This window comes from Bubalus bubalis, chromosome 3, assembly GCF_019923935.1.
Source record: "Bubalus bubalis isolate 160015118507 breed Murrah chromosome 3, NDDB_SH_1, whole genome shotgun sequence".
In the NCBI taxonomy this organism is placed as follows: Eukaryota; Metazoa; Chordata; class Mammalia; order Artiodactyla; family Bovidae; genus Bubalus; species Bubalus bubalis.
Genome location: NC_059159.1, coordinates 104,343,161 through 104,415,249, shown reverse-complemented (window position 1 = coordinate 104,415,249; position 72,089 = coordinate 104,343,161). Strand labels below are relative to the sequence as shown.

At 42.7% G+C, this 72,089-nt stretch overlaps 1 protein-coding gene across 3 annotated transcripts; it reads left to right on the top strand.

Moving 5' to 3' along the window:
• The first annotated feature begins 33,929 nt into the window (after positions 1-33,929).
• VLDLR (very low density lipoprotein receptor) lies at positions 33,930-66,105 on the top strand. Of its 3 annotated transcripts, XM_025281563.3 has the most exons (19): positions 33,930-34,178; positions 47,110-47,229; positions 51,403-51,525; positions 52,921-53,043; positions 54,684-55,055; positions 55,158-55,280; positions 55,371-55,493; positions 55,936-56,055; positions 56,160-56,285; positions 56,777-56,948; positions 57,811-58,029; positions 59,467-59,585; positions 60,154-60,293; positions 60,628-60,769; positions 61,604-61,750; positions 62,946-63,029; positions 63,420-63,500; positions 64,354-64,523; positions 65,434-66,105. In XM_025281563.3, exons 1-19 carry the CDS (start codon positions 34,097-34,099, stop codon positions 65,467-65,469), a joined length of 2,622 nt encoding a protein of 873 aa, XP_025137348.2. In that variant the 5' UTR covers positions 33,930-34,096; the 3' UTR covers positions 65,470-66,105. The 3 variants fall into 3 exon arrangements, with proteins under 3 accessions (XP_025137348.2, XP_025137349.2, XP_025137351.2); XM_025281564.3 differs by lacking the exon at positions 62,946-63,029; XM_025281566.3 differs by lacking the exons at positions 52,921-53,043; positions 62,946-63,029.
• Positions 66,106-72,089: the final 5,984 nt, after the last annotated feature.

The window sequence follows — 72,089 nt, the reverse complement described above, 5'->3', positions numbered from 1 at the left end:
CTCCCAAGTACAGGCTCTTAAACATGAGTTGATTGGGACTCCAGTTGTCCAGAAGAGTAGAATGTCTACATTGTCTTTCCAGTACCTGCCCACTCCAGTGGATCTAAGAACTTGCCAGGCATTTCCTCATAAACAAGGGGTCTGTTCTTCTGGCTTGCTCCTAGGTAACCCCTAGAACCAGAACTCCAATGTCTCCTTTGACCCTAGAAGACCATAAGAGCTTTCAACAGAAGATGGTTGTTTCAGAAGACAAAGGCCGGAAACCTGGTGCTATGGACTTATTGTTTGCATCACCCCAAACTTCAGACATTGAAGCCCAGGAGGTAAGATCTTTGGCAGATAATCAAGTTTAAATGAGGTCATGAGGGTGGAGCCGCCACGATGGCATTAGGGTCCTTGTAAGAAGAGGAAGAGAAGGACTTTCCTGGTGGTCCAGTAGTTAAGAACCCACCTGGCAAGGGATGTGAGTTCAATCCCGGTAAGGGAGCTAAGATTCCACATGCCATGGAGCAACTAAGCCTGTGTGCACAACTAGAGAGCCTATGTGCTCCAACTAAGACTGAATAATAGCCAAATAAATAAATATTTTTAAAAAGAAGAGGAAGAGAGACCAGAGCTCTCCCTCTGCCATGTGAGGACACAGAGAGAAGGTAAGCCAGGAAGAGTGGCACTAAATCAGCAGGCACCTTGATCTTGGCCTTCCCAGCTTCTAGAATTTTGAGAAACAAATTTCTGGTATTTAGGCCACCCGGTTTGGGGTATTTTGTTATGGCAGCTTAAGCTAATACACCTGGGGTCCCATGAAGTTCAGTAAAGTCTTCCATTCGCTGTCAATGCCTTCACTGGAAGGCCTGGTCACTTCCAACTGTCTCTAGAGCAGTGGAGGTAAGCTTGACCTCTACCCTTGTGCTTCTCAATAAGAACGGCAAAAAACTCCAGAGGGTATCTTAAAATTAGAAGGGCACATTTTGGTTGTCACAATGACTGAAGGTATGTTACCAGCTTTTAGTGGGCAGGGCCAGGGATTCTAGACATGCTGCAAAGCAGGTAATACCTCTTACTCATCAAGAACTATGACCTACATGACTCAAACACCCAAAAATACTCCACCAAGCATAAAAGTTTTCTCCCTTGTTTATAATTATCTGAGCTTAGATTCTGTTTAATGTATAAGCACACAAGGTCTTGACAAGGTTTTAACTTACACTGAAATCTCCAGGAATGCAACTATCATGTCCAGTAAACAGAAAATTATTGGGTGTGTTTGGAATATTACCAGTTGTGGATCACTATTTCAGAAAATCATATCACTGACAGCAAAGCCACTTGTAATATGGCAGTCTTTAACCCACTGTACCTGTACCGGTTGGTATATATGGCCACTGCACTTACAGAGATTATACACATATAATATCTGACTTTGTATTGCATCTTCTGGTATAGTTGGGCCATACTGCTTTATTACAAATTGGTGTCCATTTTTTCTTTATATTATACTTAGGATATTATGATGATTTTTTTTTGCAGATTATAAATGTATATATGCTATCATCTATGACTTTCATTCCAAGATAGAGAAGAAATGTTTTAAGATATTTCTTATTAGAGAGGAAAGCTGATAACATTCAGTTTTAACGAACACTCCTCTTCCACCAAACAGAGCAATATGGACCTTCAGATAAAAAGGAGGGTTCCCTACTCAGAGTTATCTTGGCTAAGGGCGCCGCATGCCAAATGTGACTTGGGCTCGCAACTGCCATCTTTCTAGATTCACCCAGCTGGGCCATTTGCTCCAGGCCAAACCCTTTGCTTTTGGAACAAGGCAACATCCAGCACCTTGGCTCACATCCAACACCTCTTTCTACTCTGAGTGCTTTTAAAGAGGACTTTTTATACTCCTACAGATCACTCAGCCCACCCTAAAGGTTTCTATAGCCTGAAATGACTAAGAAAGGGTTGAGATTTTGGTTCCTTCCTTCCCAGGAAAATCCCAAAAGTCCTTAGGCAAATTTATTAGTACTTCTCCCTTCCCGTCCTTCATAAGCACTTTCTGTCTTTGGAGCCAGATGAAATGCTCTAAGAGATAGGGAAGGCAGGAATTGTCTCCTTCCCCCAGCTGAATAAGTGAGGCCCAGAAGGAGTTCAGACCTTTATTCAAGGACACAGAGCTTCTGAGCAGCAGAGCCTACAATCCAACTCCAGGTTTTGAATCCAAATACCAGCACAGGTGAGGTCACATCAAAGCGATGAAAATGGCAACAGTTACAAAGCTTCCTGAGTCAAACAAGCCCCAAGCCAAATAAAATATATTTTACAACAGGCTGTAAAATATATATTCATTCTTTCTTAAACAAAGTAACCAGAGTCACTCCCCGCTCCCCATAAGCAAAGAGGTTAGTACTTGCAATTTGGACAATATCACCAGTAGTGGGCAGAAATCCTTCTAACACAGACACACACACACACACACACACACACACACACACACACACACACACACAAACGCACACACTCCCACCTGTTACTGACTCAGCTACTTATTAATGGAACATACCCAAGCAATTTAGAATTTTATAGAGGGGCTTCAGACTTCATACTGGAATTATCGAACATGCAGCATTCCTGAACTCAAAGGTCCTGCAGAGCTTGGGAAAGAGCAGGAATTTTCGAGAATGCCACTTTTTTGTGTGTGTTCCTCATTACAGCAGGACAGAAAGGTCTCTTTCTGCTCTGAAATTCCATGTCACTTTGACACAGGCTATTCTTCGTTCCCTTCCTGAACGTGGGCACCTCATATTTCTCGTTGCTGGGCACCCCTGAACTCCAGGAGAGCATGCGAGATGCTGGTGGAACAGCCCCCCTACTTACTTCTCAGAACAGAGACCTGTGAGCAGCGTGCAGTTCTGTGAGTGAGGAGGGCTGTGGGCTCCTGGCACCCGGAAACCAGTGTCTGCTCCCCGCAACAGGAGCACCTCCAGGCTGCATGCATGGGAGGGCTGTGGACCCCTAGTGCCCACCCATCAGGGTTCATCCCTCAAGAATGGCGCTTGTTCTGCATAATCTCCATCAATGAACAAGTACCACAGATCACTTTCAGTGGTAAATTACACACATTGGAACCCCACTGTTAACTTCTTCCACGAAGCAACTTCAGCACAAGATAAGTATTTGTGTCCGGTCCCAGACTTTACACTGCCAAGTTATACAAGGATTCTGGTACAAAGCTTCACATCTATGAGAGGTCCATGCTTCAAAGGACAGAACTTATTGAAGGCTTCAAGGGTTTGGCATCTCAGTTCTAATTCCAGTAGGAATTTCAGTAGGTTACAGAAGGTACAGTCAGTACAGGCTGGGGACAGATTATTATCACGTGTGTATGCACAGAAGCTTCGCAGTGTGGGCTCCATGGCTGTGATCCCAAACATTGCAGGAATGTTAACATGGTTGAACAGACTGGACAGAACCTTAGAAGGTTAAAATCACTACAGAAGGGAAAAATTATACAGCAAATAAAGAGTAATGCTTTGTGATCCTCAACCTTATTGAATATGACAACATGTATATAATGGCTAATATTTCATAGACTCTGTCTCACATGACACTAGCAACCAAAGACAAAAATAAGCCATGAGAAAACACATGACCATAGCAGGGGGTTCTGGGGAAGAGGGGGTGATGATCTCACAGGTACAGGTCGGGGAAGAAGCCCAAGTGTGCATACTAAGGAGGTTAGCCTTTGGAAGGAAAGATACCAGAAATTTCTCATCAAGAGTAATGTGTACAACAGAGAAACCTGAGAAGGTGAATTTGGCAGTCCAACTACACATGATCCTTGAACATATTGGTATGAAATGCACAAATCTACTTACATACACATTTTTCAATATATATATTGGAAAAATTTTTGGACACTTGTGACAACTTGAAAAACATGCAAGCAAACTGCAAAGCTTAGATATAAAAAAAATATTAAGAAAAATGTATGTCGTGAATGCATGAAACATTTGTAGATACTAGTCTATCCTTATACTAGCATAAAAGTGAGTGATATTTAATATAAAATTAATCATGTGTTAGTTTCCTTACTGTTTTATAACTTTGCTTTCAAAGAATTACATTACCATACAGTATGCCCCTCTCTCTAGTAACTAGAGAAACTGCATATCAGCCTATCATCACAGGTTAAGTGTTGTTTTTAAATGTAACAATGTTTCCAATACAATACAATATCCAATATGAATATGGCTAATACTATACGCCATACAATTTTTATAACAATTCATTCACTAGTGTATACACTGGGCTACTGTGAAGCAATTGCATTGATTATACTAGGCTACCACAGAGCAATCACACTGCCATTTCTTCATTATCAATGCATGAATTATTACGCTTATAAATACTTATATATTTGTTTGTACATTATCTTCTTACTTTTGATGCTAGTGTTAGTAATACATATATCATCTACAATGTTTTTGATCATATGAAAGGGGTTTCCCTGATAGCTCAGTTGGTAAAGAATCTGTCTGCAATGCAGGAGACCCTGGTTCGATTCCTGGGTCAGGAAGATCCACTGAAGAAGGGATAGGCTACCCACTTCATTATTCTTGGGCTTCCCTTGTGGCTCAACTGGTAAAGAATCCACCTGCAATGCAGGAGACCTGGGTTCAATCCCTGGGTTGGGAAGATCCCATGGAGAAGGGAAAGGTTACCCATTTCAGTATTCTGGTCTGGAGAATTCCATAGACTTTACAGTCCATGGGGTCATGATAGTGTTGATAATACGTATAACATCTACAGTGTTTTCTATCATATAAGACAGTATTGACACAGGTTATTAACAGAGCATTCATCTTATAAATAGACAATGTAAATATACAGTATGGATAAAAACAGTACAGTACTGTAAATGTATTTTCTCTTCCTTACAGTTTTCTTAATAACATTTTCTTTTGCCTGATTTACTTTATTTTGTGAATACAGTATATAATATATTTAGCATGCAAAATATGTGCTACTTGACTATTTAAGTTATCAGTAAGTCTTCTGGTCAACAGCAGGCTATTAAGTAGCCAAGTTTTCATGGAATCAAAAGTTGTATGCAGATTTCTGACTACACAGGGTTGGAGCACTGGCACCCTGAACCCCTGAGTTGTTCAAGGGTCAACTGTATAAATAAATGCCACAAACCTTCACAGTCTCTTATTCAGTCCAATACACTTCCACTATACCCCCAGGAAGTTGTTTTCTTTTCTTTTCTTTTTTTTTTAAATTAACAAGGAGGTATTTGGAAAGAAACACAGCCCACCAGAAATCTTGGTAACCACACAAAAAGGCACAGAGTTTGCTGCTGTGACTGTAAACCTAAATACACTGCCAGGTCTAGATATAGGACAGGTTAAATGGCCAGCACCTTTTCCTTCCAGAGATATTTCAGTGATTAAGAAAATAAAGATTCTAATGTAATAGCTACTTTATCTGACAGGGTATCACACCTGTCAGTGGAAAAAGACAAACTGAAGCCAATTCATATCAGAGTCAAAGGAAATGGGAAGAGAATTTGACCTACTGATAAACAGTTCCTGTTTTCACCTTCAGTTTCTAAATAATCCTTGCTGCAATATTTCTAGTAATTCCTCCACTGAATCTTCCCCTGAAGTGGACCTTGATTTGAGGAAATGATATTAGATCTACAAGGCACCTTTCCATTCCTCTTCATATCCTGTGAATTTTCTGCCATAGGCAGGACCTCCCAAGTTTCTTAAGAGAGCCAGGCAGAAGGCAGGGCAGGGATTAAGAAGTGGAATGATGAAAACAAAAATAAGTATATTTATTGGATATGATTAAATTTCCCTTGTAAAAACAGAAAGAAAAATAATAACTGTGGTTTTTTTTTTTCAAGTTAATAGAATTTCTAATGACCACCCTTTGCCATAGATCCTAATCAGAACAACAGAGGGAGGTATGTTTCCATTTCTCTCTTCAAGGAATCTTAAGGCTCCAGGTTTTGCTGAGGTGGGACAATTTGGTGTTGCCATGATAACACAAATTCTTCTTGGTGTCTCTTGCTTTGTTCTATAATTTTACTTTTGCCTTGCTCCCCCAAAATGGATGGAAGCCAGCTTTAAGCATGGCCACTTGGAAAAAGCCCCAGCAAGATGGTAGGTGCTGGAGCAGCAGCTGTGCAGCGCTGGAGCGACTGTGAGGAGATACCCCACATCCAAGGGCAGAGAAGCCCCAGCAAGATGGTAGGTGCTGAAGTGGTGGCTGGTGTTAGAGTGACTTTGAGGAGATACCCCACATCCAAGGGCAAAGGAGAAGACCCAGCAAGATGGTAGGAGGGGTGAAATCGCGTTTAGAATCAAACCCCATACCTGCCAGAGACGCTCCGAGGGCTGAGACAAACCTTGTGTGCACCAGGACCCAGAGACCCCACAAAGCCTGAGGCAGAACTGTGTTTGAGTGTCTCCTGTGGAGGTACAGGTCAGCAGTGGACTGCTCTGGGGGCAGGGGCTCTGGGTGCAGCAGACCTGGGTGTGGCATAAGCCCTCTTGGAGGAGGTCACCTCTGACCCCACCATAGAGCCACCAGAAGTTACACAGGACTGGGGAAACAGACCCTCAGAGGGCACAAACAAACTGTGCACACCAGGACCCAGGAGAAAGGAGCAGTGACCCCCCCCCACAAGAGACTGACCCAGACTTGCCCAGGAGTGTCCAGGAGTATCCAGAAGAGGCGTGGGTCGGCGTTGGCCTACTGCAGGGTTGGGGGCACTGACTGTATCAGTGCCTGCATGGGATCTTTTGAAGGAGATCACCATTATCTTCATTACCTCCACCATAGTTTGAAAGTGAAAGTGAAATCGCTCTGTTGTGTCCGACTCTTTGCAACCCCATGGACTGTAGCCTATCAGGCTCCTCCATCCATGGGATTTTCCAGCAAAGAGTTCTGGAGTGGATTGCCATTTCCTTCTCCAGGGATCTTCCCAACCCAGGAATCGAACCCTGGTCTCCCGCATTGCAGGCAGACGCTTTACTGTCTGAACCACCAGGCCCCAGGTAAATAACAGGGAGGGAACACAGCCCCACCCTTCAACAGAAAATTGGACTAAAGATTTATTGATTATGGCTCTGCCCATCAGTACAAGACCCAGTTTCCCCCTCAGTCACTCTCTCCCATCAGGAAGCTTCCATAAGCCTCTTATCCTTCTCCATCAGAGGGCAGACAGACTGAAAACCACAGTCACAGAAAACTAACCTATCTGATCACAGGGACCACAGCCTTATCTAACTCAATGAAACCATGAGCCATGCCACCCATGTAGGGCCACCCAAGACAGACGGGTCATGGTGGAGAGTTCTGACAAAATGTGGTTCACTGGAGATGGGAATGGCAAACCCACTTCAGTATTCTTGCCTAGAGAACCCCATGAACAGTGTAAAAAGGCAAAAAATAGGACACTGAAAAAGGAACTCCCCAGGTCTGTAGGTGCCCAATATGCTTCTGGAGATCAGTGGAGAAATAACTCCAGAAAGAATGAAGAGACAGAGTCAAAGCAAAAACAACACCCAGTTGTGGATGCGACTGGTGATGGAAGTAAAGTTCAATGCTGTAAAGAGCAATACTGCATAGGAACCTGGAATGTTAGGTCCATGAATCAAGGAAAATTGAAAGTGGTCAAACAGGAGATGGCAAGGGTAAACATTGATGTTTTAGGAATCAGTGAACTAAAATGGACTGGAATGGGTGAATTTAACTCAGATGACCATTGTATCTATTACTGTGGGCAAGAATCCCTTAGAAGAAATGGAGTAGCCATTATAGGCAACAAAAGAGTCCGAAATGCAGTACTTGGATGCAATCTCAAAAAAGACAGAAGGATCTCTGTTCATTTCCAAGGCAAACCATTCAATATCACAGTAATCCAAGTCTATGCCCTGACCAGTAATGCTGAAGAAGCCGAAGTTGAATGATTCTATGAAGACCTACAAGATCTTCTAGAAGTAACACCCAAAAAAGATGTCCTTTTCATTATACGGGACTGGAATGCAAAAGTAGGAAGTCAAGAAATACCTGGAGTAACAGGCAAATTTGGCCTTGGAGTACAGAATGAAGCAGGGCAAAGGCTAATAGAGTTTCACCAAGAGAATGCACTGGTCACAGAAAATACCCTGTTCCAACAACACAAGAGAAGAATCTAATGTGGATATCACCGGATGGTGATGTCTGAAATCAGATTGATTATATTCTTTGCAGCCAAAGATGGAGAAGCTCTATACAGTCAGCAAAAACAAGACTGGGAGCTGACTATGGCTCAGATCATGAACTCCTTATTGCCAAATTCAGACTTAAATTGAAGAAAGTAGGGAAAACCACTAGATCATTCACATATGACCTAAACCAAATCCCTTAAAATTATACAGTGGAATTGACAAATAGATTCAAGGGATTAGATTTCAAAGAGTGCCTGAAGAACTATGGATGGAGGTTTGTGACATTGTACAGGGGGCAAAGATGAAGACCATCCCCAAGAAAAAGAAATGCAGAAAGACAAAATGGTTGTCTGAGGAAGACTTACAAATAGTTATGAAAAGAAGAGAAGCTAAAGGCAAAAGAGAAAAGGAAAGATATACCCTTTTGAATGCGGAGTTCCAAAGAATAGCAAGTAGAGATAAGAAAGGCTTCCTCATGGTCAGTGCAAAGAAATAGAGGAAAACAATAGAATGGGAAAGACTAGAGATCTCTTCAAGAAAATTAGAGATACCAAGGGAAAATTTCATGCAAAGATGGGCACAATAAAGGACAGAAATGGTATGGACTTAACAGAACCAGAAGACATTAAGAAGAGGTGGCAAGAATACACAGAAGAACTGTACAAAGAAGATCTTTATGACCCACATAATCAAAATGTTGTGATCACTCACCTAGAGCCAGACATCCTGGAATGTGAAGTCAAGTGGGCCTTGGGGAGCATCATTATGAACAAAGCTAGTGCAGGTGACAGAATTCCAGTTGAGTTATTTCAAATCCTAAAAGATGATGCTGTGAAAGTGCTGCACTTAATATGCCAGCAAATTTGGAAAGCTCAGCAGTGGCTACAGGACTGGAAAAGGTCAGTTTTCATTCCAATCCCAAAGAAAGGCAATGCCAAAGAACGCTCAAACTACTGCACAATTGTACTCATCTCACACGCTAGTAAAGTAATGCTCAAAATTCTCCAAGCCAGGCTTCAACAGTACATGAACTGTGAACTTCCAGATGTTCAAGCAGGATTTAGAAAAGGCAGAGGAACCAGAGATCAAATTGCCAACATTCGCTGGATCATCAAAAAAGCAAGAGAGTTCTAGAAAAACATCTACTTCTGGTTTACTGACTATGCCAAAGCCTTTATGTGGATCACAACAAACTGTGGGAAATTCTTCAAGAGATGAGAATACCAGACCACCTGACCTGCCTCTTGAGAAATCTGTATGTATTTCAGGAAGCAACAGTTAGAACTGGACATGGAACAACAGATTGGTTCCAAATAGGAAAAGGAGTACGTCAGGGCTGTATATTTTCACCCTGCTTATTTAACTTATATGCAGAGTACATCATGAGAAATGCTGGGCTAGAAGAAGCACAAGTTGGAATCAAGATTGCCAGGAGAAATATCAATAACCTCAGATATGCAGATGACACCACCTTTATGGCAGAAAGTGAAGAAAAACTAAAGGGCCTCTTAATGTGAAAGAGGAAAGTGAAAAAGTTGGCTTAAAACTCAGCATTTAGAAAACTAAGATCATGGCATCTGGTCCCACCACTTCATGGCAAATAGATGGGGAAACAATGGAAACAGTGACAGACTTTATATTTTGGGCTCCAAAATCACTGTAGATGTTGACTGCAGCCATGAAATTAAAAGACGCTTGCTCCTTGGAAGAAAAGTTATGACCAACCTAGACAGTATATTGGAGAAGGCAATGGCACCCCACTCCAGTACTCTTGCCTGGAAAATCCCATGGACGGAAGAATCTGTTAGGCTGCAGTCCATGGGGTCACTAAGAGTCAGACACGACTGAGTGACTTCACTTTCACTTTTCACTTTCATGCATTGGAGAAGGAAATGGCAACCCACTCCAGTGTTCTTGCCTGAAGAATCCCAGAGACAGAGGAGCCTGGTGGGTTGCCATCTATGGGGTCGCACAGAGTTGGACACGACTGAAGCAACTTAGCAGCAGCAGCAGACAGCGTATTAAAAAGCAGAAACATTACTTTGCCAACAAAGGTCCGTCTAGTCAAGGCTATGGTTTTTCCGGTAGTCATGTATGGATGTAAGAGTTGGACTATAAAGAAAGCTGAGCACCGAAGAATTGATGCTTTTGAACTGTGGTGTTGGAGAAGACTCTTGAGAGTCCCTTGGACAGTAAGGAGATCCAACCAGTCCATCCTAAAGGAAATCAGTCCTGAATATTCATTGGAAGGACTAATGCTGAAGCTGAAACTCCAATACTTTGATCACCTGATGAGAAGAACTCACTCGTTGGAAAAGACCCTGATGCTGGGAAAGAGTGAAGGCAGGAGGAGAAGGGGACAACAGAGTATGAGATGGTTGGATGGCATCACCGACTCAATAGACATGAGTTTGAGTAAACTCCAGGGGTTGGTGATGGACAGGAAGGCCTGGCATGCTGCAGTCCATGCGGTCGCAAAGAGTCAGACACGACTGAGCAACTGTACTGACTGACTTGCAAAAAAAGAATAAGATACGAGAAAAACTTACAGTGTGCCTTCCTAAAGCATGAGACACAGAGCTCACCAAGGGACCACAAGGTAGACTTCAACTGGCCATATTTAGTATTAATACCAATCTTTCTCTGCATGAGATTTAGAACTCAACCAATCTGGGACACTTGCTTAAGCTGAGTCAGGACACTGATCTCTGCTTGAGCTCCTTCCAAACTGATGAAGAGAGATTATTCTCCTGAAAGTCTGTCCACAGTCTCCTCCCAGGGAGTAATGATGTTGTATTTGTCGAGTATTTTGAACCTTCTCAGGAGAAAGGCAGTGCACAATTTCAAGACACTCTTCTCACGCTATGTAAGACATAACCATCATTTTTTATTATTGTCTCATGTTCAGAAAACTGTTCCACTAGCCAGGCAAGTGCTATGGAATCACTATAAAAGGAAGAGAAGATCTTCTGGGACCTGTCGAGATTTTCTATGGAGTGTTTTGCATAGCCTTTATGCTCAGTCAGCCTGCCCTTTCTCCCCTCATCTCTTTGTTCTTTGTGGGAATCTCTGACAAACAGAAGAGGGGAGTGAAGGAAACTCCAAGACAGAAACCTCAACAATGACTCATCAACCTTTCAGCCCCTTTTCACAGAAGAGATCGCTTTCTGGACTTCACCAAAAGAACCTGATTAAAACACCTGTTTCTATATTTCAGTTTCATTTCACAAACATGGCAACTGTTTACACCATAATTTTTGTTTACTATTTATATCAGGAAAGGAGTAAGTTTTGATTGGAAAGAAGGATATGGGTGACATTGGGGTGTTGTGGTGAAGAAGGTGAAAGGCAGGGACTTCCCTGGAGGTCCAGCAGTTAAGACTCAGTGCTTCCCCTGCAGGGGGCATGGGTTTGACCCCTGGTCAGGGAACTAAGATCCCACATGCCACCTGTGTAGCCAAGAAGTGGCGGGGGGGGGGGGTGGGGGGGGGGGACAGGTGAAAGGGAAGTATTAGATTCAACAGAGTTCTCAGCCAGTCTCATTTCCCAAGCTCCCTCATCCACTCCTGGGATCCTCCCCAACTTCATCTCCAGCAGACCGCTGATCTGTGCTTCCAAGCGGCCTTCCATTTTCTTCTTCCCAAAACAAATCCCAGGAACAAGGTCTGATTTGGGTCATTAACCATCACTCGTCCTTCAGTTTGGATCAGTAACCATGAACCTTTCTTCAACTCTAGAAGGAAACCTCTCCCAAAGGGTAAAGATTTTCTGTTTCCCTCACAAGTAAGAACTGTCCATCCAGTAAAACAATCAGCCCCCAGAAAATGATTGTGGTAAACATACTCTAATTCTATTTCTCTTGGGGTGGGGGAAATAATGCTTAAGATCTCACAATGGAATTCCAGTTTCTACCAGAGCTCGTGTGTGTTCCCACCATGGTTTAGCAAAACAACCACAACCCTCACATTTTATCCTATGAGATGGTCAGTTGAAATCACTGTAGCTTAATGTTCAAAAAGATACTTTCTCTGCCACACAACTTATTCAAAGGCTCCTTTAAGATTTCAGTGGAAGACCCAGCTCTTGCTTAAAGTGCCTGTCCAATTACAATGGATTCCCCTTAACTCTTTGATCTGTCTATTCATTTATTCCAGACTTCTGACTCTAGGAATCATTAAGTGGTCTTTCCTCTCTTAGATGGCAAACTCTGTCGTGCCTCATAATTGAGTGGGCACTCGATAAATGAATGCTGTAGTGCTCAGAGGAATAATACACTTCCTATTGGCAGCAAACCCAAGAGAAACTTCCTTAGAAGAAAGGACTGTCAATTACCACTTAACAAGCCTGAATTTTGGCTCCTGTAGAAAAGGCAAACAACACAATAGCAACTCACTCCCCAGTGGCAGCCACATCACTATCTGGTTTCTGCCCTCCAGTCACCTGGCACGCAACTGGGCTCCAGAAGGTGCTCGGCAAGTCCTTGTTGGGAGGCTGATGCGTGAAGGCATGAGGCTGGAGGTAATCCATAATCCATCACTGATAGGTAGATGCCAGCTGGGGTCCTAGCAGTCTGGCTGCACAGTGCTTCTGACCTCCCATGGTCCTTGGCTCTCTTACAGCTGACAAATCTAGCTGAACGTGGGAGGCCAGGCCAGGGGCAGCACACACAGGGTGAGGACAGGGAGGCTGTTCTGGAATGCTGGCAGGGGATTTGCTTGTGTTTCCTCCGCAGCAGCCACCAGGACATCCCGGTCTCCCTCGCAGTGCTTTCCACTCAAATTTCCCCACCCAGCTTTCCCTCTGTCTCCCATGGGCAGGACACCAAGTGAGTTATAATTAGAATGCAAATCACTTGGGAAGCTTTAAAAATGCTCACACCCAGGCCCTGTTTCCAGACACTGTTGTTGAATTGATCTCAAGTAGGACTCCAGGGTTGATATTCTTAAAAGTTCTCCAGGGGATTTTTAGTGTGCAGACAGGGTCCAGAACCACTGCCTTCCACTGTCCCAATCCTGGGCCTGCACCTGTAATCCCTTTGCCTCTCTTTTACACAGGCGCTACTGATAACAACAGCAATAAAAGTTATCACTATTAACAATGGTGGGTAATAATTCCTGAGCATTTATTATATGCCAGGCACATTTCTAACTGTTTTACTTGTATGAGTGCACTGAATTCTTATAAGGAGTGTACTTGTTATCCCCATTTTTCAGGTGAAAAAAACTGGTGCAGAGAGAGAGGTTAAATGACTTACCCAAAATTTCACAGCTAGTAAGTGCCTGAGCCAGGATTTGAACCCAGGAAGACTGGCTCCAGCATATTCTCTCATTACTGTTAACCTACACTGCCTCCCTGCACCCAGTCAATGCACAAAGGCTTACAGGGACCACATAGGGTGATCTCTAGATACTATACAGACATGGTCACCTTCTCAAGTAATCATATTTCTGAAGACAAATATCTGATCCCATCATTTCTTAATCCAAAGCCCTGAATGGTTTGGATTAGTATCCCTAACTGCTTATGGGATACAAATTCAAATGATACACAAATGCCTTCCTCAATTGTACTTGGCTACCCCTCTGGTATCTACTCCTACCTTAAGCCACCCCACCCTTTAAGAGTCCAGAATTACTTGTACCTCCTCCAAACCACCATAGAACCCTAAAAGTGGGCTGGAAAACCAAGGATTCCCTCCATACTCCAGATGCAGCCATCAGCATTCAAACTCCTCACAAACATCTTTCTAAAATGATTTAGAAACACTAGGACAAAACCTTCTTGAAGAGCCAGGTGGCATACCCATTTAGAAACTCAGTCCTTCAAGAAATTCAAGCAGCAATATAATACAAATTTAAACTACACACATAGCCAAGCAAAAAAAAAATTAGATATATTAACTATCCACTTCCAGAAAACCCCTAAAAGTTTGAAAATGGAATTAATCATGGTGGAACAGTACATACTTTACAACTCACTGACTGATTAGTTGTAACTTGCAGGTTAAAATTCTTATGTTCCAATAAGCATCTCTACTTAACTAGCACACTAGGGACCACATAGCCCCTGTTTTCCAAAACACTCCAACTGTAAGAGTATTAAACTACAACCATACATTCTAAAACCTCTTGTAAATCACACTGACGACAAATGAAAACAATCAAATCTGGGACCAAGAGCACAGGAATTAATTATCACAGAAGAAATGGTCAAGTATATCATTCCTGAAATGAAAAAACAAGCAAAATAAAAACTTTGCAAAGTAAAGGGCACCTCAGTTCAGTTGCTCAGTCGTGTTTGACTCTTTGTGACCCCATGGACTGCAGCATGCCAGGCCTCTCTGTTCATCACCAACTCCTGGAGTCCACCCAAACCCATGTCCATTGAGTCGGGGATGCCATCCAACCATCTCATCCTCTGTCGTCCCCTTCTCCTCCTGCCCTCAATCTTTCCCAGCAGCAGGGTCTTTTCAAATGAGTCAGCTCTTCACATCAGGTGGCCAAAGTATTGGAGCTTCAGCTTCAACATCAATCCTTCTAATGAACACCCAGGACTGATCTCCTTTAGGATGGACTAGTTGGGTCTCCTTGCAGTCCAAGGGACCTTCAAGAGTCTTCTCCAACACCACATTTCAAAAGCATCAATTCTTCTGCGCTCAGCTTTCCTTATAGTCCAACTCTCACATCCATACATGACCACTGGAAAAACCACAGCCTTGACTAGACGGACCTTTGTTGACAAAGTAATGTCTCTGCTTTTTACTATGCTGTCCAGGTTGTTCATAACTTTCCTTCCAAGGAGTAAGCTATGAGTTCACAATGCAGCCAGAATGTGGATGGCCTGAACTGATCTATCTCAATTTGAATGCACTCTACTGTTGTTTGTTTTTCCTAGGTCTGTAAATCTACACAGTGCCCTCTGATACTGCATTCACTGTTGTTATTGACTGGACAAAATCAAGTTTTGTTTTTGTTGTTCAAAGAGAGAACATCTTTTTTATGGGTCGTCCAAATTCCAAATAATGTTCCCCTACCCTGTTTGAGGCAAAAAAAAAAATCTCATACATTTCAGAATCAGCCGACTGTACCTAAGCCTAGCCCAGGATGTCTCAACTGTGGCACCACTGGCATTTTGGACCAGATAACTCTTTGTTGTGAGGGCTGTCCTGTGCACTGTAGGGTGAGCAGCAGCAGCCCTGGGCTCAGCCCCATAAACCACTACAGTAGTACCTCTCCTTGAGGCAGAACAACTTAAAAATGTTCCCTGGGGGCAAAACTGTTCCCAAGTGAGAACCAATGGCCTATCGTCATACTCAACCCATTTTGGAGTTTCTCTCAAACCATAACTGTTTTTCACCACATTTGGCCACATTTTTACTTTCTAAAATTCTTCAAAAACTATCTGCAAAAGTCTTTGACTTTGGAATGTAAAAAAAAAAAAAAATTGTTCTTATGAGATTGTAACCCTCAATAAAGATTCATTTGTAATTAGCTGACATCGAGTGCTTTATTTCAGGCTGAGGTGGGGTGGAAGGTGACTTGGTCAGCATGTCCAAGAGAGCAGTTGCTTAAGATGAGTCCTTACTGACACCTGCATTCCTCTCCCAAAACCCCATCAAGAGAGGTGAACATGTTATTTCCACTGGAAATATGTCCACAGGCAGAGTTTTGCCCAGTATGTACACCATATGCATGCTACTTCCCTCAAGAGGGCACCTCTATCAACTAGTTACTTGTTAACAACACAAAACTCAATCCAAACTGGCTTAGGCAACAAAGGGAATTTATGGGCCAAGGTAAGTGAAAGCCCTACAGAACAAAAGCTTTCAAGAGAACCACACCTGGGCTCCAGCTCCAGTTTGGGTGCTGTTCCCCTGATGCTCTCAGCTTTCTCTTCTCCATGAATCAGTTGTTCTTCAAATTGGCTTCTTCACAGTGGCACAATGGCTACAGAAGTTCTGGTTTAATTTCCATTGCTTATAAAAGAGTTCCTTTCGATAGAGGAAACATACCTCAACATATACCTTACCATACCTTAACAAAGACAATACACGACAAACCTACAGCTAACATCATAGTCAATGGTGAAAAGTTGAAAGCATTTCCTCTAAGATCAGGAAAAAGACAAGGATGTCCACTCTTGCCACTTTTATTCAACACAGTTTTGGAAGCCCTAGCCTCAGCAATCAGAGAAGAAAAAGAAATAAAAGTTATCCAAATTGGAAAAGACTGTCACTGTTTGCAGATGACATGATACTATATATTGCTGATGTTGTTGTTTAGTTGCCAAATCATGACCAACTTTTGGCAAGGCCATGGACTGAGCATGCCAGGCCTCCCTGGCCTTCGCTGTCTCCCAGAGTAGCTCAAATTCATGTCCACTGTGTCAGTGATGCCATCTAACTATCTCATCCTCTACTGCCCCCTTCTCCTTTTGCCTTCAGTTTTTCCTAGCATCAAGGTCTCTTTCAATGAGTCAGCTGTTTGCATAAGATGGCCAAAGTATTGGAGCTTCAGCTTTAGCATCAATCCTTCCAAAGAGTACTGAGGGTTGATTTCCTTTAGAATTGACTGGTTTGATCTCCTTGCAGTCCAAGGGACTCTCAAACGTCTTCTTAAGCAGCACAATTTTAAAGCATCAATTCTTTTGCGCTCAGCCTTCTTTATGGTCCAACTCTCTCATCAAAATCTTAAAGATGCTTCTAGAAACCTACTGAAGCTCATCAATGAATTTGGTAAAGTTGCAGATTACAAAATTAATACATAGAACTCTGTCTCATTTCTATACACTAAAAATTAGTAGGGGGAGGAGCTAAGATTGCAGAGGAATAGGATGGGGAGACCACTTTCTCTCCCACAAATTCATCAAAAGAACATTTAAACGCCAAGTAAATTCCACAAAACAACTTCTGAAAGCCGGCAGAGGACATCAGGCACCCAGAAAAGCAGCCCATTGTCTTCGAAAGGAGGTAGGAAAAAATATAAAAGACAAAAAAAGAGACAAAAGAGGGAGGGATGGAGCTCCATCCCAGGAAGGGTGTCTTAAAAAGACAGAAGTTTCCAAACACCAGGAAACACTCTCACTGCCGATTCTGTGCCAAGCCTTGGAAGCACAGAGGGCAACATAACAGGGAGGAAAAATAAATAAACAAAACCCACAGATTACGAGCCCAACGGTAACTCCCCCAGCGGAGAAGCAGCGCAGACGTCTGTACCCACCACTAGCAAGTGGGGGCTGGGCAGGGAGGCGTGGGCTGCAGCGCTTAGAGTAAGGATCTGGCCTGAATACCCTGAGAACTATCTAAGCAAACTAACTTGGGCTAGCAAACCAGACTGTGGGATAACTACCACGTGAAAAGCCAGCCCTAACATAAGACACTGCCAGGCCCATGCACAGAACAAAGGACTGAACAAAGATAGCCAGCTACAGACCATCCCTCTCCGGTGACAGGCAGCCAGAGCCGGAAGGGGGCAATCGCAGCCCCAGAGAGACATTATCTACAAAACTGTAAGCAGGCTTCTTTGCTAACTAAGACTTCTTGGGGTTCTGGATGGTCAACATCCACCTGAGAAGGTGCGCCAGTTGTACACCCAGAAAACCAAGCGACAGGGAGGCGATAAGTCACAGCGACCACGCTCGCCAAACACCTCATCACCTGAGCTGCTTGGACCTGGGAAGGGCACAAAACGCAGGCCCAATGGAGTCTGCGCCTCTGAGGACTACCCGAGTGCCTGAACCTGAGCGGCTTAGACCTGGGAGGTGCATGCAGCCCAGGGCCGGCCTCGGATGGTTCCCGGTGGAGCAACCTAGAGCCTGAGCAGTGTGGGCAGGGAGGGTACACGCGCCGTGAGTGGGGGCAGGCCCAGTGTGGCTGAGGCACTGCGAGCACACGCCAGTGTTATTTGTTTGCAGCGTCCCTCCCTCCCCACAGCACGACTGAACAAGTGAGACTAAAAAAAAAAAAAAAAAGTGTCCACCACCGCCCCCTTTGTGTCAGGGTGGAAATCAGACACTGAAGAAACCAGCAAACAGAAGAAGCTAAAACAGAGGGAACTGCCTTGGAAGCGACAGGTGCAATACAGTAAAACCCTGTTGTTAGTACCGACTACATAGGAAGGGGCCTATAGATCTTGAGAAATATAAACTGGACCAAGGAACCAGCCAAAAATGAACTGACCCCACAATACCCAAAACAACACCAGAGAAAGTCCTAGATATATTTTTTACTATTTTTACGATCATTCTTTCTTTCTTTTTTAATTAAAAAAATTTTTTAAGTCCTCTATTACTCCTTTAATTTTCACTTTTATAACCTACTATTACTTTGCAAAAAAAAAGACCCTATTTTTTTAAAGCAAATTTCATATATATATTTTTTATAATTTTTGTGACTTTTTTTCTCTTTCTTTTTTTTCCTCTTCTTTTCTTTAACATTGTATTTCTGAAATTCCAAACGCTACTCTAGATTTTTAATTTTTGCTTTTTGTTATTTGTTATCAATTTCGTACCTATATTTTTTTATATATATAATTTTTGTGACTTTTTTTTCCTCTTTCTTTTTCTTCTTTTCTTTAACATTGTATTTCTGAAATTCCAAACTCTACTCTAGATTTTTAACTTTTGCTTTTTGGTATTATCAATTTTGTACCTATATTTTTTTAATAATTTTTGTGACTTTTTTTTCTCTTTTTCTTCTTCTTTTCTTTAATATTGTATTTTTGAAATTCCAAACTTTACTCTAGATTTTTAATTTTTGCTTTTTGGTATTTGTCATCAATTTTGTACCTTTAATAACCCAATCTTCAGTACCCATTTTTACTTGGGAGCGAGATTACTGGCTTGACTGCTCTCTCCCTCTTTGGACTCTCCATTTGCTCCACCAGGTCGCCTGGGTCTCCTCCCTAATCCCTCTCTGCTCTACCCAACTCTGTGAATTTCTGTGTGTTCCAGATGGTGGAGAACACTTAGGGAACTGGCTGGATCTGTCTCTCTCCTTTTCATTCCCCTCTTTTATCCTCCTGGCCACCTCTGTCTCCTTCCTCCCTCTTCTCTTCTCTGTATAACTCCGTGAACATCTCTGAGCGGTCCAGTTGTGGAGTGCACATAAGGAAGTGATTACTGGCTAGCCTGCTCTCTCCTCTATTGATTCCACCTCATCTCATTTGGGTCACCTCTAATTCCCTCCTCGCTCTTCTCTTCTCCATGTAACTCTGTGAACCTCTCTGGGTGTCCCTCACTGTGGAGAAACTTTTCATCTTTAACCTAGATGTTTTATCAATGGTGCTGTATAGAAAGAGAAGTTTTGAGACTACTGTAAAAATAAGACTGAAAACCAGAAGCAGAAGGCTTAAGTCCAAATCCTGACTCCAGGGAACATTAATTGACAGGAGCTCATCAAACACCTCCATACCTACACTGAAACCAAGCACCACACAAGGGCCAACAAGTTCCAGAGCAAGACATACCACGCAAATTCTCCAGCAACACAGGAACACAGCCCTGAGCTCCAATATACAGGCTGCCCAAAGTTACTACAAAACCATAGACATCTCATAACTCATTACTGGACACTTCATTGCACTCCAGAGAGAAAAAATCCAGCTCTACTCACCAGAACACCGACACAAGCTTCCCTAACCAAGAAACCTTGACAAGCCACCTGTACAAACCCACACACAGCGAGGAAACTCCACAATAAAGAGAACTCCACAAACTGCCAGAATACAGAATGGACACCCCAAACTCAGCAATATAAACAAGATGAAGAGACAGAGGAATACCCAGCAGGTAAAGGAACAGGATAAATGCCCACCAAACCAAACAAAAGAGGAAGAGATAGGGAATCTACCTGATAAATAATTCTGAATAATGATAGTGAAAATGATCCAAAATCTTGAAATCAAAATGGAATCACAGATAAATAGCCTGGAGACAAGGATTGAGAAGATGCAAGAAAGGTTTAACAAGGACCTAGAAGAAATAAAAAAGAGTCAATATATAATGAATAATGCAATAAATGAGATCAAAAACACTCTGGAGGCAACAAATAGTAGAATAACAGAGGCAGAAGATAGGATTAGTGAATTAGAAGATAGAATGGTAGAAATAAATGAATCAGAGAGGAAAAAAGAAAAACGAATTAAAAGAAATGAGGACAATCTCAGAGACCTCCAGGACAATATTAAATGCTACAACATTCAAATCATAGGAGTCCCAGAAGAAGAAGACAAAAAGAAAGACCATGAGAAAATACTTAAGGAGATAATAGTTGAAAACTTCCTTAAAATGGGGAAGGAAATAATCACTCAAGTCCAAGAAACCCAGAGAGTCCCAAACAGGATAAACCCAAGGCGAAACACCCCAAGACACATAGTAATCAAATTAACAAAGATGAAACACAAAGAACAAATATTAAAAGCAGCAAGGGAAAAACAACAAATATCACACAAGGGGATTCCCATAAGGATAACAGCCGATCTTTAAATAGAAACTCTTCAAGCCAGGAGGGAATGACAAGACATACTTAAAGTGATGAAAGAAAATAACCTACAGCCCAGATTACTGTACCCAGCAAGGATCTCATTCAAATGTGAAGGAGAAATCAAAAGCTTTACAGACAAGCAAAAGCTGAGATAATTCAGCACCACCAAACCAGCTCTCCAACAAATGCTAAAGGATATTCTCTAGACAGGAAACACAAAAAAGGTGTATAAATTCAAACCCAAAACAATAAAGTAAATGGCAACAGGATCATACTTATCAATAATTACCTTAAATGTAAATGGGTTGAATGCCCCAACCAAAAGACAAAGACTGGCTGAATGGATACAAAACCAAGACCCCTATATATGTTGTCTACAAGAGACCCACCTCAAAACAGGGGACACATACAGACTGAAAGTGAAGGGCGGGAAAAAGATTTTCAATGCAAATAGAGACCAAAAGAAAGCAGGAGTAGCAATACTCATATCAGATAAAATAGACTTTAAAACAAAGGCTGTGAAAAGAAACAAAGAAGATCACTACATAATGATCAAAGGATCAATCCAAGAAGAAGATATAACAATTATAAATATATATGCACCCAACATAGGAGCACCGCAATATGTGGGACAAATGCTAACAAGTATGAAAGGGGAAATTAACAATAACACAATAATAGTGGGAGACTTTAATACCCCACTCACACCTATGGATAGATCAACTAAACAGAAAATTAACAAGGAAACACAAACTTTAAATGATACAATAGACCAGTTAGACCTAATTGATATCTATAGGACATTTCACCCCAAAACAATGAATTTCACCTTTTTCTCAAGCGCACACGGAACCTTCTCCACGATAGATCACATCCTGGGCCATAAATCTAGCCCTGGTAAATTCAAAAAAACTGAAATCATTCCAAGCATCTTTTCTGACCACAATGCAGTAAGATTAGATCTCAATTACAGGAAAAAAAGTATTAAAAATTCCAACATATGGAGGCTGAACAACATGCTGCTGAATAACCAACAAATCACAGAAGAAATCAAAATCTGCATAGAAACGAATGAAAATGAAAACACAACAACCCCAAACCTGTGGGACACTGTAAAAGCAGTCCTAAGGGGAAAGTTCATATCAATACAGGCATACCTCAAGAAACAAGAAAAAAGTCAAATAAATAACCTAACTCTACACCTAAAGCAACTAGAAAAGGAAGAAATGAAGAACCCCAGGGTTGGTAGAAGGAAAGAAATCTTAAAAATTAGGGCAGAAATAAATGCAAAAGAAACAAAAGAGACCATAGCAAAAATCAACAAAACCAAAAGCTGGTTCTTTGAAAGGATAAATAAAATTGACAAACCATTAGCCAGACTCATCAAGAAACAAAGGGAGAAAAATCAAATCAATAAAATTAGAAATGAAAATGGAGAGATCACAACAGACAACACAGAAATACAAAGGATCATAAGAGACTACTATCAGCAATTATATGCCAATAAAATGGACAACGTGGAAGAAATGGACAAATTCTTAGAAAAGTACAACTTTCCAAAACTGGACCAGGAAGAAATAGAAAATCTTAACAGACCCATCACAAGCACGGAAATTGAACTGTAATCAGAAATCTTCCAGCAAACAAAAGCTCAGGTCCAGACAGCTTCACAGCTGAATTCTACCAAAAATTTAGAGAAGAGCTAACACCTATCCTACTCAAACTCTTCCAGAAAATTGCAGAGGAAGGTAAACTTCCAAACTCATTCTATGAGGCCACCATCACCCTAATACCAAAATCTGACAAAGATGCCACAAAAAAGGAAAACTACAGGCCAATATCACTGATGAACATAGATGCAAAAATCCTTAACAAAATTCTAGCAATCAGTATCCAACAACACATTAAAAAGATCACACACCATGACTAAGCGGGCTTTATCCCAGGGATGCAAGGATTCTTCAATATCTGCAAATTAATCAATGTAATACACTCCGTTAACAAATTGAAAAATAAAAACCATATGATTATCTCAATAGATGCAGAGAAAGCCTTTGACAAAATTCAACATCCATTTATGATCAAAACTCTCCAGAAAGCAGGAATAGAAGGAACATACCTCAACATAATAAAAGCTATATATGACAAACCCACAGCAAACATTATCCTCAATGGTGAAGAATTGAAAGCATTTCCCCTGAAGTCAGGAACAAGACAAGGATGCCCACTTTCACCACTACTATTCAATGCAGTTTTGGAAGTTTTGGCCACAGCAATCAGAGCAGAAAAAGAAATAAAAGGAATCCAAATTGGAAAAGAAGAAGTAAAACTCTCATTGTTTGCAGATGACATGATCCTCTACATAGAAAACCCTAAAGACTTCACCAGAAAATTACTAGAACTAATCAATGAATATAGTAAAGTTGCAGGATATAAAATCAACACACAGAAATCCCTTGCATTCCTATACACTAATAATGAGAAAATAGAAAGACAAATTAAGGAAACAATTCCATTCACCATTGCAACGAAAAGAATAAAATACTTAGGAATATATCTACCTAAAGAAACTAAAGACCTATATATAGAAAACTATAAAACACTGGTGAAAGAAATCAAAGAACACTAATAGATGGAGAAATATACCATGTTCATGGACCGGAAGAATCAATACAGTGAAAATGAGTATACTACCCAAAGCAATTTATAGATTCAATGCAATCCCTATCAAGCTACCAATGGTATTCTTTACAGAGCTAGAACAAATAATTTCACAATTTGTATGGAAATACAAAAAACCTCAAATAGCCAAAGCAATCTTGAGAAAGAAGAATGGAACTGGAGGAATCAACCTGCCTGACTTCAGGCTCTACTACAAAGCCACAGTCATCAAGACAGTATGGTACTGGCACAAAGACAGAAATATAGATCAATAGAACAAAATAGAAAGCCCAGAGATAAATCCATGCACCTATGGACACCTTATCTTTGACAAAGAGGCAAGAATATACAATGGATTAAAGACAATCTCTTTAACAAGTGGTGCTGGGAAAACTGGTCAACCACTTGTAAAACAATGAAACTAGAACACTTTCTAACACCATACACAAAAATAAACTCAAAATGGATTAACGATCCAAATGTAAGACCAGAAACTATAAAACTCCTAGAGGAGAACATAGGCAAAACACTCTCTGACATACATCACAGCAGAATCCTCTATGAACCACCTCCAAGAATATTGGAAATAAAGGCAAAAATAAACAAATGGGACCTAATTAAAATTAAAAGGTTCTGCACAACAAAGGAAACTATAAGCAAGGTGAAAAGACAGCCTTCAGAATGGGAGAAGATAATAGCAAATGAAGCAACTGACAAACAACTAATCTCAAAAATATACAAGCAACTCCTACAGCTCAACTCCAGAAAAATAAATGACCCAATCAAAAAATGGGCCAAAGAACTAAATAGACATTTCTCCAAAGAAGACATACAGATGGCTAACAAACACATGAAAAGATGCTCAATATCACTCATTATCACAGAAATGCAAATCAAAACTACTATGAGGTACCATTTCACGCCAGTCAGAATGGCTGCGATCCAAAAGTCTACAAGCAATAAATGCTGGAGAGGGTGTGGAGAAAAGGGAATCCTCTTACACTGTTTGTAGGAATGCAAACTAGTACAGCCACTATGGAGAACAGTGTGGAGATTCCTTAAAAAACTGGAAATAGAACTGCCTTATGACCCAGCAATCCCACTGCTGGGCATACACACCGAGGAAACCAGAATTGAAAGAGACACGTGTACCCCAGTGTTCATCACAGCACTGTTTATAATAGCCAGGACATGGAAGCAACCTAGATGTCCATCAGCAGATGAATGGATAAGAAAGCTGTGGTACATATACACAATGGAGTATTACTCAGCCATTAAAAAGAATACATTTAAATCAGTTCTAATGAGGTGGATGAAACTGGAGCCTATTATACAGAGTGAAGTAAGCCAGAAAGAAAAACACCAATACAGTATTCTAATGCATATATATGGAATTTAGAAAGATGGTAACAATAACCCTGTGTACGAGACAGCAAAAGAGACACTGATGTATAGAACAGTCTTTTGGACTCTGTGGGAGAAGGAGAGGGTGGGATGATTTGGGAGAATGGCATTGAAACATGTATAATATCATATATGAAATGAGTCACCAGTCCAGGTTCGATGCACAATACTGGATGCTTGGGGCTGGAGCACTGGGATGACCCAGAGGGATGGTATGGGGAGGGAGGAGGGAGGAGGGTTCAGGATGGGGAATACATGTATACCTGTGGCAGATTCTTGTTGATATATGGCAAAACCAATACAGTATTGTAAAGTTGAAAAGTAAAATAAAAAAAAATAAATTAAAAAAAAAGAAAAGAAAAAAAAATAAAAATTAGGTATCAGAAAGAGAAATTAAGGAAAAACTCCATTTACCATTGCATCAAAAAGAATAAAATGTCTAGGAATAAACCTACCTAAGGAAGCAAAAGATCAGTACTCTGAAAACAATAAGATGGTTATGAAAGAAATCGAAGATGACACAAACAGATGGAAAGATATACCATGTTCTTGTCTGAAAGAGTCAATACTGTCAAAATGACTATACTACCCAAGGCAATCTATAGATTAAATGCAACCCCTATCAAGTTACCCCTATCAAGTCTGGGCATTTTTCCAGATCTAGAACAAAAAAAATATTAAAATTTGTATGAAAAACACAAAAGAGCCCAAATATCCAAAGCAGGCTTAAGAAAGAAAAATGGAGGTGGAGCAATCAGGTTCACTGACTTCAGACTATGCTACAAAGTTACAGTTACCAAAACAGTAAGGTACTGACACAAAAACAGAAATATAGATCAATGGAATAGGATAGAAAGCCCAGAAATAAACCCACATGCCTATGGTCAATTTATCTACAACAATGAGGCAAAACTATACAGTGGAGAAAAGACAAGTCTCTTCAATAAATGGTGCTGGAAAAACTAGAGAGCTACATGTAAAAAATGAGATTAAAAATTCTTTAACACCATACACAAAAATAAACTCAAAATGGGTTAAAGACATTAATATTAGATCAAATACTATAAAACTCTTAGAGGAAAACATAGGCAGGACACTCTGACATAAATTATAGCAATATTTTTTTGAGCCATCTCTAGAGTAATGGAAATAGAAAAAAAAAATAAACCAATGGGACTCTTTTACACACAAAAGCTTTTGTACAGCAAAGGAGACCATAAACAAAATGAAACGACAACCCACAGAATGGGAGAAAATATTTGCAAAGATGCAATCAACAAGGGATTAGTACCCTAAATTTACAAACAGTTAATGTGGCTGTGTCAAAAAAACAAATAACCCAATCAAAAAATGGGCAGAAGGCTTACAAACACATTTCTCCAAAGAAGACATATAGGTGGCCAAGAGGCACATGAAAAGATTCTCAATATCACTAATTATAAGACAAGTGCAACTCAAAACTACAATGAAATATGTCTGCACACCAGTCAGAATGACCATCATCAAAAACTCTACAAATAGTAAGTGCTGGAGAGAGTGTGGAGAAAAGGGAACCATCCTATACTGTTGGTGGGAATGTAAATTGGTACACCCAATATGCAACAGTATAGAGGATCCTTAAAAAACTAACAATAGAGCTACCATGAGAATGAAATGGCAACCCACTCCAGTGTTCTTGCCTGGAGAATCCCAAGGACGGGGGAGCCTGGTGGGCTGCCGTCTATGGAGTCGCACAGAGTTGGACACAACTGAAGCAACTTAGCAGCAGCAGTAGCAGAGCTACTGTATGACCCAGCAATCCTACTTCCTGGGCATATATCTGAAAAAGATTACATGCACCCTAGTGTTCATTACAGCACTATTTACAATAGCTGAGACATGGAAGCAACTTAAATGTGCATCAACAAATAAATGGATGAAGAAAACCTGGAACATGTATATCCAATGGAATATTACCCAGCCATTAAAAATGAAATAATTCCATTCACAGCAACAGGGACAGACCTACAGATTATCGTACTAAATGAAGTAACTAAACAGAAAAAGACAAATATCATATATCACTTACACTAAGAATCTTTTAAAAAATGATATAAATGAGCTTTTAACAAGACAGAAACAGACTCACAGACTTAGAGAATGAACTTGTGGTTACTAGAGGGAAGGGTAAGGGGGATGGATAGATTGGGAGTTTAGGATTGACATGTACACATTGCTTTATTTAGAACAGATAACCAACAAGAACCTACTGTACAGCACAGGGAACTCTGCTTAATATTCTATAATAAGCTAAATGGGAAATGAATTTGAAAGAGAATAGATACATGTACATGAATAACTGAATCACTTTGCTATATACCTGAAACTAACACAACATTGTTAATCAACTATGTTGTAATATAAAATAAAAGTTAAAAATAACAGAAATAACAATATTGGGGAAAGGCTTAAGAAAATAAGTTGGTAAAAAGAAAAAAAAAAAAGAGTGCCTCTCTAATCAAGCAAAAATCCTGAGCTTCATTATAACTGGATTGCCTGGAGTAATGTGCTTAGGGCTGAAGCATCCAATCAGAGTGGCCAGAAGGCTAGAGGATGACTCCTTGAGGCCCTTGAATTGATAACAGTAGCTGAAGAGGGTGGAGAAGGCAATGGCAACCCACTCCAGTACTCTTGCCTGGAAAATCCCAAGGACGGAGGAGCCTGGAAGGCTGCAGTCCATGGGGTCGCTGAGGGTTGGACACAACTGAGTGACTTCACTTTCACTTTTCACTTTCATGCATTGGAGAAGGAAATGGCAACCCACTCCAGTGTTCTTGCCTGGAGAATCCCAGGGACGGGGGAGCCTGGTGGGCTACTGTCTATGGGGTCGCACAGAGTTGGACATGACTGAAGTGACTTAGCAGCAGCTGAAGAGGGCAGTTATGCTGATGGATTTAGAGTGATGGTTCTGACCAGTGACATATTACTGGGGGACTTGTTAGAAAGGCTAATGCTCTGACTCTACCCCAGACAGGCTGAATCACAAATTCTGGGATGGAGCCTAGCAATTCATGTTTTAACCAGTCCTCCGGGTGACTCTCACCAAAGCTAAAATTTATAAGCCACTGGTTTAAAACCAGCAGATCCTATCTGGAAGCCTAAAGAGGGATGAGTTCCATTTAATTCACTGGCCTCCACACAATTAGAAAATGGTGCGGTGGAGGTCTGCAAAGTTACCATCAGAATGCTTAGAAGGAGAATGCTCCACAAGGAACAGTTCATTTCACTTCTTACTTCCTACAGTGAGGCTATGAGGTAGAAAACATGGTAATCAGGGCTTCAGTCTAGCAAGAGGGCTTGAAGATGACCCTGTATTTATTAGTTTCAAGGGTTTGAAGTAAAAGAAAAACCCAACACTAACCTTCCCATTGCCTGTGGGCCCTAACCCACTGTCCATTGGAAAATTGGTCAAATCTATACATACAGGTGTGAGAGAGGTAAAACTACTTGGCAGTTAAGACTTGCATTGAAGACACTTTCTAGGAAGGTTTCTTAATCACTGCTGATCCTAAGAGTCGCCTGGAGCAAGGTTACACATACAGCTTCTTGGGCTCTATACTGGATCTATGGAGTCAGGGTCTCCGAGAGAGGGGCTTGAGAATCTACATGTTTAACACACATTGCCAGGGACTCTTATGGATTGATCATGGCTGGAAAATTCTGTTCTAAAAGCTACATTCAGAGAACTGGAGGGCGGGAATCGCATGAAAGAATTATGCAAGTATTTCTGACTGCAAGTAATAGCTTCTTCTTGTCTTTTCTCGGTGTCTTCTCTTACTTCCAGGGCCTCTAACTGTTCTTCCTCTAGTCTTATTCTACCCTGCTTCCCAAAGGAGTCACTCAACAGACCACTTCACACCAGAGTGAACTTTCTAAAACACACTGAATGTCCAGAATCTCATCACAATCTATCACGATAGTGGTTTCCCTCTAGGGAGAAGGCTTATGAGATGGGGACATGCCTGGATAGATGTCGGTTACTGTCAATATTCTATTTCTTGGAGGCAGTACTGGGCTCATGAATACTGGTCTTTGGTTTTGCAAAAGTAAAATCAACAAGTAAAAACAGGCACAACTGAACGATTTATAATAATGTCAATACAATCCTGTGACCTGAGGATATAACTAAAAATGTTTTTAAAAGAAAAGAAATAGACATGTTAACAGTATCTCTGGGTACTGAAAGTATATTTTAAAAGTAGTTTTTCTCTGTAGTTTATAATTGCTCCACAGTAACTTGTATAACTTAAAGAATTTTTGTTTTTTTAAATGGGGGTAAAAAAATCCATCGCAAATCCTCACCATGGCCTACAGGGTCAAGTCAAAAATGTTGGCATGAAAGGGGCTGGGCAGGGCATAAGTAAATCAGGAGTGTGGAATGAATAGATATGCATTGCTATATAAAAAAATAGATGTACAAGGACCTACAATACAGCACAGAGAACTATATTTAATTAATATCTTATAACAACTTATAATGGAAAAGAATCTGAGAAAGAATATCCATGTATTCACATATATATATGTATAACTGAATCACTTTGCTGTACACCTAAAACTAAAACAGCATTATAAATCAACTATGTGTGTGTGCTCAGTCACTCAGTTGTGTCCAACTCTTTGTGACATGGACTGTAGCCCACCACACTCCTCTGTCCATAGGATTTCCTAGGCAAAAATACTGGATTGGGCTGCCATTTCCTTCTCCAAAATCAACTACACTTTAATTGAAAAAAAAAAAAAGATTTTGGGGGAACTACCCTAGTGGTCCAGTGGTTAAGACTCTGTGCTCCCAATGTAGGGATCAGGGTTCAATCCCTGGTCAGGGAACTAGATCCTACATGCCACATACTAAAGATTCCACACACCACAACTAAGACCTGGTACAGCCCAAACAAATACATTTTTAAAAATAAAAAGATACTTTTAAGGCAAAAAAAAAAAAAAAAGTGTTGGCATACATACACATTTTCATAATCCAGTCCCTGCCTTTCTTCCTTAGCCTTACTTCTCGCTGTTAGCCGACTGGAACCCCAACATGGAACTATTCAGAAGCCCTTGAATTTCCTTCAGCACTTGATGTTCTTTGCCTTTGTTCCCTCCATGCACCAGGGTCTTCTTTCACCCAGTGTACCACTCAAGCTAACAAGAGGTCATGCTGAGGTAAGAAAAGCTCACTAAATAAAGACAACAAAGGTTTACTTCTCACTCGGTGTCAGGAGGTAGCCAGTTTTTTCTCAAAAGACTCAGATGGTAAATATTTTAACACTTTGTGAGCAATGTGTAATCTCTTGCATTTTAATATTTTATTAATACTCAGAGCTAAATATATATGCTATACATTTTCTTCTACATTTTTTTGTATAACTCTTTTTTAAAATGTAAAAACCATTCTTATTCAAAGGTCATCCAAAAACAGGTCACTGGCCATTTACTGACCTCTACTCTGTATGACCATGGCCAGAGACATGCAGACAGCAGAGAACTACTCAATCTAGTCATTCAGAGACCAGGCTCATGGAGCAGCCACTTCTTGAGCACTTCTGGTCAGCATGCAGATCAAAAGAGAAGGTCTCATGCAAGTTCCATCAAATGCTCCAGGCCAGAAGTGGCACTTTAGAACTTCTGCTCACAAAAAACTGGCCAAAAGTGGTCTTTCAGCCCCACCTAACTCTATGGGAGCCAGAAAGTACAATCCTATCATGTGACCATCAGTAAAGAGAACTGGAATTGTTTGGTCAAAATATGATTTCAGCTCAGAAACAAGTGCTCTGGAAAGCCTTTTCTGATTCCCTTCTATGCCAGTCATATTAGCTACTCTCTCCTTTTAACCTTACAACACCTTGAAGCCTAAGCGTGTGCTATGCATAGGGTATTACAATCATGGCAGTTTCTTTGCCTCCCCACCAGATCCTGAGCTTCACCCAAGAAGCATCTCTGCATACCCACTGCCTAGCACAGTACCTGCTACCCAGGGATGCTCAGTGCGTGGTGCTTCAACATTTGTTGCTTCAACAAATGAATGAATGTGGTGGATTGCGGGAATGGGGTTGCCTGTGCATTTACCTGAAGGCTCTGAATCCAGCAGCATCAACCTCCCTGAGCCTATCTAGCTCAACTATACCTGTCTCCACTCATGAAAAATTCATCCCTGGTTATTCGGTTACTTTCTATGTTCATCAAATTCACTCTTCCTTACAACCTATCCTTTCAGTAATCAGCACTTTGCAGAGAGCTGGCCCTTGAGGCCACAGAGCACTCTGACTTTATGTGAGCTGGTTTTGTGTTCCGTTTGTAGGTCAGAAGGCAGGCACAGTGAGGTACTGAGATTTGCTCAAGTGACACATCCAGTGAAAGTTATGCTTCCTTTGGATTCAACAAGAGAGCCGCAGGATTGCACATAGAGCCGCAGCTAAGTTCACCAACAGTTTATTTATATCCTTTGGAGATATAGAAAGTATAATGTATTTGTCAAAGGTAAATCTTATTATACCATATTAGTATTCATGACTGAGCGACTTCAGTTTCACTTTTCACTTTCATGCATTGGAGAAGAAAATGGCAACCCACTCCAGTATTCTTGCCTGGGATGGGGGAGCCTGGTGGGCTGCTGTCTATGGGGTCGCACAAAGTCGGACACGACTGAAAAGACTTAGCAGCAGCAGCAGCAGTGTTCATCTTATAGTATGTATATTTAGCTCTGAGTATTAATAAAATATTAAAAGCCACATACCTATGTTAACATTGTACCTTTTCATATTTCTTCCATGCATCCCCTCTACCACCTTTTCTCTCCTGTCAGTGACATAGCTCACTATCATATGGTCTTTCAGAACCCTGAGATTATTGGAATTGCCACACATCTCTTTTACCATCACCCCTTAATGCCTTGCATGCATCTTTACTACTAATGGCATAAAGCAGAGTTCAGCTCAATTTCACAGGCAACACAAGTGTGGCTGCTGCAGTTTGTATCAAATGTATAACCAAGGGTGAGCAAAATAGAGTTCAAAATGAACTGTGTGTAAGTCTCTTCCAATACATAGAGTTAAGCCCCTTCATGTTGACCAGTCACAATCTGGGTATCCTCTGGTCCCAGTAAAGTATACTCTGACCTGGAATTTTCCTCTCCATCCCCTGGATACAGTAAGTTTCTAATAAACATCCCATCTAATGTTAGCCTTGACAAATGCCCTGGGGCACCAAGACAAGAGGAATGCATCGAGGCAGGACCCCTCTATTTTCCATATCATCAACAGAATAGTCAGAGCTGGTCCTATTGAAATGGGCAGAGTTTGAGTCACTGGAGATCAAAACTTTTAAAAATATATATAAACTCAGGGCTTCCCTGGTGGTCCAGAGGTAAAGAAGCCGCCTGCCAATGCAGAAGACACCAGTTGAATCCCTGGTCTGGGAAGATTCCACATGGTCGGGGCGGGGCGGGGCGGGGGAAAACTAAACCGGTGTGCCACAACTACTGACGCCCGTGTGCCCTAGAGCCCGTGCTCCACGACAGAAGGTAGCGCGAGGAGAAGCCCACGACCACAACTAGAGAAAAACCGCTGTGCAGCAAAGCAGACCCAGCACGGCCCCAAATAAATTTGAATATATATATATATGTATGTATGTATACACGTACACACATACACACACACACATATATATATACATATATATATGTATACATACCCTTTATTTAAGAAGGTGAAATAGCTCCGTATGTCCTCCCGGTCTGGTTAGATAGGGACAAGCAGGGGAAATTGAGCAAGAAAACCAAAGTACACAAAAAAAGCCAGTATTGCCAGACACAAAACAGGATTCAATCCTTTACAGAAGTCTTGCCTTTGCTTCCTTTTTTCTTTCCATAAGCCTTGTAATTGAATGTTGCAAACTATATCAAGAAGAATAAACCTATGGGTTTCCCCTCCCCCAAACAAGAAAAGGGTAAGCTTTTAATTACAGGCCCTCCAACTATTATTTGTGCAATTAGCAATTAACTATAATCGTTGATGGGAGAATAGAGAGCTGTACTAGCGTGCAGCTCTCCTCCTCATCCCAGGCTGGGTTATTTTAGTCCCACTCTATTACAGAGGACAAACCACAACCACAAGCACTCTCCTTACACACACGCTCCCACTTAAAGACACGTTGAATTTTTTTTTTTTTCAAGCAAAAATGGCATCTCAGCGTTCAACTGAGACAAGCAGCCCCAACCCCACATCAGAGTACCCCAAACGTTTAGATCCACTCCTCTTCATCACTTTGAAATGGAGAGGAGACCCAAGGAAGAAGCTACCTACCAGCCTCCTAGTACCATCCTCTCTTTGGGGAGCAGTAGAGGGTGGTATAGAGAGATGCTTGTTGCCCCTGGAAGCTGCAAGTCCCCCTCCCCGGGCTGTAAGCCCCGTTAGTGAGAAGGCGGTGGCAACAGCCTCGGTAGTTGCATCAGTGCTAACTGCTGCTGCCGCATTTACTGTTGGCGGCTGCCGGGAAGGTACAGTAACGACTGTAGGGAGCGCACAGCTGCGGCGGCAGGTTCCATGGATCAGGAAATTAGGGCAGGCACCGGGGATTGGAGGCGAGGGCGGTGCGCGAGCCAACCAGCGGCCGCCCCGGGCCCCCGTGAGCTCTCGGCGGACGCGCGGAGCAGCCGGGCCCCGGGAGCAGTCCGGGTGGCAGCGGCGGCCGCGGCCACGGCCACTTACGCTCACACCCGCACGCAAACTCACACACACCCCCGGCGCAGGCACCTGCCGGCCGGGAGCTTATAAGAGGAGCGCGTCGAGGGGGAGGAGGGCTGAGGCCGCCGTGCCCGCCCCCCGCTCCCCGCTGACCACTCCCCCTCCTGCCCCCTCCTCGCTCCTCACCCCGCGCTCCAGCCGCCGCCAGTGTAGGTTCTCCGCGGCCGGCTCCGCTCTCTTCTGTCTTCTCCGCTCTCGGCTCCCCACCCCCTCTCCCTTTCTCCCCTCCTTTTCCCTCCGCTCTTCTGCAGCGCCTGCATAATTTTCTGCCCGCGAGCTCGGCTCGCACTGCCGCTGCAGCCCGGGGAGGTGGGGAGGCGGGTGGGTTGGCTGGTGAGGGGGGGCGGAGATCGTGCAAGTTGTAGAGGAGGGGGTGCCCTCTTCTTCCCTGCTCCCTTTCCCCCTCTTTCGAACTCCTTCCCCTCCTCCCCCTTCCCCTCCTCTCTCCCCGCCCCCACCTCCTTCCTCCTTTCCGAAAGGCTGGTAACTTGTTGTGCGGAGCGAGCGGCGGCGGCGGCGGCGGCGGCGGCGGCGGCACCATCCAGGCGGGCACCATGGGCACGTCCGCGCGCTGGGCGCTCTGGCTGCTGCTCGCGCTGTGCTGGGCGCCCCGGGAGAGCGGCGCCAGCGGAGCCGGTGAGTGAGGACGCGCCCCTCAGCGGGCTGCCGGGACCCAGCCGGGGCGCCAGGGGGCCTCAAGGCGCGGGTCTCCTTTTGCCCACCTCCCCCCACCCCCCTCCTAGGAGGCGCCTCTCCGCTCTTGTCGCCTTCTCTCTCTCCCTCCCCACCCTGGTGGCGCCTCTGAGCTGTCAGCACCGCGGCTCTTTGGTGCCGGGCTAGTGCGGGGGGACAGTGGGATTTGGGGTGTCCTAACGCCTTTCCCGAACTAGTCTTCATTCCCTTCTGCTCCTTCTGCTCAAGCCTCTGCTCTGTCTCGTTTTTCACTCCGCTGGGCCGGGGATGGGTGATGCGGGCTTCTAAGCCATTGAACAATGGTTGTATCTCCTCTGCCTGGCGGAGTGTTAGGAAGGAGGCAAAGGGCCGGGTGGGCCGAGACGTGCGCTGCAGCCCCGGGCACGCTCCTCCGACTTCCAGGGAGGTTGGGAGTGGGCGACAGATGAGGGAGGGCGCCTCTGGGGACGCGGGTGCCGACCCGCGCTGGAGTTCCCAGCGGCGGTGAAGGGGCGTACGTTCGGTGGGCTGCGGCCGAGAGTCTCCGGCGAGCGGCGAGAAGTGCACAGCTTGCGCACCCGGACTGCGACTCCCCAGGCACAGGGCTGCCTCTGGAGTGAGGGTTAGAGGACGAGTGAGGCTTGAAATAGGACTCCCCTCTAGATGTTTCTCCCCTCTTCCCCTTTCCACTCTTCGGGCCGCAATCATAAACCTCTCGGGTCTCCAGGAGAGCTGAACGGGGGAGGGGAGTGGAACGGAGACTTAATCAGGTTAGTTTGCTGAGCCTCGTTCCCGGTGAGATTTCCTCGAGAGGAATCGAGTCCTAATCTGGCGACTGTAATTAGTCCTCATTCTAAACAATAGATCAGAGGGAGTAGCGCGGGAGCTGGGAGAGCTGGTGTACGACTGTGGTTTGCAGGGGGTTGGGGGTACTGCTGTCGGGTCCCCAGGGTCTACCGCACTGGGCCTGGAGCCCTGTCCTCAACCACGCTCCCACTTGCGGCCGCGCAACTTTCCCAGGCAGGCTACAGCAAGCCCTTCTGAGAGGGCTTGGTGAAAATCCTGGCGGGTCCCCGAAGCGATCTCGACCTGACACCAAGGGGCTGGCTCGCCAGCTCTGGGGAGTTGGGACGGAAAACGGCCCGCGCCCTAAGTACCCACTCCAGAGTCCCTAGCTCCTGTCGCCCGGTGGCTTGGGAGGCCTGCCAGCCTGCAGTCACGAGTCTCCTAAAGAGAGAGCGAACTTTAAAGTGTGTGGTCAAGCAGCCCCTCAAGCAGTACTTGGGGCGGGGGTTGGAGGGTGGGGAGTTGAGTCTCCAAATGCCCCCCTGCCCTTAGGTTCTGACTGTCCCGAGCGTGAGAAGCTGGGACGGGCTTGCCTGCACTCTGCGATTGGCTGGCAGCCGGATCACGTTTAGATTGGTCACGTGACTCCACGGACTGGTAATTTAGCAGCTTGAGAAATGTTATCTTTAAGGGAACGTGAAAAATGGACAGGCTCCAATGGACTGCCCTCTCAAACTCTTTCACTTGCCTGGACTCCTTGAAAAAGGCGTGTATGTAGTGAAGATGGCCTCTGATGTGTAACCAGACAAAGCTTGGAAAAGCCCTGCTTATGAAAGTTTTCAGACTCTAACATTAATCATTAATGGATGAGCAATACTAACTTACTAAACGATTTCTCAGAGTAGTGCCATGACTTGCATTACACCTTTCATATCATTTCAAAAGATTAAGATACACCAGAATCTACTGATGGTGCTCCAGGAAGGTGGGAGAGACGATTCATTTCTGCCGTGCATTCTGTTCGTATTCTTTTAAGATATAATAACTTTTCATTGGAGTTTAACCTTATCCTAAAGAATGCTAGGAATTCACCTAAATTGTCAAAGTAAGTTAGTTGAAGCCATATATTCACCTTGTATCAGGTAGGTGAGCATCCCTTTTGCTCCCCTAGGTCACATGTGAAATACGTGACAAGCCATGAACAGCAGAGAATAGAAGCCCATGCAAAACTTAAATTCTTCAAAGGAAAGGAGACACATCTTTTCTGAACTGGAGGAAATTTGGGGTTGGCTGAGGTAGATATTGACCTGAACTAACCCAGATTGGCTTCTGTCTGAAGTTCAAAGCCCCAAGGCATGTGGGCTGACTTTTTGACCCTGGTCTTCTACAATCTGCCCCAAAATACTCATGATGCTGGTTTAAAATACTCTAGGACAAGGGAGGTGTGCTCAAAGATGTTGGCAAAAAAAACTTAAGTTAGGCTAAATAATGGAGTATACCCGATATGGGGAAAAAACCAACCAACCAACCAACCAACCCTGGGAGCTGTAGGACATTTTCCTCCAGCTTAGATAATCAAGATTAGGGTCTGGAGTACCATATATTCATTAAGGCCGGAGCCTAGGAGAACCAAGGTTTTGTGAGAGCTATTCAGATATGGCTGCTGCTAAGTCACTTCAGTCATGTCCGACTCTGTGAGACCCCATAGAGGGTAGCCCACCAGGCTCCGCCGTCCCCGGGCTAGCTACCAACAAAAGAGCAGATAGAACTTCTGTTGGGGGAGTGGGTTGGTGAGATTGGTAGTGCCTGAAGGGATAGGAGAACAGAGGGCTGGGGAAAAATAAATCTGACTTACCCAGATAGCACCAAGAGAAGATGTGACAATGACCACAGTCCTCAACTAGATTAGAGTAAGCATGTGAGCAGGGGCTCTTGCAAGGAGTGTCACCAGTCAAGCTTTCCTTGGCAGTGACAGCCACCAGCGGTCTGGAGCAGCATTGTCCCCCAGATCGTCCCACTGCCCACTTCACATGACATCTAGCTATGTACCTGCCTACCTGCCCTGAGTCATTTTGATTCTTTGCTCAAACTGTTTGAGTCCCTAGGTTCCTAAAGCATGTATATAAAAGGCCGAGTTCAGTAGAGCTGCCAAATATCAGGACATCAGTATAACCATACTGCATATTTTAATTATAGCCACCTACATGCTCAAAAGAAGTGCTTCTGTCTTTTTAAAAATCGGATAACCGTAAACTCCATTTCACTTGAGTAATTTTGTTATGATTCTAGAAGAGGTGAAAAATAGTCACAAGCCCCTTCTGTTCCAGGAGGAATGTCAAACTGATCAAGAGCAAGAACTCTTAGAGCAGAACACGGCCATAAGATTAGGGAACACATAGCCCTCCAGCTGTATGGCTTCAGGTTTTGATCTTGACACCAGAAGACGTGGAGCACAGCCTAGAAATAATGGAGATTAACTATTTAGACCATTTTCTAGTGCTTACAAAATGTGAATAAAGTCATCCCTCTCAGTAGAGGGAATAATGATCAGATTTAGGCAGTCACCTGTACAATTTCAAGTCATAATTAAATTTACTTTGGATACTGACCTTTCTTTGGAAAACCACCTTCACATACTAGTCTGTGCAAATTAAATCCCTTAAAGGACTATGATAAGGACCATAAGCTTATGATCAAACTTCCTGCCTTAGAAACATTTCTCAGCATGGGCTAATACAGCTGCTGTCCAAGTGGTTAGACTCTGAATTGCTTAGTTTGTTCCTGTCTGTGCTTAGGTCACAGCACAGAGACTGCTTTCATGACAAAGAGTCCAAGAATATGTTGGGCAGAGGTGATGGATGAGATGTACCTGATGAGCAGAAGTAAATGGTCCAGGTTAGTTGTGTGGCCCATCTAAAGAGTTGTCTGGCTAGGAAATCTGGAAATTGATAGCTTTTCATAGGACTTAAAGGCAGAGAGCCCCTGGAGAAGGAAACTGCAACCCACTCCCATATTCTTGTTTGGGAAATCCCATGGACAGAAGAACCTGGCAGGCTACAGTCCATGGGGTTGCAAAGAGTCAGACATGACTTAGTTGCTAAACAAACAACAATAGGCAGAGAATGACTTAGTTCTGGGAAAATCTGGCTTTGTAACTGAAAATTATCTCAGTTTCACTCTGTGCATTATTTCAGTCTAAATTGGTGTCTCTTTGCTAAGTTCTTCTGTTGGTTTGCAAGAGAAATTCTAAACATCATTAATACCACTTAATGATGGTATTGACCTCCTGGTGGCTCAGACAGTAAAGAGTCTGCCTACAGTGCAGGAGACCTGGGTTCGATCCCTGTGTTGCGAAGATCCTCTGGAGAAGGAAATGGCAACCCACTCCAGTATTCTTGCCTGGAGAATCCCATGGACATGGGGTTGCAAAGAGTTGGACACGACTGAGTGACTTCAGTTTCACTGATGGCATTAGATACTGTTAGATACATTATGATGCTTAGATAGACTAGATGCACTGCAGGGACTAAATGAAATGGCAGGTGATACCATAAAGTTAGCACACTTTCCTCTTCATGTGAAGTTTCCTGAAAAAGTTTGGGCCTGTTGGCTAATTGCAGACTCTAAATTAATAAGAGAATGCCTGCTGGATGCTGTGAGAGTAAATACAGAGATGTGGCTAGAAATGGCTTACTCTTTGTTTAAAGAGCCTTTGCCCACTTTGTACTTTAAAAATGCTACATGGGTAGGTGGAGCAGGGAAAGGGTATTCATGGCCCTGTATTTAAAGAGATAACTTTGGGGACAGAACTGTAAGATAGGACCACTGGCTAGAGTGGTTGACCTTGCCACCACTTGGGTCATCTGAGTTGGCATTAGTGCCTGGTTGCCTTTATATATTTTGATGTGGTGACTGTGGTAGGGAGTGGGGTGGGGTATCTGGTGGGACCTGCAATTTTCCAAGCAAGGGAGATGATAAAAACCTTGGTGATAGAAATTTGGAAATTAAATATTTCATGTTATAATTCTTCCCCCAGATGCCATGAGTAAATAAGGTTTCTGTTTTATAGACCGCCTCTCATCTTTAGTTTTCTTAAGACACCTTACCAAGGTCTGAGTTATTAACTGATCTGTAGATTCACTAAGTAGGGGGTAGATTGATGCCAGCCTTCTTTGTCCATCTGCTCAAAACCACGTGACCTCCATTTACTGAGTGCCCACCATATGCCAGACATAGGGGACACAATGACCAGGGAGTTGGGCTCCTCTTTCATTAGTGGGGAAGTCAAACCAGGAAATCCGTGATCCAAAGACAGCCTGGATAGAAGCTCTGGATGGGAGCAAGCAGACCCAGTGGTTAAGACTTAATCATAAAAGAGGCAGGTAACAGCTGAGAATTGCTGGAGGTCCCACACGTCACGTGGGCCACAGCTTATGAAGTTTCTCAGAAACTACCAAAAACTTAGACTCTCATTCCATCCCTGCAGATGATCCTACAAAGGTGATAGGACTCCAGTGACAGTGTATGCCTGCCAGCATTACCAAAGAATGCTAAAATCTGTCAGAGATAAAAATCCCTGAAATTTCTAATAGTGCGCTGCTGCTAACTTTCCCTGCACGCTGTGTTGGAACCTCTCTGCTCACGTGGAAATGAGGCTGGTGTACCTACCCTGACACATTCATTCTGCTGATGCTGCATGATAAAGTATCATGAAAATGAAGTGAAAGTATTCTTGTAGGGAACTGTGGCCTTTGAAATCTAAGAGTCTTTCAGAGTATTCTAACTAGTAAAACAACTGCTCACACTTGGTTTCAAGCTCAGAAAACCTGGAAAGAATGCTGTGGGTGGGGGGAGAAGTCTGTAGTTCAGACCAGTTTCTTTAGTGAGCTAATAAATCAGCAGATGTGTCAGGGAATACCCACTAGTGCCTAAAGAATCTTTCGATGTCAGGCACCAGTTCCCAAGATATAAAGACACCTTGCAGGCCCTGCCTTGAGGGATCTCCATCTGTAGAGATGGAAACAGGTAGGTGAGTACATCCCAGTATGTGAAAGCTATGTGACAGGCACAGGAGATGATGAGAAAGCAGCCAAACCACCCTCAAGTTGGTCAAGAAAGGACTTGTAGATATCATTCAAGGATAACATTTGAGTGGGGTGGTAAGCAAGACGGAAAAGCTGGGGAAAATGGATAGGGAACCAGACTCAATCCTAGAGCCATGGAGAAGCCTGCCAGTGATCCCATCCCTGGCATTCCAGGCCTTCCTTGGCTGCCTGATTCACCATTTTGATGTGAAGAGAGAGCGTGGCAGCCTGGAGGCAGAGAAACAGGAGATCAATTTAGATTAGGCGAGAGCTTGGACACACCCAGGGCTTGATGGCAAAATACCAGGGGAGAAGGATCTGGGCTCGTTATTGAACTACTGATTTAAAGTAAGCAGTGGGTCAATCAGAGATGGGGCGCAGGGGGAGGGGAAGACGGATTTTTAGAAGAACCTCTTCACTGCACATGCCTTCATGGTATCTGGGTAGACTTTACCTAATAGCATAAAGGCTTTACATCAGGGATGACATCATAATGTCTGCTGTTAGATTGACTGTTGTCATGTATGCCCACCTAGTGATGTGCAGGGGTGGGTACTGTAGAGTGCAACGCTGAGAACGAAGTGGTGGAAGTAGTCACTGGCTCGTGGGTAGAATCTTAGCCTCCTGACCTTCCCGCAGTGGTTTCAAAGTGTGGTCAGGAACCAGCAACATCAACATCCTCTGGGAACTCAACAGAAATGCAAACTCAGGCCCCACACTAGACCTCCTAAACCAGAATCTCTGGTGTGGGGGCGTATGGTGTTTTAACAAGTCCTCTGCGGACTTCTGAAACCAACTTGACCTTGAGAAACACTGACTTTTCCCACCCACAAAATGAATAACTTCCCAAATGTATCAGGAGGGCCTTTGCTCATTCTAGACCAGAAATCCAAGCACAGTGGTTCTCTAGGAAAAGAACTGCAGGAGATATTGAGGCAGCATTTTTTTTTTAATCAAAATAGGGAAGGAAGCGAGGGCTCTGTCTCAACTATAAGGCTATGTTAGGATAGGGTCAGCCTGACAAGTGATACTACCTCATTCTGGATTAATTTAAACTGACGCTACTACCCAGATCACAAGTCAGCAGAATATTCTGGAAGGAAGTGGTCCCGGTCAGGTGCGCTCTTTGGTATGCATGCTCAGTCACATGGTATCTGGAGCCAGACTACCCAAGTTCAAATTCTAGTTCTGCCCAAGGTGATCTTGGCAAGTACTGTCCTTCCCTTTTCCAAACAGCTTCCCTGATGTGTAAAAGGGGAATGGTAGTTTTGACAGTGTAGTATTGGAAAGCTAAATCAACTGAAAGAGTGAGGTCTTAGAGTAGTGTTTGGCTAACAGTAAAAAAAAAAAAAAAATTAAGTTATTTATCCATGATTCTCAAGATCATCTCAATCCACTGTAAATAGGGAAACTGACAATTGAACTGTAGGACTGAGTGAATCAGAAGGATTAACCTAATTATTTCACAGTGTTGGAAATGGCAACCCACTCCAGTATTCTTGCCTGGAGAATCCCATGGATGGAGGAGCCCGCCGGGCTACAGTCCACGGGGTGGCAAAGAGTCAGACACGACTGAGCGACTTCACTTCCTGATTCTGAGAGACTGACTTAAAGGCCAAAACACAGCTCAGACCCTCTTTCTCAGTTCTTCTTACTAACCCTGGAGGAAAACTTCTTTGCTGACTTGGAAAGCTACTTGTCCTAAAACGAGTTTTAACCTAAGAATAGAAAGATTGGCGTTCAAGTGGCAAGCAGTAGAAGTGAGCTCAACTAAAAATAAATGCCCTTGGCGGCCCCAGAAGTGCCAAAACAAATGGACTGAAGAAATCCCAGGAGATGATAACACCGTGTGCTCAGCAATGGGAGGCCTGTGAGAGATGGGAACATGTGGCCCTGCTAGTTCCAGCAGTGCGGCAGCCGCAGCCCCTCTGTACAGAGTGAAGTTCCTGTCTGAGCCTGACACAGAAACATCTCTTTGTTGTGGGCGTTTCTTTTGGACCGCTCCTGCAAAGGTGCCACTCGGAGCCCTGCAGAGAACTCTGGCCCATTTGGAAGGCTTGGCATTTACTGTAAGATCTATACAGTTTTTTTTCCCCAAAGCTTATGTACTGTTCTTCCATATTAACCCTTGCAGGGACAATTAGACAACAATAGCAGGCTGCCTGTTAAATGCACGAAAACCCCTGCGTTTCTTGGAGCCAGTGAAATGCCAGCATATCTGGGTAACAACGTTACCTGTTTAGGTAATAAGCAAGGCTCCCGTTTGTCGAGTCTGTTATCAACCGTGTGACAAAAACCAAGGAAATCGTCAGTGTTTCTGGGCATTCAGTCATTACAAATGTCAACAGCCATGTAGATGACTAGGTCCAAGTGACTTCCAACCCTCTGGCCCAGAGGCAGGGGTATTCATCTTCAGTATTAGAGCTGAAAGGAGACCCAGGTCTAGTCCAACTGTTTGATTTCTTAAAGCTGTAGGACCCTTCCAAATTCTTACACAAAATTTCAATGTTGAAAAGAAATACTGGTTGAAACAGAGACAGAACACCCAGGTTCCCTGCTGTCATAGCCTTTCCCCTGACTTCAACCACCTCAGTGCTGCAAAAGCATTCCCGTGAACCCCATGACTTTGAAGAACCCACTAAAAATCCCATTTATTCTGACTTTTCATCTTTCTGAGCAAATAGACCCTGAACTAGAGAATGCCTAGCGTTTCAACTTATAACTTATTTTTTTTGAGGCATCATTGGCTTTAGCTTAGCCTAAGCATTGAAAGGACCTTGGGTGTCGACGATTTCAAGCTCACCCTGTTCCCTTTATGAAAGTATAATACTGAACTGGAAACTTAACTGTCATGGCTGGAAATAGACTACAAGGCCACAATCCTGTAATCCCCCAAAGCTTTGCAAACCAAAAGCTTCTTAACTCCTTTGGTGCTTCCGATTCTCCTGGAGCTCTGCACGGCAGCACTCCTAGGTAGGTACCACAGGTGTAAAGGGAGACTCTTCTTGAAACCTGGACAGAAAACCCACTGAGCTGCAACCAGGTGGCTGAGCTGTCCCCTCACACTGCCCCCACCCTTCACAATGCAGGGAATTAAACAGAACTAGGAAACCCTGTTGGAGAAGGCAATGGCACCCCACTCCAGTACTCTTGCCTGGAAAATTCCATGGATGGAGGAGCCTGGTAGGCTGCCGTCCATGAGGTCACTAAGAGTCGGACACAACTGAGTGACTTCACTTTCACTTTTCACGTTCATACATTGGAGAAGGAAATGGCAACCCACTCCAGTGTTCCTGCCTGGAGAATCCCAGGGGGAGCCTGGTGGGAGGCCGTCTATGGGGTTGCACAGAGTCGGACACGACTGAAGCGACTTAGCAGCAGCAGCAGGGAGCCCTGTGGCTCAAACAGTAAAGAATCTCTCTGCAATGCAGGATACCTGGGTTCGATCTCAGGATTGGGAATATCTCCTGGAGAAGGAAATGGCAACCCACTCCAAGATTCTTGCCTGGAAAATCCCATGGACAGAGGAGCCTGGTGGGCTACAGTCCATGGGGTCACGAAGCGTCGGACACTGAGCGACTAACACAAACACAGGGAACCCTGTCTGCCCAAGAGCAATCTCCCAAAACAAAGTGCTTAGGAAACAAGAAACTGAGGCATGGCCATGGAGCTTAGCATCTTTCTTCTCCTCTCTTTAAAGAAAGGGCCCTTTATAAAGTCAACTAGCTTTACCCAGCCCCACCCCAACCCTGCTCCTCTTTTAAACAAGCAGGGATGGCTGGTTAGTAGCATACTCCACTCCAACCCCATTATTTACCGTTCTTGATGGAGAGCCGTGTGTGCTGTGGTAAAACGTAGCTTTATGACCATTAGGCAGAAGCTTGGGTGAAGTGGAAACATCTGAGATAAGAAAAGGTAGAAATTTTTTGTCTAAAGATAATGGAATAAACACTAAGAAAATGCCTGTGTCTGTCCTGAGTCCACTCAACAGCCACTCCTGAGGTAGCATTGCTGGGGTTTTAACCCAGAATTTGTTACTGTTGATGACTTGTATGTTACAGTTACGTTCAGAGAGCCTCCTTAAGGTGACAGTGGACTAAACACCAGCCTTAGACTATTGTGTGCCCATCTTTAATCTCAGAGCAGCTTGAGTGTCTGTAAGATCTGTAGCTTCAAGACTCATTTTTAAAGAGATCTGCCAGGTACCTAACCCCGAAGTGGAAAACCATTATCTGTTTTTTACTTTAAAGTCCTGTCCAAGTCAGATTATATGGTTATCTTTTCCATGCTTTTTGCCTCTCATTTTGACCAAACAGCTTCTGGTAACAAAAGCCTTTTGAAAAGGTATTTTGACTTTTCTGTCATATATGTATATTTCTGTTTTCTGACTATAAATTGTTCTTTTTTAAAAAAACTTTTCAAATAAAGTACTCAAAGTAGATTCTTACCACTCCCACAACCTTCAGAGGTAGTATGGATAGAGCACTATAGCCAGTGGGCCCTGGTTCAGATACCCCCCAGCATTTGGCTTCAGTCCCTGGTCGGGGAACATCCAAATGAATAAATAATAAAAAATGGTTAAGACTGTAAATGTTAAAAAACCCCAAAAAACTGGGGCTGGGCAGAATTCCCTGGTGGTGCAATGGTTAGGACTTAGTGCTTTCACTGTTGGGATCTGGATTCAGTCCTTGGTCAGGAAATTAAGATCCTGCAAGCCATGTGGTAGGGCCAAAAAATTAAAATGTTTTAAAAAGTGAAAAATGAAATATAGTTAGGAAGTGCCATTGAGTCACACCCCTTTGAATCTGGGTCCCAGCTTAACTAGACTCTTGAGGGCAGAGTGATACATATAGTTTTGAAACAGGCACTTTTAGTACCTAAGTAATCACACACCCATATGGTAAACTAGGACCACCTTTTAATCTTCCCGGGAACTAGCCACAAAGCCTAGAATGCTCCTAGACAGCAGGGAGTAGCTGATAGTAGGGAGGCCAACTCGAGCATTGTGTACATAATACAAGAGTCCCAGTCCGTGCTGGTCACTATAGCATCGGTTCTCATTCCTGCCACAGCTGCAGATGCTGAAAGGTGCAGGAAGGCTCAAGGCTTTCTGCTTGAAGGCCTCCCTAAGGATTCTACGTGAACTGTATATCTCCACTGGCTGGTTTTCTCGAATAGTTGCAGTATATCAGCATTTAGCAACCAGATCTTTGCCTTTTATCTCAAAGAAATTGCATCCTCCAGGAGGACAAACCTGCTAATGGTAGGAAACACCTGAATATTAGCTGCCCCACGCCCGGCAAAAAACGAGTGCCCTGCTTCCAAGTGTTCGTTCTTGCCATTACGTGAATTATATTCGTCCATGGAGCACAGGAAAACAGGCTCAGAGAAATAGAATCCAGGTGTGTGGCTTCACCCTGTTTTGCTGTTCTCGCATCACTAAGTTAAAAATGATTTCCCTTTATTTAGGTGTGCAGAAAAGGGAACCCTCCTACACTGTTGGTGGGAATGTAAGTTGGTACAGCCACTATGGAAAACAGTATGGAGGTACCTTAAAAACCAAAAATAGAACTACCATATGATCCTGCAATCCCACTCCTGGGCATATATATGGAGAAAGTCATAAGTTAGAAAACTACATGCACCCCTGTGTTCATTGCAGTGCTGTTTCCAATAGCCAAGACATGGAAGCGATCCAAATGTCCTTGGACAGAGGAATGGATAAAGAAGATGTGATGTGTGTACATTTGGTTGGCCAAAAAGTTCATTTTAAAAACCCAAATGAACTTTTTGGCCAACCCAATACAATGGAATATTACTCTGCTATTAAAAAGAAATGAAATAATGTCATTTGCAGCAACATGGATAGAACTTAAGATTATCATACTAAGTGAAGTCAGACAAAACAAAAATCATATGATATAACTTATATGTGGAATCTAAAAAGCTGATATAAATCAACTTATTTACAGAATTGACTCACAGACTTTAAAAACAAACTTATGGTTACCACAGGGGAAATGGGGGAGGGATAAATTAGAAATATGGGATTAATATGTATACACTACTATATAAAAGTAGATAATCAACGTGGACCTAATGTATAGCATAGGGAACTCTACTTAATATTCTGTAATAACCTATGTGGGAAAAGAATCTGAAGAAGAATGGATATATGTATAACTGAATCACTTTGCTGTACACCTGAAACTAACACATTGTAAATCAACTCTAATATAAAAATTAGATTTAAAAAAATTATCTCTCTTCACCTCTTAACTATGTCTTCTTCATGCTTTTTGTCTTATCTTGGAGTCATTTTCTAAACATATCTTTTTCCAATTAGACTCAAATTCTAAGACAAGGAGCCATGTGTTAACCTCACCTCTATCCTTGCCACCCCTTCTAAATCTCCTTTACTTTGCTCATAATAGAAACATCATTGATGAGTAACAGTATAGAATGTGGGCAAGAAATGCCATTAAAGGATTAGGATTTGGCTGCATGATTATAGTGACACAAAATGACTTAGACAAATGAGAGAAATGAGTCCACGGTGAACCCCTGCCCCGCCACCTGCAGTTTGTAGGCAATCTACGTTCCTTATATCTTGGTCTGGCTTCATTGACCCAAGATCACTATTCCAGCCTCCATGCCTAGTTTTCAGGAGCCAGAAAGGAACAAAATTGAGGAAACTGGATTCCCTGTCCCTTTGAGGATATTTCCTAGAAATTGTATATACCATTTCTGCTTACATCCATCAGCCAGAATATCCCATGGCTATGCCTCCTGCAAGAGAGACTGGGAGATCTAGTTTTATGTAGATAGTGTGTGCTCAGCTAAGAACTCATTACTGTCAGCCACTGCCCCGAGGCCCATGCAGCTCTAGCCCCTACAGTGTTACAGCCTCTGAGGCTGCACCTGTCCCTCTGAGAGGACGCCTATCCGTGGGTTTCAAGTAACAAGCATCTCTAACTTACCATCCGGGTGTCCCAGCTTAGCTAAGTGTTCCCTCCTGCTTTTAGGAAGAAAAGCCAAATGTGAAGCCAACCAGTTCCAGTGCACGAATGGCCGATGCATCACACTGCTGTGGAAATGTGATGGGGATGAAGACTGCGCTGATGGCAGTGACGAGAAGAACTGTGGTGAGTAAAGAGCTGCACAGTCTCACCTGTCTCCTCACTAGGACTTGGGCATTTTACTGAAAAGGGATGACATTATCTTCACTTCTACAAATGTGTCAAGATTCTGAATCCACTCCTAAGAATTGCTCTGAACCAGAGTCCAAAGATTCTATACTTTCTGGTCTAGGAGGAATACAACTGAGTGTGTGAGGTTATTGACCTGAGTACGGAATCATGAAGATAAAGTGGAGTTCCTTTCAAATGAAAGGACCTGGTTGATCTTAGATCAGGCAAACTTTTGGTGTAGGAAGCTAGGGAAAGGGAGGGGAGGACCAGAAATAGAGACAGAAGATTGCTTAGAAAAGACTTTAAAAATTCTCAAATGGTTTTGACCCCCAAAAAGCAAGCCATGGACAGTAAGAAATCCCTTGCAGTTTCAGAGATTAATTAATTCCTGTCATGTTTAGTCAACTTCAACTAGCCCACCAGGCTCCTCTGTCCATGGGATTCTCCAGGCAAGAATACTGGAGTGGGTTGCCATTTCCTTCTCCAGGGGATCTTTCGGACCCAGGGATCAAACCCGGGTCTCCTGCATTGCAGGCAGACATTTCTCTGAGCCACCAGGGAAGCCCATTTAGTTGCTAGGTGTAGTCAACTAGCCTATTTAGTCAACTTCAATTTGGATTCTACAAGCCATGTTCTATGAGTCCCAGTAACTCATAAGCCAGCCCAGATCAAAGATCAGATAAGGATGCTTTTACAATTCCTTTTCTCCAGAGATGCTAATTTTAAAGCACTAGACAGGATGGGAGACATTCTCTTCCCAAAGAAAACAGGGATACCTGTGGCGGATTCATTTTGATATTTGGCAAAACTAATACACCAATATTTGGCAAAACTAATACAGTTATGTAAAGTCTAAAAATAAAATAAAATTAAAAAAAAATGTTGTAAAGTATAAAAATAAAATAAAATTAAAAAAAGAAAACAGGGATATGCCATTATACCGATCGATCAGCATTTATTAAAAGATTATTGTGAGAAATGACTGCTTTTGCAATTGGTGTGACCTCTCGTTAAGCCAGGACAGCTGTGAACTACATGTCATGATGACATTTAGGGACCTTGAATACAAGCTGAAGTTTGCTTTATGATCCCTTTGTTCCATGTCATTAAATTGCTGAAACAAGGCTGTTCATGAATGTCGGTGATAACGTTGTCTTTTACCTTTTAAAAGACATTACATAAAGATATCTGCTAGACAAATTGAAAGTACAGAAGAAAAATAGAAGCTAAGTGTAGTTTTCATCAACTGCTATCTTGTTAGGCCCTTGCCTACTTCATGCATCATTACTAAAATTCTGTAGTATAAACATCCTGGCAGGCTGTCCTGTGCTTGAGCTCTCAGAGCAGTATCAGGGATGCCTGCATGCCAATATGTAAATTAGTAGCTCATTTGGAAGCAGAGTAAGTCCATTCTGCAATCTCAGGAAAGAAGCTTATCTCCAGTCTCAGGACCAAGAATAGTTCTATGTGACATGTTTACATCTTTGCATTCCAGCACTAAGATCTTAATCTACTCTACAAGATATTGAGCTCCATGCTCTTTCTGTGTTGCCTGGATAATATAATTCTTTCACTAGTTTCCTCACTAAAGGACCTCCCTCTTGTCAACCGTGCTCTTGCTGTAAGTAGCAATTCTTATTCTATGCTGAACTATGTATTTGGCAAAACCCTTTTATGTTCTTAGAGAGTAATTATTATCTCCATGTTTGGAAGTTTTGAAGTCTTACTTTACCATCTGACTACCTCAGTAGAAACTAACCTGGGTCATTGTAGGGGTCATCACTGGCTTTTCCTAAAATAGTCTCCACATCAATCAGTTCTAGCTACATCACAGAAGACCTGGAAGAGATAAGGAGGTAGACGTACACACAATCTAGATCACACAAAATGGGAGAAAGGAAATATATTCTTGGCCATAATTTGTCTCTGCCTTCCAGGTGTGAGAGTAGAGAAGGAAAGTGGGAGCTTTGCTCGGGAAGCTGTGAATGCTTATATGGAGATGTTCTGCCATGAAAGGCTACACAATTACTTAACACTTCTAAAGCTACTTCCTATTTTTCCTGTCCAACCTCTTGATGTTGAACTTGGTTACAACTTCAGCAGGGCTTTTTCTTTCAAGCATGTCAACTAGCATATTTAGTCAACTTCAACATGGATTCTACAAGCCATGTTCTATGAGTCCCAGTAACTCATTCTTCTACAGGTGTTAGGCTGAACTGATAAATCAGTAACTCAGATACCCTCAGTATGGAACTAGCAGTTCTCTTTCCCCATGACACATCTAAATTTCCATCCATCTCTCAAGGCCCAGTTCAAATAGCCCATCTTTCCCCTCCCAGTCTGTGTTCAGAATGGAGAGAGAGAAACCCTAGCAACCTACTGACCCCATGTGTCTCTTGTTCACTTTGTAATACAACCAATCTTTTCTATCCCTGTAACATCTTATACTTTGTAAATTCATGAGGTCTCTTTATAACCATTGCCTACTCTCTCTTTCACAACTTCTGAAGAGTATCACAGGGTGAATTACAATAACCGAGACCCTCTGGCATCTTTCTACAGGCTCAGGAGAAGATGGGCCTTGGATATCACTTAAACCATGAACACTGGGGTTTGAGCATTTCAGTGACTTTAGAAGCAGGTGTGAATCTGAAAATATGGCCTTTCTTGTTCCCTCAGCTACACAATTTTAGGATATAAACAATCCTTTTCAGATCATCATAATTGATCATCCCATCTTGAGTTCTAGAATTTGACTATAATCCTGTCTCTCCATTAACCATGCTCATTGCTCAGTTGTGTCCAGCTCTTTGCAACCCTGTGGACTGTAGCCTGCCAAGCTCCTCTGTGTGTGGGATTTTCCAGGCAAGAATACTGAAGTGGGTTGCCATTGGCTTCTCCGGGGGGATCTTCCTGACCCAGGGATTAAACCTGCATTTCCTGTGTCTCCTGCATTGGCAGGCGGATTCTTTACCACTGCACCACCTAGGAAGTCACCCCCTTAACAATATCTGAGGCTAACCCAGAGCAGCCCTCTGGTTTTGTACACTCTGAGTTGAGAGTTGTACCTGGCTTAAACCCCTGACTTGAAGTGGCCTCTTTCATATTTTCAATAAATTGTTGACTTTTAGCTTATTTTCCATTCAGAATATTTGTTAAAGAATGACTTAACTGGAAATTCAAGTAGAAAGTATAGGCACAGGGGCAAAGAGGAATATAACCTAAGAAGGATGCTCTTGGAATGCCCTATGTGGTTCCTTGTCAAGACTCATCTTACTCCCTGGGTAGGGAGTTCCTCAGGGGTAGGATGACCACGCTGCTGGCTTTGCTTAGCACAGTCCTGGAATGATGTTTGTCTTCCTGGTAAAAATAAGAGTACCCTCTTTCTACTGAGTCTGTGTCAATTTGGACAAATTACACAGTCACCCTAATTAAGGAGAAAAGTCTGCCCTAGTAAGAATTAGTAGCAGAACAGATACCTTGTCTCAGGCTGTTTAACTCTAGTAGCCAGTTATGAGGACTGGCAGCTTCCATAGTAAGTTCAGGGACTTTTAGCTGGTTGATGGGAGCCCACCCTTTGGTTGCTAAATACAACTTCTCTTACACTCAGATTTGAGCTTCCTTTATTTCTTATCCAGTGGGTTCCTCTGCCCCAATAGACCTGTAGGGGTGACAGTATTTGGTAGTGGAGCTTGGCCTTCTGTCTCTATGCTAAACCCATGTATTGTTACAAGGTGGCCCTAAAACAGTTATATTGTGAGCCAGTTATAAGATGAAATGTTTGACTGTTAAACTTATGAAGCACTTAAATGATTTGGAAGAAATGTATGAAAAGAATGAACTTATTACTCAATCTCAGTGTTATAAAATGGGCAAGAAGTTCATTGGAAGGGATCCCTTGACCTCAGTGTCCTCCAAGTCTCTCAAATGATCACCTTCCTCCTCTAGGGGAAAGGGAGGGGAAAAAAAGATTTTTCTAAGGTCCTGCTGGATATTGGCAGTTAACTGCTAATTGACTTAGCTTTGTTTTTAGAGTAAAGCATCTCAAATACAGTTGTACCCCTAATGGGAATGTAGGGCTCTTGGGTGAGTGACTTCAACTTTAACCCTGCAAATCCACTTCTGTAGTGAAGAAGACATGCGCCGAGTCTGACTTTGTATGCAACAATGGCCAGTGTGTTCCTAATCGATGGCAGTGTGACGGGGATCCTGACTGTGAAGATGGTTCTGATGAAAGCCCAGAACAGTGCCGTGAGTGTGACTCGCTTTGGACTTGAACTTTCCCAAGCTGTTCCATGTCTCATAGCTCTAAGTATTATATACTCTAAAACTTGCTTAGTTTTCCTTGCCCTTCTTTAAAGTTAGGCCAGTTGACTCCAAGGTCAGTCAGATCATTATCAGTCAATCTTGAATAATATTAAAGAATGTTCTCCCTAATCTTCACAAGACTGACATTCTCTTGGGTAGCTTCACTACTGAACATTTAATACTGAAGCCAGAAGATTTAAGAACTCCTTGACTAGGTGCATAGATTTCAAATGTTCGATGATAATGACGCTGAGCAGATGGTACTCTGGTCCTGGAAGCTAAGTCAAGATGTGAGGGTCCCCTGTCCACCAAGTGTAAGCTTTTAGATGCAGAGTTTCTCATGTTATGAGAAAAAAATCTACTGCTGAAGGGGTAAGGTGACTGGAAACAGGATGATATGAGTGACTTTAAGAAACATGTAACCTAAAGGTATTTAAGTGGGGAGCTTACAGCTTGTTCTTATGTAAGAGAAACTTCATAGGTATGCAAATACACATGTGTCCTTAGGCTTGACATTCAGGAGAAAGTCTATGACATCATAGAGGAAGATGATGTGGGATAGATAAATTAGAATCATTTGCATATCCTGGTGAAGAAAGTTTTCATGTTCCTTCTAAGGCAATAGAGGCCTGCTAAAGCACTAAAAGTGGAAGTCTAATATGAACAAAGTTTAGGTCTGGAATATAAGATTACAAAGGAAAATTAAGCAAAAAGGAAGAGATGTGTGTTAATTGTAGTTCTCCAGGCAAGAAGTAAGGTGAATAAAAGCACTGGCCAAAGGAGGTGAGTTAGCATAGGTGAAGACGGGTTCCACAAAGATCCAGCTCCAAGTTTTAGTGGGGGACGACCCTGTAAAGTCAAGAATTAGAGGGTGCCCCTACTTCACAAGATATCAATCTGAAGGAGGCCTGTGAAGAAATTCAGGCAAAAGAAGACTTCATAGGTATTAGACCATCTGGCTTTTAATGAAGTTGGCATTCGTTGCCAATATCTGGGTGTGTCACTTGGTACCCAGCAAATACATAATGGTCAAGGAGCAGGCCAGCCAAGGAACCCAACCATGCCAAACAAAACAAAAGCCAGGAGTGCACACGCCACAGAACCTTGACAGAGTAGCACGGTCAAGGCTCTCGGGTGGACTGCCAGGTAGCCTAGGCTGGCCTGGCTCCCCAGCCATGGAGCCGACGGAAGATCTGCCCAGGCTCCAGCTAGTCAGTCGAATTTCAGCTGTGTGCCCGGCCACTGAGTTACCGATGTCACCACTTCCAGGCAGCACAGGAGCAGCAGCTTTGTGCTGATGAGTTCGGAGGCTCTTTTGAGACTGTATGTCATCAACAGATATGAGAACATGCCGCATAAATGAAATCAGCTGTGGCGCCCGCTCCACTCAGTGTATCCCAGTGTCCTGGCGGTGCGATGGTGAAAATGATTGTGACAGTGGAGAAGATGAAGAAAACTGTGGTAAGAAGATCAGTGTTGAGTGGCTTAACCCAAAGACCCTCTTGCTCCAAGAAGGGTGGGCGTGAAGGTGCAGTTGACTTGACTTGCTTTCTAGTGACTTCACTACCTGCTCGACTCCTTGTCTTTCCTAACTGCCCTCAAACTCAGAGAAGTGTGCATGGTAACTGACCATGGCTTGCTTGGCTGGTTCTTCTAGGCAAATAGAAATAAGAAGGTAAGTCCTCCAAGGCACTTCCATGTGGAGATGGCTCAGTGAAGCAGCAATTGTGTGAACTCTTGTCTTGGTTAGGACAGCAGCTCGTGGGCCTTCCTCACTTGGGTTCCATCAAACGAGGAGACTAAAGCCAGCAAACCCATCCCCAGGTTGAAACTGGATCTGCCTAGTGTGATAAATTACTTGAGTCTCACACAAGCATTCCTCAGCCCCCAAACTAGATTCTCTTTTAACCTTTCCAAAAGCTAAACTGGAACAGAAGGACAAATTAACGTCTTGCTGGTGATACCCAAAGAAAACTCTAGCCAACCGGTGGTACCTTTGTCTCCTATCACAGTTCCTACCTGTAAAAACTAACTCTGTTTCCTAGCCTTTCATGTTTCTGCTCTTGGAAAACATGTAATAAAATGCTCCATGTTATAGGCGAGGCCCTGGGAAAGTCTTTAGGTTGAACAGACATTGTGTTGAATGTTCTTTCAAGCATCCACCTTTTTATAGGGCCTTTAAAACCATAGCTGCTGAGCCTGACAGGTATAGGCCTCCTGATGCAGTAAGTGTACAATGAGTTGAGGGCACTTGTGGTCGAAACACCAGTCTTGCGTGTAGAAGTCACATGCCAAGGTCATTACCATTGCACCTAGTCCAATGAGTTTTGGCACTGAATCCTAGAACTGAGCTTTATGTACTGGTAAGCCATGGAGCTGCCAAGTGTTTCCCTTTTCAATCTAGACTTTGCTTCCCAAGAGAGTCGTGGTCTCCACCCCAATTACCACCAAATTTTGACCTTTATTAATTTGGCAGGAATCTGAGTCAAAGTATGAACTGACTAGCTTATCATTATCTAGCACACCTGGCTGCTAGATTGCAGTTCTAGCCCCAAAAGTGACTTTCTAAAACTTGAAAATATTTAAGACCTGTTACTCCTGATCCTGATTGGAAGGACCAAAAAAGAAGGAACCGTGTATGGTGGTATAATACACGGAGACTTCTTTTTGGTGATGGTGTCACAATGCTTATTAGGAGTGAATGTTTGCTCATGTACCTGATGCCTGATCATCTCAGCTCAGGATGTAGCCTGGCCTGATGAGGAGTGTAACCATTTAAGGAGAACTCATGTCCACCTTTCCCAATGAAGTATCTTGTGACAGTTTAAGTTATTAATTGCTGTCCCTTTAAGATGCTTCTAGTCTTCATCTATTTTCTCATTCCTTCATTTCTGTTCCTCTTCAAATGTCCTTGTCTGTTTTACATGTTAAGGCTGTTTTCCGGTGTTCTGGGAAATATTGATATAATCCAACTTTCGCTTTTAAGTTAGGTGAAAAAGCTGGGGTTCATGATCCATGACCTGCATGTTAGATTTGGGGACAAGAGGCCTGAAAGGACAAGTCCTGATGAGTTTTCAGTGGGACATCTCGTCTCTCAATAGGCAACGTAACGTGTAGCTCTGATGAGTTCACCTGCTCCAGCGGCCGCTGCATCTCCAGGAACTTCATGTGCAACGGCCAGGATGACTGCAGCGATGGCAGCGATGAGCTGGACTGCGCCCCACCAACCTGCGGGCCCCACGAGTTCCAGTGCAGCACCTCCTCCTGCATCCCCATCAGCTGGGTGTGCGACGATGACGCAGACTGCTCGGACCAGTCGGATGAGTCCCTGGAGCAGTGTGGCCGCCAGCCAGTGATCCACACCAGGTGCCCGGCCAGCGAGATCCAGTGTGGCTCTGGCGAGTGCATCCACAAGAAATGGCGATGCGACGGGGATCCCGACTGCAAGGACGGCAGCGATGAGGTCAACTGTCGTAAGTCACTTTCCTGTCAGTGTGGCATGCTCAGCTCTCACCCAGGTATCCACCAGGGACACTTCGGCTGACTTCACCCCATGCCATTCTCTCCCCCTGTAGCTTCCCGAACCTGCCGACCCGACCAGTTTGAGTGTGAGGACGGCAACTGTATCCACGGCAGCAGGCAATGTAACGGCATCCGAGACTGCGTGGACGGTTCTGATGAAGTCAACTGCAAGAATGGTGGGTGTCCCCTGGTTGTGGGTTGTTAGTCCAATGGTTGCTCTGATCAGATCCACTGATGGAATCTCTCTTCCGTGTCTTGGTTTGTAGTCAATCAGTGCTTGGGTCCCGGGAAGTTCAAGTGCAGAAGTGGGGAATGCATTGATATCAGTAAAGTGTGCAACCAGAAGCAGGACTGCAGGGACTGGAGTGACGAGCCCCTGAAAGAATGCCGTAAGTAAAGGGGTTGCGTGAGGACAGAGTGGGGCAGGTTAAGCAGACCCAGCAGAGCTAATGCAGTTTAGAGCCTGCCTAATGCCTGGGTAAACTACTTTAATGAATTAGGTTCAGTTGCTGGGCTTAAAAGTGAAATGTTATGACTTAAAAGTGCTGACAAAGTAGTTCATAGTTTCATCCCCTTAATGATAACCAATCAGCAATAGAGAACCTTGGCTAAATACTGCTTAACCAACTGTTAACTTGCCAAGAGATTGGGTTTACTATTTCCCCAATACAGGCTGAGATGTATATCTGCAAGACACATTATTCGATCTTGAAAAATCATGGGTTTGACTAGACTATCTAGACAAGTTATCACCAATAGCCTGGATTTTAAATGTTAATAGATCAAATATCAATTTTAGTATTGAGTAACTCTACTACCTTTTTATTTCAGATGTAAATGAATGCTTGGTTAATAATGGCGGATGCTCCCATATCTGCAAAGACCTAGTTATAGGCTATGAATGTGACTGTGCAGCTGGGTTTGAACTCATAGATAGGAAAACCTGTGGAGGTGAGTTGAAGAACAGAGCCTGAGAACAGGGGGTGATGGGAAAGGTCAGAAGATCTCTGTAGATCATCTAGGAAAAGCAAGACTAATTCTAATTTCCCTCCTAGATATTGATGAATGCCAAAATCCGGGAATCTGCAGCCAAATTTGTATCAACTTAAAAGGCGGTTACAAGTGTGAATGTAGTCGTGGCTATCAAATGGATCTTGCCACGGGCGTGTGCAAGGCAGTAGGTAAATGGACTTGGACTAGTGTTGCTCTAGTACTTTTATGAGCAAGTGCTCATGAAAGGTACAGCCAGTGACTACAACAGTCAAATGAAATATGAAAATAAAATAGTACTTGAGAGCAATGCTAGTAAATTCACAGTGCAATTGCAGATGTTAGATAGCAAATCATTGCCTCAGATGCCTGCCTTGGTCAATTCCTTTTACATATGTATCATGAATACCTGCTTATTCTCTGCTTCCAAAACTTGAGTGCAATTCAAATAAGTAACTTATTCATCAGCTGCCCTATTTTGTTGAATGCTGTGACCCAAGGATGGCCTTCTTAAACAGTAGGAAGTGCTCGAAGGCCCAGGGGCACGGACTTCGGCAAGAGTACTCCTGAAGTGTTCAGCAGTGCCCTCACTTTTTAAGTGCACCTCTATTGGCAGGAAGTAACTTGGAAGGACCTTGTCTTCTTTCAGCAAAGCTAAATTAACCTGACTCCTGTCTTGCAGGCAAAGAGCCAAGTTTGATCTTCACCAATAGACGAGACATCAGGAAGATTGGCTTGGAGAGGAAAGAATATATCCAACTAGTTGAACAGCTGAGAAACACTGTGGCTCTCGACGCTGACATCGCTGCTCAGAAACTGTTCTGGGCTGATCTAAGCCAAAAGGCCATCTTCAGGTAACTTACAGTTCCATTCTTGGTGTCTTGGTCTAAGTCATTGTCACTGGCCTTTTGAAGGTTTGGAGAAATTTCCCTCATCTCTAGTTCCAGTCTAGCATTGAATGTCAGGAATGTTAAATCTAAGGGGCTTCCCAGGTGGCGCTAGTGGTCAAGAACCCACCTGCCAATGCAGGAGACTTGAGATGCGGGTTCAGTTCCTAAGTTGGGAAGATCCCCTGGAGGAGGGCATGGCAATCCAATCCAGTATTCTTGCCTGGAGAATCCCATGGACAGAGGAACCTGGCAGGCTACAGTCCATAGGGTCACAAAGAGTCAGACACAACTAGAGCAACTTAGCATACATACACATTAAATCTAAATACTGATTCTTTAATTATTAAATTATTATCAGTTCCTCATTTGAAACTAACATTTGAAACTAACAATCACCTGTAAAATAAAAGATGGCTACAATTATAAGATTATAACAGGTAACATCTTAATTTCTCTGATGTTCTCCCTTTTTTTTTTTTTTTTTCCAGTTAGTTGAGTTAGTTCATAGTTGCTACAACTAACATAGTAGTGGTAGCTTTTTCTTATTGGGAACTGTAGAAACTCAGATGATAGTTACTGAAGCAAATAGTTTCACTTAAGAGTATGGTGTTTTTGCAAGTAGCATGCAGACCAACAACAAGATCACCTACAGTGTTAGTAGTTTGGAATCGGTAAGCCGCGTGGTTACATAATTTAAGTGTTGAACTATGGGGTTACTAGAGTTCATTCTGAACAAAGTAGTTGACCATGTTGTGAGCAGAAAGTCCATTCTCCAGGCTCCGATGGTGTCAAACTCTTAAATTTCTTGTGACCTATTCTGTTTCAGTGCCTCAATTGATGACAAAGTTGGTAGACATGTTAAAATGATCGACAATGTCTATAATCCTGCAGCCATTGCTGTTGATTGGGTGTACAAGACCATCTACTGGACTGACGCGGCTTCTAAGACTATTTCAGTAGCTACCCTAGACGGAACCAAGAGGAAGTTCCTGTTTAACTCTGACTTGCGAGAGCCTGCCTCCATAGCTGTGGACCCGTTGTCTGGGTTTGTATTCTGTGTTTTTCATCACATAGACTTTCAGATGCTATCTGTGTAGGTCAGGAGCTTCCCTTGTGCCTAAAATAGTACTGAAATCCCAAGATTTAACAGCTCCCTACAACAAAGAATGATCTAGTACAAGATGTCAGTGGTGCCATGGTTGAGCAAGCCGGGAATGGACTCATCTATATGACAGGCCCTCCCTGAGCAGATGACTGCTAGTTCACATGAATGAAACAATTCTGATTTGAGATACATCAAAAGCTGTATCTAAACTCTTATGCCCACCCAGCTTCTGTGCAAGTGATTTTTTACACTGAAGTATAGTTGATTTACAATTTGTTAATTTCTGCTTTTTAGCAAAGCGATTCAGCTATATGTATATGTGTGTGTGTGTGTATGTATATATATAGGGCTTCCCTCGTGGCTCAGACGGTAAAGAATCTGCCTGCAACATAGGAGACCTGGGTTCAATCCCTGGGTTGAGAAGATCTCCTAAAGAAAATAATGGCAACCCACTCCAGTATTCTTGCCTGGAAATATATATATATTTGGAGATACATAAATATACACACACACACACACATATATACACACATTCTTTTTCATATTCTTTTCCCTTATGGTTTATCACAAGATATTAAATATAGTTCACTGTGCTATACAGTGGGACCTTGTTGTTTATCCAGTCTATATATAATAGTTTGTATCTGCTAATCCCAAACTCCCAATCCACCCCTCCCTTCTCCCCCATGTCCCTCTTGGCAACCATAAGTCTGTCTCTATGTCTGTGAGTCTGTTTCTGCTTCATAGATAGGCTCATTTCTAAATGCAAGTGATTTAATTTTTGTCTGAACACTTTTATCAGGTTAGCTCTGAATGATCCAACCTAAGTAGTCACATGAGTTGTGAAGATTTTGGTAACCACGTTATCTCTAGGCTTTCATCTAAGTGTGCAAGTTGTCTGAAAGTCCAATGAAAATAAATAAACCTCTCTAGAAACATTTCACTGAGGACTTCCTCCAAATTGCCCCTAAATAAAACAGGAAAGCAGCTATTAGCAATTTGACCAAGGCTGTAGTAATCACAAGTGATTCCCATGAAGCCTCGCTGTGTTCTCACAGCCCAGCCCTGGGTGTCTGTAAAACTTACCAGATACTCGCCTTTTACTCTCTTGAAAACATTGGCCTTTCATAAAGGAAATATATAACCTGTGACTTCGGGCTGAAGTTTAATATCAGACTTATATAGTTTAATATAGTTAATAATGAGCTTGTCGATCCAGAGTGTTAACTTTTGTTTACCCAGAACATAACTTTGACCCTTAAGTGGTACAATTTATACTCTAGAGTTTCCCATTTACTCTTTGAACATGTATGTCTCAAGCTACAACTTTATTCCTTCTAAACCACTGAAGCTGATTTCTAATTTAATTCTTCCCAGCTTTGTTTACTGGTCAGACTGGGGTGAACCAGCTAAAATTGAAAAAGCAGGAATGAATGGGTTTGACAGACGGGCGCTGGTGACAGCGGACATCCAGTGGCCTAATGGAATTACACTTGGTATGTGCTTTCTTCCCTCCTCAACCACGGTTTGACTGTCTGCAGAGTTTTACTAATCTCTATAGTGAATGCTGGACTATAGCAGACAACTCTAAGGTTCCTTCTTAAGCAGGGATTTGTGATGAGAAGAACGAAACAGTACAAATGGAATGGTGGACTTAACAAATCACTTGCTCCATAATTACTAGCTTTTCTATCCATCTGGGACGACTATGTGACATGAATTAGGTGAACTCTTATCATAAACACTCCTTACCTAGGTGCCTTACATTTCCTGAATTTCAGGGCACTTCTGGCTCCTAAGGGGAGAACAACAAAATGCTGGCCTCTTTTAATATGTCTGTGATGTCACTAACACTTGAGTCAGTTACTTTGACAGTCTCAGGTACCCCTTGAGTCCCCCCAGATGTATGTGGGTGCAGATTCTGCACGCTGCTGCACAAGGTTTGGGGGACCCTGTTAAGAGCCCCTGCTATAGGAGGAACAGTGAAAGCAGAGTACTGGATTCCTTAGATATTTTAAATGGAAGCAGACCAGTTCTGACTTCTGACCATTCTTTTCCTACCAGACCTTATAAAGGGCCGCCTCTATTGGCTGGATTCCAAATTGCACATGTTATCCAGTGTGGACTTGAATGGCCAAGATCGCAGGATAGTCCTGAAGTCTCTGGAATTCCTAGCTCATCCCCTGGCACTCACAATATTTGAGGTAAGATGTGTGTCTCACATTTAAGCGTACACCTCTGAGTTACTGTAGCAGCTTGGAGAGAAAGAATAGGGGAAGGAGGGAAGGATGGAGGGGCATGACTCGAGAAACCTAAACCCAAACCTGGGCCATCACCTAAAACCTGGGCCAGTTGACATACTGATTCCCCATAGCATTTTAAGAACCTGAACTTGCTTCTCTTAGAGTTTTACATCTGACGTCCCAACCCAGCCTTAAATAAATTTGATCCATTAAATTGGCAGTAAATAATAATGACCTTAGAGACTGACTCATGTTGATCCTACATGTACATACTAATTTGGGGGTTCTGTTTTAGGATCGTGTCTACTGGATAGATGGGGAAAATGAAGCAGTCTATGGTGCCAATAAATTCACTGGCTCGGAGCTGGCCACTCTAGTTAACAACCTTAATGATGCCCAGGACATCATTGTCTATCACGAACTTGTACAACCATCAGGTATCGTGGGGAAGCAGAGCCCCTCTGGCTACTTTCAGGGCAGCAGCCTGACACAGTGCCCTCTGAGTATCAGCAGCTCCCTAGCAACTCAGCTTGCTCCACGATGGAAATTTCCCCCCACTGGACCCTCCCTCCAACCCTTCAGACCTGGTGCTCAGTATAGTCTGACTTACAGGTCAAAGAGCTTCAGAACTTCAGCTTTGAGCTTCCCTCCCAACTGTCAGCCTCCTGACTTTTATATCAATCCCTTCCATCCCCCTTGGCATTCATTCCTTCTTGCTACAACTATTGCACTAAGCCTCCAAAGTAGCTTTTATGCCATCACCTTTCCCTCTCTCCACCATGACACCTCTTGTATGGTACTGTATAGATGCTCAAACACATCTGGGCATGTGGTCTCCTGCTCAGAATACATGACTGGTTATATCTAAACGAAACCTCTAAGCCTCCCCGTAGCTGGGTTCCTCCCATTCTGTGGGAGTGAGACAAAGCCAGAAGAGCATGCTTCTCTCCTTCCTCTGAGCTTTGGCTGTAAGCTTTGGACCGATAGTGAAGCCTCTGCTCACTCACCTCCTTTGCCCACCTCTTCCCTCCATACATCTGTGTACAGCATAACTCTTTTCCTACTTCCAAGAAGTTTCTCTGGCTCTGTGTGTCCTTAGAGCATGCTGCCTGTACTCCTACTATTTATCCTTCATGAGTATTGGCTTCACTTTAGGGGTTGACAGAGCAATCCTTAGAGACAAGGACTCATGTCTTCAGCATCTAGAACCAAGCTTTATGTATAGCAGGCACTGGAAGACCCATTTTGAAAAGACTTTTCTTTCTGAATAGGTAAAAACTGGTGTGAAGAAGATATGGAGAATGGAGGATGTGAATACCTCTGCCTGCCAGCCCCACAGATTAATGACCACTCTCCAAAATACACCTGTTCCTGTCCCAATGGATACAATCTAGAGGACAATGGCCGAGAGTGCCACAGTAAGGCTTTTTTCCTTTTCAACCATAAGCAGGAGCTACAACAGGCAATAGGATAAAACACTAGCTATAAAAATTAGCCTGGATTTTAAGAATTCCGTTTTAACTCACTCTTGGAATAAATTAGAGAACGTATCTGCTACCAACTCTACCAAGAGTTCGTGTCATTCCTTGAGGACTGACTTCTAACTCACATAAGATGAGTTTATGGGTGACTATACTGGTTTGTACCAGTTAGTCCCATAACAGCACTGATCCAGCCAACTTGCAGATTCTTAAAGTCTTGACATTGTCCTTCAAAGAAAGGGTCTGAAATGAGGCTTAATGAAGGCCAGGGCTCCAGGAGAACTTCTGGCCCTCGTGGGTGACATTATCTTCAATTCATACTTAAATGAAACTTGCATCTTGGTCTCCTGTTCTTAGCTTTTGACTAAGTGGCAAATTAAAACTTACATGTTGTGAATTAGGATCTCATAATGTGAGGTTTTTATTAGCATGATACTGAGTGCCTGCAGGGACAAGCTCGGTTTACTGAGAAAGCAATTACAAAACAATTTGACAGTGAGACTAGTATGCCTGGTAATATGGTTTTGAGAGCATTTCTTGCAACTTCCAGGAGCCTGGGACTTTGCCTAGAGAGGTCATTAAGTGTGGCTGTATATCTTTTTTTTTTTTTATCATTTTTTTATTTTAATTTTTTTTATTGTATTAGTTTTGCCAAATATCAAAATGAATCCGCCACAGGTATACATGTGTTCCCCATCCTGAACCCTCCTCCCTCCTCCCTCCCCATTCCATCCCTCTGGGTCGTCCCAGTGCACCAGCCCCAAGCATCCAGTATCGTGCATCGAACCTGACCTGGCAACTCATTTCATACATGATATTTTACATGTTTCAATGCCATTCTCCCAAATCTTCCCACCCTCTCCCTCTCTCACAGAGTCCATAAGACTGTTCTATACATCAGTGTCTCTTGAATTGTCAAATTCCCAGTGCTTACAGTTCTGCCCAAAGACTTGTGTATCTGTGGTTTTGCTGAGGTTTCCCTTAGTTTTGACACATCCACCATGCAACTCTGTTCAGCAGTGGTTTGTCAATTTCCCAGTGTTAAAATACCCCACCGCATGGCTTGTCTGGACTAAAGAGCTAGCCACTCTGGAACCCTGGCATTAACCAGGTTATTGGTTTTATAATTCAGGTACTGCAACTACTGTGAATTACAATGAGACAAAAGATACCAACACAGCAGAAATTTCTCCAACTAGTGGACTAGTTCCTGGAGGTATTGGGTTCAGTACTGCAAACGGTTAATCTCAACTAACAGCCACAGTCTTTGTACCTGTCCCTTACATCATTAATGCGGCCTTTAACTCCTCGTTCTGCTCCTAATTGGTAACCTGTATTTAAACTCCAAAGACTTAGAACCTGCAGCTCTTAGCCCGACCTTACTTAGTAAGACATCTGTGAGAGAGCTGTTCTGTGAAATGGCTGTTATAACATGAGACTCACAAGTACTTCTAGACCAGTTGTTCTTATAGACCAGGTATACAATTGGAGTAGATACTGAGCAGCAGTGGTGGATGCAAGAGGCCATGAGGCTCTCTACCAGGTGGGTGAATTTCTAAGTCTGAATTCAGATCCTTCTAAACTGATGCCCTTTATTCCCCTGTAGGGATCAACGTGACCACAGCAGTATCGGAGGTCAGTGTTCCCCCTAAAGGGACTTCTGCTGCCTGGGCCATCCTTCCCCTCTGTAAGTACATTCCCCATACATCTGGATCCAAGGAACTTCATAGACACTGGACAGCTGTTTCTAGTTCATCTAGAGATGCCCTTCCTGTAGCTCCTTGTACTGTCACGGCACTCCGGACACTGAATCACCCTTGGCCCCTCCCCAAGCTGGCATGCTCATTTAAGAGTCCATAACCTTCTCTACAGTGGTGTCCTTAGCACTGCAACTGGAAGGCGTGAATGTTCAGTTGTCATGTACAAGATGCTCAGTGCTTTCTACTTCAGAGGTGTTTGTCTGGCTTTATCCCCTTTCATAATAAGTCCGTCCCAGTGAAGAGCACTTTTCTGTTCCCCTTTGAAATATGTATAATACTTCATACAGAGGAGATACATGAGTTCTTAAATGATTTGAGGAGTTATAGAAGGTACATTAAAAATAGTTAAGCCTTTTCAAGCCCAGGAAGAAGAACCTCTAACACTATTCTATGGCATGTGAAATGTGAGGCAGTATGCTACAGTGGTCTCTTTATCCTAAATTATGGGATTCCAAGCTTAGCTAACTCACCAGGAGGACCATCTGAAGAACTCTCCAGAAGCTTCTGAAATTTGAACTCGATCAGCCTGGGGAGGAGCCAAGGACTCCACAACTGCCCAGACGGAGGTGTCTAGCTATGCATCAGTGTCTATAAAACAACACAACCTCTGGTCTGAACTTGTTTTAAGCTCCTAGCCCATTTATATTCTAATTTCTAGTCATCCCAGCTTCCTAAAACATGAAGATTTTATTAGTTAACAATCATGGATTCTTGAGCATCCTCCTTTTTTGTATGTTTTGAGACTAGACCTTGATTAGTCACCTTCTAACTTTTTTTCAGTGCTCTTAGCAATGGCAGCAGTAGGTGGCTACTTGATGTGGCGGAATTGGCAACATAAGAACATGAAAAGCATGAACTTTGACAATCCTGTGTACTTGAAGACCACTGAAGAGGACCTGTCAATAGACATTGGTAGACACAGTGCTTCTGTTGGACACACGTACCCAGCAGTAAGTCAGCTCTGTGTCTTTATGTACATGACTTGCAGTCAGACATTTTAGAAAGGAGACCACGACACAAGCTATGATTGCCTGGGCTGGAAAGAGCCATTAGAACCATGGAGTCACCAAATATTGGGTTGGTCAAAAAGTTTGTTTGGGTTTTTCATAAGCTGTTATCAAAAAACTCAAACAAACTTTTTGGTCAAGCCAGTACTTCATCTACTCCCTGAAGATTAGACAGTCTAGCCTGTTAGAATTTAAGTCGCTGACAACTGTCTGCCCTGAACAGAATGACAAGTCAACTTAAGGACATCATTGTACAATTTAAGATATTTTGGGTTATGGAAGCTACATGTAAATATTAGCATGAACCAAAGACCTCCTTTTTGAACTTAAAGCAGGTGCCTATAGGGTGGGTGACTTAAAGTCAGTGTATTGAGCAAGTTTCATTTAGCCAAAACGACCAAATGCTTGAAAATCACCTATCCCACTTCATAGAGCTATCCTTCCTTTCAACACTGGAGTCAGTCACTTGATCTTCAATTGAAACCAACATGGAGTGTTTAGCCTTCACTTTTGGAACAGTCTGAACCAAACAAGTGCAGAGCTCTGGTGAAGCAAGAGTGGTGGTCAGTTCATGCCACATGCATGTCTTTTCACATTTTTATCCACAATCTAAGATCATTCAGGAGAATAGGCAGAATCAGTCACACTGTTTTCTCTCTCTATCCAGTAAATATAGTTGAATTCAAATTAAAATGCATTAGTGATGCAACTCAGTACAGTTTGGGGTCTGGCTTCCCTTCTGGGCACCTTTGGTCTCTGAATGAACAACTCAAAAACAAGGTTTGCTTAGAAAATGAAGTTGCTACCAACAAAGGAATCACCAAACTCACTCCATGCTTTTTCTGTCCAACAGATATCAGTTGTAAGCACAGACGATGATCTAGCCTGACTTCTGAGACAAGTCACGACCTTTGAAGTCTGAACCAGTGAAACCCCCCACTTTGGAATGGTAACCAAGCCAGCAGCTGAAGCCTCTTTCTTCCTCCCATCTGGAAGAACATCAAGATATCTTTGCGTGGATCAAGCTTGTATACTTAATCATTTTTATATTACTTTTGTAAATATTCCCATCCACATTCTCCTTCAGTTTTGGATGTGGTTACCAAAAGTATCTGTAACCCTTGAATCTCTAAACAGTATTGCCACCTCTGGCCAAATATGCACTTTCCCTCGAAAGCCATATTCCAGCAGTGAAACTTGTGCTATAGTGTATACCACATGTACATACATTGTATAGGCCATCTGTAAATATCCCAGAGAACAATCACTATTCTTAAGCACTTTGAAAATATTTCTATGTAAATTATTGTAAACTTTTTCAATGGTTGGGACAATGGCAATAGGATAAAACGGGTTACTAAGGTGAAATTGCCAAAAAAAAAAAAAATTTGTAAACTAATTTTGTACGTATGAATGAAATCTTTGACCTCAATGGAGGTTTGCAAAGACTTAAGTGTTCAAACTACTGTACATTTTTTTTCCAAGTGCTAAAAAAAAAAAAATTAAACCAAGCAGCTTAACCATGGTTTGTGCCTATTCCTCTAGGATGAACTTCTATAAACAGCCTGAGTAGTATCAGGTGTTCTAACTAAATATATGAGCTCTAGATCTTGATGTTGTATATTGAAGCCTATAATATGGCTTGTTTCTCTTACAACTAAGTACTAAAAGAATGAGGTACCCCTTAATACTTGCCTCCCCAAATACTTCTTGTTTGGTAAAAGAAGCTAGTTTAGCCGGTACCTAGAACCCTTTGAGGAAATTTCCTACTCCAATTAGTTTCCTGATCCAGTAACATATGCTAAAGATTTCTATCAATTTTTTCTGTACTTGTCTCAGATTTCCATGTCCTAAAATTATGTGTCATTCAAGGAAAAGTGCCTTCCAGTGCATGGGTAAGAACTTTCTTTTACACATCTACACCATCGACCCTGAAGAACAGCTAGGGAGGTAACAGGCAGTGCCATTCTTGAACAGTCTAAAGCAGTGGTTCTCAGTGGGGTTAAGGTCAGCATCTGCATCATCTAGGAACTTATTAAACACGCACATTCTTAGGCCCTACTCTGGACCTGCTCAATCAAAAGCTCTGAGAGCAAGGTCCAGGAATATGTGTTTTCAGAAGCCCTTCAGGTGATTTTGATGTAAACTAATATTTGAAAACCACTATTTTAAAGTGACTTCATGGAGAATCTATAAGGTGATCTCATCTGTCAGGCTTGCTGGCATAGAATGAATTCCTTCTATGGACAATTTTCAAAGCGTTTAATATGAAGAGTAGAAAAGGACACTGGGTAGAAGAAAAAGTAGCAGACAACTTGTGTAAGATTTGCATCAGATGGGCCATTGCTTTCTCTTAAACCTCAGGAAGCCAACAAGCAAGGGAAGAAACAAAGCTTTAACCCTGGGAAGATGCTCCAAGTCCAAAGCAAGGTGACAGTCCACTGCAGAAGGAGCTGCAATCTTTGCAGATTGATCAGTGCAGTAGCCAAAGGATGAAGAGAAGATATTTTTGAATAGCTAAATGGATCAGTGGATGAGGCAGAGTCCATTTGCATATGGAATGTAAATAAGACAGTTGTCCTTTGGCTTGTGGCTTAGGTGAAGAGATCAATAATCCTAGATGAGAAGGTGCGTCTGTCATCTTGTTTAATAGATGCCCTCTTGTGAGTCCAGTTGAATGGATGAGAGTGAATTCTGGTGTGGACCTTTTTTGTGGGGGTATGGAGGTCAAACATACAGAGGATAAGGATGAAGTTGTAAAGGTAGGAGTCTCTGCCTGCCACCTGTTGCTTCATCTGCAAATAGTCATGACACTAAAGAGCATGTGCCCTGCTCCTGTGAGGTGTCTGGAGCATCTGTTCTATAAGTAGATGAGCATTCATCTATGTAAACTCTAAAGGCCACTTGGTTGACTGGGACTTTGACCTTGTTCTTGTATAAAACCCATTGATAGGTTTATTCATTTAGAGCAAAACAGAATTCCTTCCTTGGAAGCTTAAAGACACCAGTATTTCCCCCCATTACAAGGATTATACAGTATTAGTCCACTAGAAAGCCCAAAGCCATAGATTTTAAGAATAAACCCAAGCAGATCCTCCATCATCACCTGGATTCCAGTCCCTGGTAGGACTTCCAGGTTTTAGGTCCTGATTTCCAACCTTCAAAGAGTCTATAGCATCTCATTCTTTCACCTTGCTCTCTACAGAAGTAACCAAGGACAGAAACTCTACCTTAAGAGATACAAACTCACTTGAAGAAATGTGGTAACTAGATATTTCTATGGAAATTAGAACAGTTACATGGCTAATCAATTCAGCATGAAGTAATAGTTCATGGGAGACTAGAGCCTTGTGCATCGGGAGCCACACAAGAACTTTAAGACTCCAATGTAAAAACCTATTGGCATGAGTTTGCTATGTCTCTAGAGTTTAATATGGGAAATGAGAATTAATTAAGAGGCAAAGTATGAAGCTTATCAGACACTAAAGAAGGATGTTTGAAGTTAAATGAGCCTGTCATGCAAGTCACAGAAAGGAAGCCCTCTAGAGACTTTACCAACTGCTACGAAGACTGATGATAAACATATCTGTGGCCTCTGGTAAAGAAATTCAGTCAAGGTTTTGAGTCCAAATTTTTAAATGGCCTTTGCAAGCTATCTGTTTGGTAAGAAATATTCCTAGTTGTTCAGTCAGCTCTTAAAACATTCTTACAGCTATTTTAAAGCCTTGGTATCATTTCCAAGCCTCTGGTGTTCTATTCTTGATGAACACAAGGCAAAAACCTGGAGACTTCAACTTTGACACTTGCTTCTGTTCCTTATATCTTTGGAAATCTGATAACCCTCCTCAAAAAATGAGAAGACAGGCTTTAAATAGCAAAGATATAGGGCATTGGAAGAACTGACTCTTCAGTTAACACTTAGAAACAGAAGACCTCAATTGAAGACTACCTTTTAACTACCCTCATGCCCAAGCAGAAGATTCTGAGAGGGGTATGCGTCTGTGTCATGCAGTCTAACTGGAGTAATTTCCTAGAATTCTTACCTTGGGAAGCAGTTTATTATTTTGAACCCAATAGAAGCTGGAATTCTTGGTTTTAATGGTGGGGAAGTTCTTAAAACACATCTACACTTTTGCTGTAACAACTTACATCCAAGAATGAGGAATACAACCTGTTAGTCTTTATCACTCATTTGGGGCCCTCAGCTTCAATGGACCTAAACTGTGGAAGTTCTGGAAAATATAAAAGTTGATCTTCACAACAACATGAATAGGTAAGTATTATCTCCAATTTGTAGATACGAAAACTGAGGCGGCTAATAATGGGTGATTCCAAACCCTGTGTGCTTACTGGCACTCCTCTCAGACAAAGAGGCAGTGCTGTGTGAAGGTTAAGTTGAATGTCACATTGTGTGTTTGCTGAGTTTCCTTTACTAATGACCTTGGATGCTTCCACAGTTTCTCAGACACCCATAGTAACTGGCTTCCAATATGGCAGCACCAGGAGGGTATAACGATAGCACCTCCATATCAGGTTGGCACAGAATAAATGTTTGTTCAGTGCCAGGCCTACAAGATGCTAAAAGTTCCAGAATTATTTTCCTTGCCCATGGGAAGTAGAGTAGATCACTGGATTACAAGGTGAAAGATAGAGAGTCCCCAAAGGAATTTATAAACATGCAACATCATTCCTGTGTATGAAGACATTGGGGAAAACAAACTATAACACAACATATCTTAAATATTAAGGTTCTCATAAGGAGATACCTGCCCAAGAAGACAGAAAGAACTGTGACTTGAGTCTATGGATTGATGATGCAATACCTAACCCTGGATCTTAGGTATTCTGGCATCTACCCATGAGACCTGGGCATTGCTCACATTTCACACATGCACAGAGGGGAAAGAACTCTTTGAATGAAATGACTGGCTTTGACAAAACTCTCTTGTTTTTTAAAAACGTCACTTGATACCAAAATATGACTTAAGAGTATGCAAGGCCTCAGAAGTCCAGAACGTACAACCAGTTATCATGCTCAGGATCTTCAGAATTCTAGAGGCACATGTTGGAACACATCCCATCCTGCTGACCTGTAGATAAATATTTCTTTTATTAATAAACTGTACATGTAACTTAAATAAAGTTTATTTTTGAGAGAATTGTTGTGTCATTGTTTTTTAGTCACTAAGTCACATTTAAGTCTTTGTGAACCCCTGGACTATAGCCCACCAGGCTCCTCTGTCCATGAGATATCCCAGGCTGGAATACTGGATTGGGTTGCCATTTCCTTCTCCAAGGGATCATCCTGGGTCAGGGATGGAGCCCATGTCTCCTGCATTGGCAGGTGGATTCTATCCCACTGAGCCACCAGGGAAGCCCAAATTGTTATAAGCCTTTCCTTTTTCTAAAGAACTTTTCCAAAAGTTTTTGCCCAAATCTTTCTCCTTTCCTCAACTGAAGATGGCTCAGTCACTGCTTTCTGGGAACCAGATCTGGATACATCAAGTTGAAAGAATAAGAGACGCCCCATTTCTGCCATTTTTAGAGGTCAATTTAGTGTCTCCCCACAGGCAGCCAATATTTCACCCTCTCAAACCCCGCCTCTCCACCTCTCATGAGAGAAATGAAAATCAAAGCCACTATTACCAAGGAATGTTGGGCCAGAGCTTCATCCTGAGGATGACAGAGAACAGGCCCTGAAGGGAGGAAGCCCCAGGGTGACAGGACAAGGCAGGCCTTGACAAGCAAGAAAAATAATTTTGATACTTTCTGCTCATCAGCTCTTAAGAAGTCTGTATTGAAACTCATTTATGATAAAGCTAAATTTTTTGTGAGCCTCAGAGATAGATAATCCATCTGAAACTTTCTAAGCAATGGCTCCTAAATGTTTGGGTGCTAAACCTTGAAACTGGCACAGGGAGTAGTGAGAAGAAAATAAGGAAATTGAGGGAAAGAGAAACTGTTTAAAAAAAAAAAAAAAAAGTCTCTAAGAGACTTCCCTGGTGCAGGGAATGTAATGCAGGGGCATGATCTCTGGTTAGGGAACTAAGATCCCACATGCTGTAAGTGAAGTGAAGTTGTGCAGCCCTGTCTGATTCTTTATGACCCCATGGACTATAGCCTACCAGGCTCTTCCATCCATGAAATTTTCCAGGCAAGAGTACTGGAGTGGGTTGCCATTTCCTTCTCCAGGGGATCTTCCCGACCCATGGATTGAACCCAGGTCTCCTGCATTGCAGGCAGACGGTTTACCATCTGAGCCACCAGGGAAGCCCCACATGCTGTGCAGTACAGCCAAAAAAAAAAAAAAACTTTAAAAGCTCAACAAAGAGTCCTTAATGAACATAAGATTCACTTAATGAATGAAGTGTTGAGTGAATACCAGCTTTGCAGTGAGAGAAATGTAAATTTGGGTGTTTCCTACTCCACTAGACTAGCTGCAGTCATGGGTAAGCTGCTTACCACCCAAACTTTTGTCCTTCTCTTAAAATCCTAACCTCTACTTGCATAGAGTCTTCCTAAGGCAAAAAGGCAATGTTTATAAAATGCTGTACTCAAATAACAGCTATTTCCTTTCCAGTGCCAAAAAATTGTAATTTATTTCCCCCCCAAATATCATAATTCATTTTTTTTTAAAGTAAAGTTAAAATTCTTCACTTGTGTCTGTTTGTAGATCTGATTTTGGTCTGCACTCATACTAATCCTATAGGCAAGTGTTCCCTCTGAGGTCTCCCCTTGAAATTCTAGCCTTTGGAGATCTTTTTCATTCCAAGAAATCAAGATTAATGGTGCTGTACCTATGAGCTCTGCAGAAACCCTCATATGTGTGACCTTCTGCTGATTAAAGAGCCAAAATGACTAATTCAGGTTCACTGGTTATACACAGAAGTCTGTTTAACCAGTGGGGGAAGAAGATATTAAACTTTGCACCACTCCAGAAGGTGAGATTAGCTTGATCTTTGGATTTATCATGCTAAGCTAATGTGATGTGCCGGTAATCTGAGAAATGTGGAAGAACACTAAATTGCAGGTTTGAATACTTAATTAATGCTCTAGGCTCTTATTTAGAGGTATTTCTTGCCTACTGGTTGATTGAGGGCAGAGTATGGTTTAAATCCATTGTCATTTATGTTTTCTTAAATTCACCCATTTACAAGTGAAAGTTAGGCTGAAAATAATTCTTTAAAACAAAAGCAGATTTGCCTTTTTACCTGACCCCAAACAATGAGTACTGTGATTTCCCAAAAAGGGCTTATAAATGTTGGAGGATGATTTTAGATAATTAGATAAGAACAGACTTTCCTTCATTGGCTTCAGGGGACCTACAGTGACAGTTTCGGAAAGGTTCTAGAACTTTATAATTGGCATATCCTAAACTGATCATGCGAGATTGCAGCCACAAAATTAAAAGACATTTGATCCTTGGAAGAAAAGCTATGACAAACCTAGACAGCATATAAAAAAGGAGAGCCATCACTTGGCCAACAAAGCTCTGTTTAGTCAAAGCTA

What these genes read in the sequence shown, in the direction of transcription:
- VLDLR (XM_025281563.3), top strand. Translation starts at nt 34,097, where the DNA reads ATGGGCACGTCCGCGCGCTGGGCGCTCTGGCTGCTGCTCGCGCTGTGC. An exon ending in CAGTGACGAGAAGAACTGTG is followed by an intron (nt 47,230 to 51,402) that starts GTGAGTAAAGAG and finishes CCACTTCTGTAG; the next exon opens with TGAAGAAGACATGCGCCGAG. An exon ending in TAGTGGACTAGTTCCTGGAG is followed by an intron (nt 63,030 to 63,419) that starts GTATTGGGTTCA and finishes ATTCCCCTGTAG; the next exon opens with GGATCAACGTGACCACAGCA.